This window comes from Chlorocebus sabaeus, chromosome 25 (assembly GCF_047675955.1).
Source record: "Chlorocebus sabaeus isolate Y175 chromosome 25, mChlSab1.0.hap1, whole genome shotgun sequence".
Classification (NCBI taxonomy): Eukaryota; Metazoa; Chordata; class Mammalia; order Primates; family Cercopithecidae; genus Chlorocebus; species Chlorocebus sabaeus.
In genome coordinates, this window is record NC_132928.1 from 26,208,262 (window position 1) to 26,279,980 (window position 71,719).

Sequence of the window (71,719 nt, forward strand, 5' to 3'; positions counted from 1 at the left end):
GTGTGTTGCAAAGGTCACACAAACCATACCTTCAGTACAACCTCACAGATTCGTAGATGTGTGAGTTGGGTGGTGGGGGCCGGGGCTGGGGAGGCGTCCTGGGTCCTGGCTCTAGAGTACCCTGAAGGGGAGGGATAGGTTCTTGCTGCTCCCCCAGGCCCAGGGAATGCCTGGATCAGATAGTCAAGTTCTATTTGGGGAGTAGAACGTCACAGTTCAAACACAGAACCAGAGGCCACTCTGATGTTATTTACAGACCTTGTCTAAAGATCTAGCCTCCAAGCTGGAAGGGAGGGCAGTGGGCTTGCTGCCTTCTCCAATTTCTCTTGCTCTCTGAATTTCTTATATCCTGTCACCATCCGTCACCCTCCTACCTTGTCTCCATCCAAGAGCACCCTGTGCTGCCGGATCTGATGTGTCACTCACAGTTGGGAGCCTGGAGAGAGTGTTCTTAGGACAGAGGGAGGGGATTAGGAGCAGAACAGAGGCCCCACCACCACTGCCAGAGGACCCAGAGAGGTTCCTAGACATGGGGCTGGGGAACTGGGAGTGGGAGAGGGGCAAGGAGGGCCCAGGGAGGCCTCATTGGGTCGGGTGAACATTTCCCTGCCCGGCGTTCCGGGGCTTTCTGCCTGATGGGAGTTACAGTGAAAAACAGCAGGATGCTTTTCTAGGAAGACTTCAGTAGGTTGGGGGTGGGGGGCAGTAAGGGTGGTTTCATAATTATTCCACTGCTAGTTCAAATGGGAAGAAAGCTGGCTGACTGGACCAATAATAGGCAGCACATCAGACAAATGTTCACAGGGCTGGGACCCTTGACTCCTAGGGTGGGCTTTTGAAGTTTGAACTTCCAGGGACTGGGGAATCCTGAAGGATGTTTCTGAGACCCTGTGCAGCTTGATACCGATGGTGTTAGCATTGAAGGCACTGGGCTTGTCTGCTCTGAAAAGCACATGCTACCTCATGTGTCACTTGCTGCGGTTTCTATGCCGATGAAGTCCCTCTTCCTGACTCCTCCCTTTACCTTCAACATACATGCGTGGCGTCTGCACCAACTGCTTCATAGCCTTTACCCCCGCAAACAGCGCAGCCCCTGATATGCACGTGATATGTGTAACAACAGTCCCTACCTCAACATGCTATGAGAATTAAGTGAGATACTCTGTGTGGAATGCCTAGACCAACACTTAGCACACAGTTAACTTAGTAAGTCAGCTCGTGTTACAGAGGCAGCAGTGACGGTACGCAGGCAGGCGGCTCGGCTCCAACCTCAAGGCATGTTGCTGTGTAGTCCTCCCATCCATGGCTAATCCCCATATCATAGATCTTCACTTTAAGGAAAACTCACTGGTTAGCCCCTCTCCAGCTTCTAGCACACACCAAGCCCTGAGCATAATTGTGTTCCATGTGCTTTTCCTTAAAGCCATAAAAACTTACTGAGCAACTACCATGCTCTAAAGTACTGGCAAACGAAGGTGAATAAAACAGGGTCTGTGCTGTCAGCAAATGCTCAGTTTATCTGGAGAGACAAGACGGATGCTTCCTGAGTAGTGAGGACTACACGTGCACACTACCCCATGCCCCACTAGTTTTTTATTTTATTTTATTTTAATTATGTGTGGAGACGAGATCTCCCTGTCATTCCCTGTCTAGTCTCGAACTCCTGGGCTCAGGTGATTCTCTCCTGCCTTGGCCTCCCAAAGTGCCGGGATTACAGGCGTGAGCTACCATGCCCAGCGAAGAGCATTGCTTTCTTGGAAAACCAAGTCCAAGGAGGATGGTATTGATTTTTTTTCCCTAGGAAGGCCCTGTGGGAATCCCAAGAAAACTGAATGAAAGGCAGCTAGCAGCCGTTTAGCTGTGGGTCATCTTCACCTGCCACTCCCTCTTCCAAGGGTGGAGGCCCAGTGCTCATCCTTTCCAGAGAAAAGGTCAAGCCTGAAGTTCCCAGCCAAGCCCTCTACTGGAGGCAGCTGGGCTGGGCTGGAAGGAGGGGAAAATCCAGTCTGAGGCAGAAGAACGCTTTGGGGTTCTGCCTCCTGAGTCAGTTCTGGCTGCCCAGGGGCAAGGAGGAGTGACCGAGCCCCACCCAGATCTCTGGGATGCTACGTTTTCATATTTTACATCAGTATAAGCTCTCCTCTTCACAGTCTCAGGGCACCAAGTTCTTGTAAACAGAGGGAAATATACTCTAGCAAAACTTCCCAGATCTGATCTACTTATTCCACAAAGTATTTACTGAGTACTCATTCATGCCGGACTGTTCTACATGCTAGGGATACAGCAATGAACACGGACAGGCAAAAAACCCTGCTCCCTTGAAGTTTATATGCTACTAGGGAAGACAGACGGTAAATAAGGAAGTACCTAAAACATTAATGATATTTACTATTAATAGATATTAATGATATTTATTAATGATAAATCCTATTAGTGATAAAGGCTAATGTGAAATAATCCAGCAGCAAAGTGGGATAGAAGGTGCCAATAGTGAGGCCGGGTGTGATGGCTTACGCCTGTAAGAAGCACTTTGGAAGGCCAAAGCAGGTAGATTGCTTGAGGTCAGGAGTTCAAGACAAGCCTAACCAACATCATGAAAACCCATCTCTACTAAAAATGCAAAAAAGTATCTGGGCATGGTGGCACATGCCTGTAGTCCAAGCTAATCGGGAGGCTGAGGCAGAAGAATCGCTTGAACCTGGGAGGCGGAGGCTGCAGTGAGCTGAGATCCCACCACTGCACTCCAGTCTGGGCAACAAGAGCGAGACTCCATCTCAAAAAAAAATAAAAATAAAAATAAAGAGGGTGTCAACAGTGAGCATATGATTGAAAGTTTAGATTGGACAGCCAGGGAGGGCCTCATGGAGAAAGTAGCTTTTGAGGGAGGCATGAGGATTCTGAAGGAATAGAATTCCAAGCTGAGGAATGGCACATAGAAAGGCACTGGGGCAGAGTGGCATGCGGCTGGAGACAGGGGAGCAGGGGAGGAAGCAAAGAGGTGGAGTCAGAGGTGGTGGGGGACACCATCTTAAAGGGCGTCATAGGCCATGATGAGAATGATGAGGACCTGGGCTTTTCCTCTTAGTGAGAAGGAGCGGTCGAGGAGAATTTTGGCAGAGGAGTCAGATGATGTGACATATTTTTAAGAGACTGTTTCTGACAGCTGTGCTGGAAATAAGTGAGAGCTGGGTGTCAGTGGGAAATGGTAGTGGTTTGGTTTGGGTTGTTGGCAGTTGGAAGGTAAGAAGAGACTGGACATTTTAAAGGAGGAATCTACAGGGTTGGCTGACAAAATGTGGGTTGTGAGAAAAACCCATGTGTGCCAGGCGCTATGTGAATAACTATGTGAATATGTAATGTCGTTGAAATTTTACGTTAATCAGATAAGCAAGGTTCTACTGCATTTTTCTTTTTTCTTTTTCTTTTTTTTTTTTTTTGAGATGGAGTCTCGCTCTGTCGCCCAGGCTGGAGTGCAGTGGCGCGATCTGGGCTCACTGCAACCTCCGCCTCCTGGGTTCACGCCATTCTCCTGCCTCAGCCTCCGAGTAGCTGGGACTACAGGCGTCTGCCACCATGCCTGACTAATTTTTTATATTTTTAGTAGAGACAGGGTTTCACCATGTTAGCCAGGACGGTCTCAATCTCCTGATCTTGTGATTCGCCCGCCTCTGCCTCCCAAAGTGCTGGGATTCCAGTCGTGAGTCACTGCACCCGGCCTTCGCAAAGTTCTATTGTTATAGCCCACTTTATAGACGTGGAATCACTTAGAGAGGCCAAGTGACTGGAAAAATCACACAGCTAGCAAGAGGCAGAGCTCTGGCATTTATTTATTTTTGTTTTTTGTTTTGTTTTGTTTTCTAATTCCAGGTTAAGTTCACATAGAGCTGGTATTTAAACCAAATCTTCCACTGAACACGGACCTTGAACTCTTAGCAGCTACGCTGTAAAAATCTCATCCATTCATTCAACAATTCTCCATTGCTCATCAGCTCTGCTTTGGGAACTGGTCTACATGTTGAGGATGCAAAGATGAGTAAGAGAAAGTCCTTGACTTTGAGGAATTTACAGTTTGGAGGCGGAGACAGAGGTAAATAGAAATAACAACAGCGATATAACCGTGCAAAGTCCTAAGCTCTCAGAGGAGAGGTGAGAAAAGACCCCTCAGAGGAGGTGACGTGTGGGCAGATGATGAGTAGGGCTTTGCCAGAAGAGTAGGAATGGATGGAAAAGCATTCCTGGCAGACGGAGCTGTGTGTGCAAAGGCCAGGAGGGGCAGAGGCAAGGCCCTGAGAAGGGCAAGCACTGGTGCAGTGTCTTGTTGCGGGAGCAGCTCGAGGAGGCCTGGGAGGTGAGATGAGACAGAGAAATGAGCAGGGCAGTCAGGAATGCCTGGAAAGGGCTTCCCCAGGCCAGGGGCAGTCGTTGCAGTTACCAAGGGGGAGTGGAGCCAATCAGATCTCTCCTTATGTGGAGGGTGGACACCAGACAGCAGACACAGTTTTCCCTATTTCAGCATGACGCTCCCTCGGAAATCTGGTAGGACTGAGAGAACAGTCCATGTTTCCAGGAAACAAACTGTACTCTGTCCCTGCGTGCGTGTCTCTCTGTGTGTCCGTCTATAAATATCCTCAGACACAGCACTTGGCTGCAGTCTCCCCCGGGCCCCCGCGGCATCTTGCTCACACTCCCCAGCTGCCTCTGCCCCTCCTCCTCTCTCCTGGCCAGGACCGCCGGCAAACACCAGTTTCACTGGCCGCAGGCAAGGCTGAGTGGGGGCCAGGACTGTGACCTCTGCCTTATCATTACTCCCCACAGGACACCAAAGCAAGTGTCCCAACGGCAGCAGGAAGGGTAAGAATTTGGCTCAAGGAGGAAATTTGGAGACTGTTAAACCCAAGCTGAGCATGAACTGATGCCCCAATGGGTGGAAAGAGGAAGTTTGTTTCAAAACCTAACCCACATCCAATGGTTCACAGATCATCTTGATCAAAGGCTGTGAATGGATGAGATGGTGACCCTTGTCCCATCCAGCTCTGTGATCCTTCAGATCAGATTGGTCAGGGGAGAGATAGCAACAGAGAAAGACAGAATACACACACACACACACACACACACACACACATATGTATTTGTACACACACACGTAGAGACAAAGACAGACACAGGAAATGGGCAGAGACAGAGGGAGGCAGAGGCAGATAGACAGTCAGAGACAGAGATGGAGCCACCAAGTATGGGTTCAAACCATGACAATTTTTTTTTCTATTTTTCGAGACAGAGTCTCACTCTGTCGCCCAGGCTAGAGTGCAGTGATGCGATTTTGGCTCACTGCAAACTCCACCTCCCAGGTTCAAGCGATTCTCCTGCCTCAGCCTCCCGAGTAGCTGGGATTACAGGCATACGCCACCATGCCTGGCTGATTTTTGTATTTTTAGTAGAGACGGGGTTTGGTTTCACCATGTTGGCCAGGCTGGTCTTGAACTCCTGACCTCAGGTGATCCACCCACCTTGGCTAGTCCTGACAATTTTCAAAGACACAGCACGGGCAGATCTGTGAGAAATGTTACACAGGATTAATGTGATACACATCAGAGTCTAGCTCAGTTTCCCTTCCAGATTTCCAGCTCAGAAATTCATACCACTGCCTCCCCTTTTATTGTCAGCCTTGGAGAAAAAGAAAAAGAAAACCAAAAACAAAGTAACGCAAAAACCCAGAGGGACAAGGAAACAGAGGGAAACCCCAGACTCCCACAGGTAAGTACTGAGGGCAGGTTCCTCCCCAAGCGCTTCCAAACCCTTCCGTTCCTAGCCAAGGGGGAACTTGGGTTTCCAGCAGCTCTTCCTGAGTCTGAGCCCCATCCAGCAGGTCAGGGCCTGGCTGGGGGTGGCCAGGGTGTTGTTTCCAGGCACTGGCTGTCTCCCACCCTTCTAAAGTACTAGGACTTGGTACATCTCACCAGGCAGCTGAGCTGAGCACTCGAGTCAGCCAAACACCCTCCTGGGCCCTCGGTTCATCAGGGGCCACCCTGGGAGACACAAGTCCTGTTCTCCATGTACTCTAGTGTGAAGGATAGGCCGTGTGACCTCAGCAGGCCCCTTCCTTCCCGGGACCCAGTTCCCTGGTCTGTAAAATGGGAATAGAAACATTTGCTCTGCTAACCCACAGGATGGTGATGAGCAGGGATGGAAGTGCCAGCTGTGAAGGACATCCGTGAGCTGTGTGTGAAGCACAGTTTGGGGGATCCTGATGTTCTAAGGCTGTTCGTGTTCATGTCATCCACAGCAGTCTTCCAACCAGAGCACAGATAGGAGCTGGCTTTCTTAGGAGTGCGCTTTCTTGGAGGGTGAACCTGAATTGGGGTATCTTCAAGAAGACCAGTTTGGGGGCTGCTTCTCTCCTTCAGAGGTTTGTGTAGAAAGTGTGGGTGGGGTAGAGGTTTGGAAGGGGCCATCTGGGGGGAAGAAAGGCTCTTCCAAAAGGCTTGCATCCTCCTGGCCCAAGCAGCACCCCACACCCTCTTCTCCACCCACCAACCCCAAATCTTCAGATTCCTCTGGGCAGCTCTGGCCTCAGTTCCTTGGTCCCTCAGGTCTCCAGGTAAGAAACCAGTCTGCAGGAAATGGGGGAAGCAGATCACTCTGGGAGCGTCCTCCTCCATCTCCCCCTTCTCCACCGGCAGTTCATACTAGCAGGATCAGAGACAGAGCTGAGGCCAAGGAGCCGAGGGACTCAGCTAACCTGGTTCAGACGCCTGCGGGGAACCTGCCCCATAGCCCTGTTTGTGAAGTTGATCTTTCTCTCCCATGGGCTCGGTAAAATCTCTAAATTTGAAACGTCTAAAACCCAGCATCAGTGTCATGACTATGAGACAATTATCACTTACCGAGTCCCTCCTCACACTGGGCCTGGCGTTAGACACTTTAACGCTGGGATCCTCTCCCAGTTCTGTGGCTGAATGTGCCCCGATTGACACGTAAGGAATCTGGGATTCCATAAGGGCAAAAAACATGCCCAAGGTCACACACTGTGGCAAGTGGCAGTATCAGGCTGTTGTCCCAGGTCCCCCAGACTTGGAAACCTGTCACCTGGGAAACGTGTCACTCAGGGAAGGCATGTGGCTGAGGGAAGTGAGATATAGTATCTTCAAATCCACTCTAAGAACCAGAAAACATCTCCCTCGAGTTGAGTGCTCTGCACCCTTAGGGTAAGAATGGCACTCAGTTGGCGGGGCACGGTGTTCACACTTCTAATCCCAGCACTTTGAGAGGCCAAGGCGGGTAGATCGCTTGAGCCCAGGAGTTTGAGAAACCAGCCTGGGCAACACAGTGAGACCTCGTCTCTACAAAAAATACAAAAATTAGCCATGAATGATGGTGTGTGCCTGTAGTCCCAGGAGGTGGAGGTTGCAGTGAGTCAAGATCATGCCACTGCACTCCAGCTTGGGCGACAGAGCTAGACTCTATCTCAAAAAAAAAGAAAAGAAAAGAAAAAAGAATGTCACTAAATCAAATTGTAGCCCAGTGGATTATTTGGCACCTGCCTGACTGGAGAGACACTGTGATAAGGGAAGGGCTTGAGGAATAGCAAGGGCCTGTGAGAGGACCCAGGGCTGACCGGGGTGAAGAAGAAGAGCATGCAGACAGTGACCATTATAAATATGCCTTCTGTAGACAGGGAAGTCACCCAGCTGCCCAGTAATAGCAAGAGCTACTGTTTATGTTGCATCTGCCTGGACCTAGTCATTGCACAGCACATCATCTGTATGCTCCTCCCAGCAACTCTCTAGAATGTTCTATGATCATCTCCACGTATCAGATGAACAGGCCAGGGCTTAAGCGACCTGCCAAGGACATGTTGTTAAGAACTGGTAGAGCTAAGATTACAATCCAGGTCACTCCTGAGCCGCACTTTCCCTGACACTTTCCGGCATGTCACGCATTTCTGTAGCCCAGTCTGACAGATTGAGGAATCCTTTGAGAAAGGCTGGCTCTATTTGCTCTGGTTCTGCATTTGCCCAGCATCACCAGGAGGGAATGGATGACTTGAGCCAATTCCTGACACCAGCCTTCTAAATGGACTGGAGCTCACTGCAAGCGGTCACAGTGGCATTCTGTTTATCCATTCACCCACCTACTGTATGTTTGGTTGGGTGAGCCAGGCCTGTAGGTGTTAACCAATTCTGGTCACCTGAAAAATAAAACAAAGACAAGTTCTAGAACTGTCAAAACAAGACGGGCCCTGCCACTCTAACCGAGGTTCTGCTTCAGGGAGTTGGGGTGGTGGGAGGGGCAGAGGCTACCTAAGGAGCCAGTTCAGGCTACAGCTTGGGATATACAGGCAAAAGTCCTGGCTGTGTGTCCTGGGACAAGTTACCTAACCTCTCTGAGCTTCATTTTTCTACCAACCTCACAGAATAAGCGTTTGTAAAATAACTCAGCAAACCGTAAACTGCCTTATAGTCTGCCCGAAGTTACCACAGCTGCTGTGGGTGCCTGCCTAGCCCACTGGCCCCTCCACAGCAGGCATTGCCATGGGGCCTCACTCCTGTCACCTGATAAGATGATGCCTCTGGCTCCTTAAGACTCAGCGTGCCTCGCCTCCTTCAGGGTCTTGGAAGCCTTTGTTGGTGCCCCGCCTCCTCGGCCACCTACCACCATCAGGAGCCTTCCCCAGGGTTCATGATCCTGTACTAGTTGCCCAGCACCCTCCCTGCTCTGCCAGCTCCTGTCGGTACCCTCAGCCTGGGAAGGATGATCACATGGTGGTCATCTATGTGTAAGTGTCTATGAAAAGGGTGATTCTGGGAAGTGGAGAAGCAAAAAGGGGATGCTGACAGGGCAGATGGGAGGGGCGTCCGCTAGCCCTGTCTGCTTCACAGTTTGTGTTCGCTTTCTCCACCCTGTGTGGCCACAGGCTACCTCCCAGACCAGCCTGACTATCCTGGGGAGTATCATCCTGCAAACAGTTGTCTCTTGGGGTGAGGATGCATTGCCCCCTCAGGCTGGGAGTCCCAGGCAGAGGCCATGCTAACCCCCTTCCCCTGTGCATGGGCCCCACCTGGCCCTGCAGGTATCAGAGCCCAAGCTGGCTGATCCGACCTGAGCAATCACCTGCGTCTGGGTAAGACAGTGATCTCACCAGGCTTTTGGTTTGGTTTGGTTTTGTCTTCTTGTCCAAGAACCTAAGTTTGGTTTGGTTTTGTCTTCTTGTCCAAGAACCTAAGGCCTATTTTATAATCCCCTGACTCCTTTCCTCTGAACAGAGAAACAAGCAGGGCTTCCTCCGTCCGGACCTCACACTGACTTGGCTAGCAGGAGCACCGGAGAGACGGCTCTGTTGCAGGGGTCATCGGCCAAGGAGGTGGTCTACCTGGTGGGTCCTTCCTGCTGCAGGGCACACAGAGTGGCTCCCGTGGGGCTGAGCAGGAGACAGTGGCTCCTGACCCTCCTGCAGCATCGGCACCGCCCCTGCCGGCCACTGCCGGGAGCCCAGGACCTGGCGGACAGGAGAAGCCCCACCCCTGGCTCAGCACAAAACCCACAGCACCTTCCCCGGTGCACAGACGCGGTCACACGCACACCCGTCCACACACACCCCGAGGAAGTCAGACGGGTGAGCAATGGTGACTGGCTTTGAATAAACACAATCAGCGATTTCAGACCTCTGGGGACCAGGTACCTTTTCTGGGTCTCGAGGCTCAAGCACCAAGCGGAGGCCTGGCGCCCTCTGCCGGTGAGTTTGGGCGCGCACACCTGGTCTGTGGTTAATAAGCTGGGGGAGCCGCCTCCTCTGTGCTGGGTCCCGTGGGATGGCAGAAATTCTCTCGCTCCTTCCTCTCCGTCTAGGGGGTCGGAGTGATTTACTTCAAGTCATTCTCCCAAAGGCAAGATCGTCTCCCTATCGTGTGGAAGGAAAGATGAGGCTCAGAGAGTTTAAGCAAATGTCCCTGGATCACACAGCAAGTTGGGGGCAGCCCTGAAACTGGTCTACTTCACTGGAGAACCAGAACTGACGTCACCGGGCCCACCCAGACCCCCGCAGGAGTCCGCGCCTGGGTCTCCCCCTCACCCTGTTCTCTCCGGTCAAAGGCCAACGCTGGACCGTTTCTATATCTTGGGCCTGCTCAGGGAGGGTTCTGGGCTAAAGGAATCGCGATGCTGGGCAAATGCTCCGTCAGCCACTTAGTGGGGAAGCGTAACTGGGGGACCACTGCAGGAACTGAAGTCCAGAAGGGGCCTGCAACAGCCCTCCCCTCGGGGAGCTCCCACTCCTGGGGGAGACAGGCCAGATGAGACTACCAAGAAGTCACACCCCTGCCTTCCCCCAGGGAGCAGTGCTGGATGTAGGTGGAGGTCAAGTGGCTTGAGGGTGAAGGTTGGAGGGCTCCTGAAGCCAGGCCAGGGTGGGTTCTCCGGCAGAGAGTGGGCGTCCAAGCCCAGGATCACTGCCTTCTTGGTGGGAGTCTCCTATGCCATCCTTCCCCTGTACTCAGCCCCTCCAGGATCATAGGGGCCACCCATTTGTCTTGCTAGTAGGGGCCCTCTTTATCCTTGAGAACGTACAGTTTGAGACAGTGTTCATGTCTTGCTTTTTTGGGCTGGGCCACCTTGGTCCCATTCTCCTGGATGCTCCTGGGATTCAGGAAGTGAGGTCTTTGAAATGAACGTTCAGGCTGCAATTAACCCTAAGGATTTACTGCAGCTTACGAAGAAGCTTTTTCTTTTCAGAGCTGTTGGCCAGAGTCCAGGGCTGTCCCCACTCCCATCTGGTCCTGGCGGTCTGCCCTTGAGGCTGGGGCAATATGAGGAGTGTGCAGGCAAGTTCAAGGCTATGACTCACATCATGTCTCCAGGCTCCAGGCGTCTTCCTAGGTTGCCTGCCTGGTAACAACTGTAATCAGCATCTCACAGTCCCCAAAGCTCAGCTGAGTCTCCTCACCTGGGAAAAGGCTTCCTTCATGGGCCCACTCCTCCCTGAGATCTTTTGACAATAGGTTCCGTCAACGGGCAGTGAGTAGACACCTCAAACAGGGAAATCCCTCACTATTGTACCATGCTGATTACAGGACACAAGGACCTGGAGCCAAATAGACTGGGATCTGATCCTAGTTCAGCCAGTTACTATCTATGTCACCTTGGGCAAGCTGCTTAACCTCTCTGAACCTCAGTTTCCAAATATGTCAGTCAGGATAATAGTTCCTATGGCCTGGGGTTGTGCAGGAATAGAATGGGATAATGCATGGACTCCAAGGGGTAGTTTGTGTGATAGTGGCATTATTTCTTCTTTAAATGTCACTGTGAGTTACTCTACTACCCTGAGGTCTGGTTCAGAAGTTCTGGTAAGAAGTTTCAGCATGATCCTGTGAGTTTGCATAGACAAAGCACTCAGACACAGGCTGCAGGAGCTGTGGCCACATTTGAGAGCATGCGAGCTACTGCCACACATTCCAGAATATCTGGAGGCAGGAACAGGGAAGGGGAGGTTATGTACAGTATATTCCAGGCTCTGTGCTAGATCCTTTGCATCAGAGACTTCAGTTAATACAACTTGTTTGTGGTAAGATAGCATTATCTCCAAGCCTAGAGAGGCCATGAGACTTGTCTGAGGCCACAATCTAGTCTGGTAGAAGCTGCTAGTCTCCAATAACTTGCTACTGTTTTATCAGGGTAAGAAAAGTTGTGGCAGGAAACATGGCTGCCCAGAATGAAGACTGCATTTCCCAGTCTCCTGTGTGGGTAGGCGTGGTCACATGACTGAGTTCTGGCCAAAGAGAAGTAAGTGGACACGTCATGCAGCAGTGTCTGGGAACCTTTCTCGAGACACAGGTTGTGCATCTGCTGTCTGCTCCTCCTTCTTTGTCCCTCCCTCTATTTTGCTGCTTGGTAGGCACCTTGAACCACGAGGGCAAGGGCCACTCAATAACAACACAATAGCTGCTGTTGTGAATTTTCTGTTGCTCTCATTTCTACCTCATCTCAACTGAGATGCTCTGTGATAGAGTGGGGGATTCGCATCTGAGTCAGTGAGCTCTTTCCCAACACAATGCGAGGTTTCTGGGTCCGCTGTGTGCTCCTGCTGTACATCATCAGCTCTTAGGTGTGACGCATCCCTTGGAACTCTGATGAGGTGGCGTTGGAGGAGGAGAGCCACTCTAATGCAGCTTTTTGAACTCATCCATTCCAAAGATGCTCGGGGCCTTTGCTAGATCCAGAGGCAGCTTGAGTGCAAAAGCCCAGGGTCCTGAGAGGGTGGAAGAGGTGACACTTCTAAGATCCAGGAAACCCCAGCCTCTGCCACAAGGCTGGCTGCAGAGCTACCCCTGTGGCAGGTGAAAGCAGCACTCAGGTAGTCCTGGGACTCTTTCTAAACTTCTCTGGCCTGGCCCTCAATGTCCTCTGACAGACACTAGCTTGCTGGGACACCTCTAAGGAAACTGCCAAGGGAAACTGCAGAAGCAGGAGGAGGTGAGAAGTGCCCCAGGTGTCCTCTTTCCATGGGGGAATTTGGAGAAGCATTCTGAGCCCAGCAAAGTGTCAGGCAGGCAAGGCAAGGCCCCACCTGATAGGAGGTGTGTCCTCGTACCTAGTCTCAGCAGGGAAGGTTGCCAGCTTCACGGCTGTGTTGGATTCAGTCTGAGTTAAAAGGGCTATAAGATCCTTGGTAAATGACCAGAGTGTGAATGTCACAGGGAAGAGGTTGGACTGGACAGCTGGCTATGTATCTGGGAAGATGCTATTTACAAACAGAGAAGATATTTACCGACTGGACAATCCTGGGGAAGTCTCCCACCCTCCCACTCTCGTTCATAAAGTGAGGATCATGATCACTACCTCTCAAGGTTACTGCAACATTGAATGAGGTAATGAATATGAAAACACTCAGAATCTATAAAACACCTACAAACCTGGAAGATTATAATTCTGCATTTGTACAGTAGAAATAACAGTACCATGGTTGCTATTAGTGCCCAGCCAAACCCCCTTTACTGGTCTGGTGCAACCCTCCATCTGTGCCCGCTGGCTGCTGTGAGGTTTGGCTGGTAACAGTTCACAGTTATTCCCTCTGCAGAGACTTCCCCGGGAATGGAGGCTGCCTTGCTTGGGGCTTGCAGCCGATGCTTGTCTGACACAGGGGCAGGAAAGGCCAGTACCCAACCTCAAGACCAGATGAACTCTGGTGTAGCACATGCTCCAGGGCTTCCCGTGAAATCAGGCCATGGCTCAGCCACAGCTGACACCACAGCCTGGCTCCCTCCTTCCCCACCCCACTCTCCTTCCTTTTCTTTCTTCTGAGGGTTCTTCCCCAATACAAGAATATGTGCACTGAAATCTGTCCCAGACTGTGCTTTTAATGAATCTGGCCCAACCATCTGCTTTACGAAGTTGCTATGAGGCTTAAATAATATAATATAGATAAAGAGATTAGCCCAGTGCCTGGCATATATAGCACATATCCAATTAATGTCAGAGATTGCCATCATCCATGAGACTGGAGCATCAGGAACGTCTTAGTGTAATAGTGAGGTGTGGAAATCTGGTGAGTGAGTCAGCGGATTGAATTTTACATGCTTAGGGACTGGGGTGGGCAGAGAGAAGGGCAGTTGGGTTTCCTCGGGTATCACTGGTTCTCTCTGCTTTGGGCAGTAAGGGGCCGGCACACAGCTAGGGAAAAGTTCCAGTCATTACATATTTCTACCAGCAGAGGACGCCACTTCCATACAAATAAGTATTTTCCTCTGCTCTCTGATGCAGCTTTCATCAAAGCAGTCTAGGTTGGCAGGAAAGATCAGGTACATGACAGAGCAGAAAGTGCCTTCAGATTTGCACAGATAATAGGAAAGGGCAGAACAGGGAGAAACAGTGAGTTAAGCTGTTCAGGAAGCTTCCTGGGAGCTGAGGTCTTGAGCAGGGCACTCAAGCACCAGGAGTATTGAGTGGAGATGGCATTCCCAGGGAAGCCACTGCCCTAGGCAAGGTGACCAGGGCCTGAGCCAGGGCCGTGGCAGTGAGGCAGCCAAGAGAGGGTATGAAGGACACCAAAGACAGGGACAGGACTGATTTCAGCTGAGAGGTCTAAGAGGAGATCACGGGCCCATCGACATGGGGTAGAAGTCAGGAAGAAGCACGTTTTTATAGGACAGAGCACACTTCTCCAACTGGTCTGACTGCCCAGACATTGTAACATATCCTCCGCAAGCGGGATTCCTGTTTTGTGTGGATTCTAGAAAGCAGCAAAATATTCAGAGGTGTTAATAGCATCAAGATTTCATTGGTTCTTTCCATTCTTTTTATTTTTATTTTTTGAGACGGGGTCTCAGTCCCTGCCCCAGGCTGGAGTGCAGTGGCACCATCACGGCTCACAACAGCCTCAACACCCCAGGGTTCAGGCGATCCTCCTGCCTCAGCCTCCTGAGTAGCTGAGACCATAGGTACGCACCACCATGCCTGGCTAATTAAAAATATATATATTTTTATATTATATATATTATATATATTTTACATATATACATGTATATATATTATGTATTTTTTACATATATACATGTATATATATATAATATATATTTTACATATATACATGTATATATATATTTGTAGAGACAGAGTCTCCTTATGTTGTCCAGACTGATCTTGAACTCCTGGGCTCAAGCGATCCTCCTGTCTCAGCCTCCCAAAGTGCTGGGATTACAGGCGTGAGCCACCACGCCTGGCCAGCTTTTTCCGTTTTGAGTAGGGACGGCAAGAAGCACCCCACAGCTTGCCGTTGCTTCGGAACTCAGGGTTGTGAATCAGTCAGGATAGAAATTAATGGTGTAGTGGGAATAAACAGGAATGTCAGATGATCTCCCAGGGATGGGAGAGAATCCAAAAAGAAGGAACGAACTTGAAGAAGGCTGGCTCTCCGAGACTGGAGTTCAGTCCTTACTGGAGAAAGTGAAGTTCTCTGGGTTGTCCCTGGAGAGAACCGGGCCACAGAGAGCGAACATTGTGGGGAAGAGAACCCCAGGCCACAGCTGGAGGGCTGGAAGCCTCCTGCTGGGGTGCCCACAAAATTCCTCCGGAAGTTGCTCTTAGGGGATGCGCTGAACTCATGGCAAAGCCACCTAGGACTCACGCAGAACTTGCTGGGAAGCTGCCCCGGGGGAGTGCGCATGTGGGACTTCGCAGGAAACTGGCTGGGTCACGTCTGCCCCACCAGCAATCCGCCCAAGACGGTGCGGCTGAACTCACCACTGGGAAACTAGGTGGGACACCCACAGAACTAGCCGTGAAGATGCCTGCGGAAGTGCCCTGAAACTGAGCTGAGAACCCCCGGGGGTTCAGAGTCTCAAAAGCAAGTAGGAGGGAAAGCTTAAAGAACCCGCAAGAGGTCTCTTCTTCTCTCTGTCCTCTAGCGCCCTCTACTGACACAGTTTAACATTGTGCCAGCAGCCAAGGGAGAAACGTTCCAGGCATCTGTGAAGGGTGGATTGGAGCCAGACGGTAATAAATTGATAACTGGTACAGGATGTTAGCCAACTCCATTGGGGGTGGGAGAGCTCTTCCATAAACCCTTTTTGAAAAATAGTACTTGAGGACATAGTCCTGCCAGCTAAAAAACGAATCAAAATAAATAATTCAACAGAAAAAATGTAAAAGAAAAGGCAAAAAATCAATAAAACCAAATGAAACTACATAAACGAAATAATTATAATTAATATAATATGAAACAACACTAATCATTATTATTAAAATTATATATAATACATATTTCATGATTATAAATTGGGGTTATTGTATCACAATTTACTTTGACAAAAACTGGGAGGTATCAAAGAAAGAATATACTATCTATAAAAATGAGAGGTGGCAAAATAGTATGCATATATCTTAGAACATATTGGTTGATATGGTCTTATTCTTGATGTTAAGAAATTTAGGCGGGGGCCGGGCGCGGTGGCTCAAGCCTGTAATCCCAGCACTTTGGGAGGCCGAGACGGGCGGATCACGAGGTCAGGAGATCGAGACCATCCTGGCTATACGGTGAAACCCCGTCTCTACTAAAAAATACAAAAAACTAGCTGGGCGAGGTAGTGGATGCCTGTAGTCCCAGCTACTTGGGGAGGCTGAGGCAGGAGAATGGCGTAAACCCGGGAGGCGGAGCTTGCAGTGAGCTGAGATCTGGCCACTGCACTCCAGCCTGGGTGACAGAGCAAGACTCCGTCGAAAGAAAGAAAGAAAGAAAGAAAGAAAGAAAGAGAGAGAGAGAGAGAGAGAGAGAGAGAGAGAGAGAGAAAGAAAGAAAGAAAGAAATTAATTTAGGCGGGGTACGGTGGCTCATACCTGTAATCCCAGCACTTTGGGAGGCGGAGGCGGAGGCGGCGGATTGCCTGAGCTCAGGAGTTCGAGATGAGCCTACCCCACACGGTGAAACCCCGTTTCTACTAAAATACAAAAAAGTAGCCAGGCGTGACAGCGTGCGCCTGTAATCCCAGCTAGTCAGGAGGCTGAGACAGGAGAATCACTTGAACCCGGGAGGCAAAGGTTGCAGTGAGCTGAAATTGCACCACTGCACTCCAGCCTGGGCGACAGAGTGAGACTCCACCTCAAAAAAAAAAAAAAAAAAAAAAAAAGGAATTTAAGTTAAGAGATTTTAAAAATAAAGGTATCAGCCAGGTGCAGTGGCTTAGCCCTGTAATCCCAGCATTTTGGAAGGCCAAGGTGGGAGGATTGCTTGAGCCTAGGAGTTTAAGACCAGCCTGGGCAACATATTGAGAATCACCCTCTACCCCCATCATCTCTACAAAAAAGATAACTTGCCAGGCCAGGTGGTGTGTGCCAAGCTGGTAGTCCTGGTTCCTCGGAGGTTTGAGCCCAGGAAGTCAAGGCTGCAGTGAGCCAAAATTGAGTCACTGCACTCCAGCCTGGGCAACAGGGAAAGAACCTGTTTCAAAAATAAAAAGATAAAAGTAAATAAAAGGTATCCATCCACTAGTAGATTAAAAGCTGAATAGAAAATTCCCAAGAACCTAGAGAGAAAGAGTAAGGAAAAAAGGGATTAATATAGCAAAAGACAAGAAAATAATAAAAAGGAGTAAAATATATATAATGTGTAACATAAAATTACAGTAGATAAATCATGCTAGTAATGATAATGTGAATGTTTTTATAAGACAGGCTTAAAGCAAAATGTTTTTGAATGGTTACAAAATAGTGATATAGGCAAAGATATACAAAGTAAATGAAATTTACACAAAAAACAGAATGTAAAATTTAAGGCAAAAAAGCAATGACTGGGAAATAGAGGCCATAAAATATTCACCATGTGTTTATAACAATTATAAACCTTAAGACATTAAATAATGCTACCTCAAAAGATAAAATGTGAAATATATCAAAAATTCAGAAGTTGCCTAAACCACAAATCATATAGGAGATGAGAAATTTTTAAATACTGCTCTCAGCTGTTGAAGATTGAGTTTTTGAAAGAATAAGATACAGAGATGGCAGTTTCTGGTAGTAGCAAATTAGCTAATTTGGACCAACCCTCCTGCTAACAACAGTGAGGTGAGTTGAACGCTTGCTTGAAAACATAGGAGCCCTGACGAAATAGTGTAGAATCATGGGCAGGCCGGCTGTAGTGGCTCACGCCTGTAATCCCAGCACTGTGGGAGGCCGAGGCGGGTGGATGGCGAGGTTAGGAGATCGAGACCATCCTGGCTAACAAGGTGAAACCCCGTCTCTACTAAAATTACAGAAAATTAGCCGGGCGTGGTGGCGGGTGCCTGTAGTCCCAGCTACTTGGGAGGCTGAGGCAGGAGAATGGGGTGAACCCGGGAGGCAGGGCTTGCAGTTAGTCGAGATCGCACTACTGCACTCCAGCCTGGGCCACAGAGCGAGACTCCATCTCAAAAAAATAAAAATAAAAATAAAAGTAGAATCATGGGCCAAGATCTGGAAGAAAGCAGGTATCCTGACAGGTGAGTCTGCGTTTGTACCACTTTTGCCCTAACGATATTTGCCAATCAAGAAAAGGCAGCTGAGAGGCTGAACATTACTCATGAGATCCTCATGGGGTTAGGGGATGAAAGTTGGTGTTACCTGCGTGGTGGCTTATGCCTATATTCCCAGCACTTTAGGAGGCTGAGGCAGGTGGATCACTAGGTCAGGAGTTGGAGACCAGCCTGACCAACATGGTGAAACCCCGTCTCTACTAAAAATACAAAAATTAGCCGGGTGTGGTGGCACATGCCTGTAATCCCAGCTACTCATGAGGCTGAGGCAGGAGAACAGCTTGAACCTGGGAGGCGGAGATTGCAGTGAGCCAAGATCACACCACTGCATTCCAGCCTGGGTGACAGAGCAAGACTCTGTCTCAAAAAAAAAAAAAAAAAAAATTGGAGTCTAGAACCCACCAAGGTGTGGACCCTGATAACACCCCACACCCCACCCTGACATATACTTTGGGTTGGAATCCAAAACAGCTGCATCCCACGAACAGGTCATCTATTCCCTGCATGCTGCAGTCCAGCTTCCAGTCATCTGAGTGACCCAGAAAAACCTCAATTTTTAAAACAGGATTAAAGTTACTCCAGACTGCCAACTGCCAGCACTCCTAAGCTTGCTAGGCTTGGAAGAAGCAAATAAAAATAATCTCTGGAAGAAAATGACATCATCCCAGGCCTCAATTATTCCTACAGTTTTGCAAGCACAATGTCCCGAACATAATAAAAAAACAACTGGGGGCGTTCTGCTCCCACTTAAAAAATCCTGCAAGAACATGGCTCCCATTATAACATCACATGACAGCTGGAACACCTACAGCAGCATAGATTTTAGAAGCCATCAGAGAGCAGAAGTGAGGCTGCAAACAGAACAAAGCAAAACAAAAATAAGTTAATTAAAATTCCAGAAAGTAATAAGCCATTCCCAAGAGATAAGAGTCCCACAGCCACTTTCAGAGGAGGGAAAGGAGGCCACCCTTGATCAGGGTAAAAAGAAACCAGTGTGGGCTAGCATAATGGGCCAGGGTCTCAACGAGCCCCAGCCACGAAGAGAGTCTGCACCTGCTCACCAAGCTGCACGACAGACCTTCCCAGGGTGTGAAGGCTGAGGGCAGAGGATCGAGAGACTCTGTCCTCAGGAGGACACACACAGGGCCTGCTGAGGACAGGGTCGTTAACTGAGAGAAACCCTCTGAAAAACAGGGCCCTCTCGGAGGCTGCCTGAGATGGGACAGGACAGGAGAGCTGAGAAAGACCTTTCTGGGGAAAGACACTCAGAGTCTGCTCAAGCTGGGAACAGGAAAGGAGAACTGAGCAAGCTGCTCGCAGACACTGGTCTTTCAGTGAATATACTGCCTTGGTGCTCCGCCACCAGGGCCAGGAATCAGGGAGGAGAGAGATCTCCCAAAAGCACAGAAGGTCAGGGGTTGGATTGCATAGCAAAAAAAATCTTCCCGAAGACCTGAAAGCTAGCAGCCAATCTTTAGAGTCAGGTGGCATATTCCCACAGTTCAAAAAGCTAGCAGCTGGACTGTACAGCATAAAGAAATTTCTGAGGCCAGGCACGGTGGCTCGTGTCTGTAATCCCAGCACTTTGGGAGGCCAAAGCGATTGGATCACCAGGTCAGGAGTTTGAGACCAGCCTGACCAACATAGTGAAACCCCATCTCTATTAAAAATACAAAATTAGCCAGGCATGGTAGTGCATGCCTGTAATCCCAGCTACTCAGGAGGCTAAGGCAGGAGAATAGCTTGAACTTGGGAGGTGGAGGTTGCAGTGAGCTAAGATCATGCCACTGTACTTCCGCCTGGACGACAGAGTGAGACTCCATCTAACAAAAAAGAAAAGAAAAGAATCTCCCTGCTCCCTGCTGAAGGAAAAGTTCTCATCCTGCTCTCAAATCATTTGAAACCATTGGTAAGCAGAATCAGACTAAAGCTGCAACAAGACAAGTCCGAGCTCTATATCAAATTGACTCAGTCCACCACTCTAAAAGCCTAACAGAGGAAGGGATGTGTGTTTTTCTACGTATATATCGTATTTACTTCAGCCTCTACTGTTCTTTTATACACAATGTCTGGCATTTAATAAAAAAATTATAAGCCAAACAAAGAAGAAAGAAAATTAACCTGTCATTGGGAGAGAAAATAGTCAATAGAAACAGATCCCAAAGATGGCAAAGATGTTGGAATTATGAGATGGCAACATTGAAATAACTATTATAAGCATGTTAAAGGATCTAGTAGAAAATGCAGGCAATATGCACAAACATATGGGGAATTTCAACGGAGACATAAAAACTGTAAAAAAGAGCACAGCCCTGGTGGCTCACACCTATAATCCCAATGCTTTGGGAGGCCAATGTGGGAGGATTATTGGGGCCAGGAGTTCGAAACCAGCCTGGGCAACATAGTGAGACCCCCCCCCCCTTTCTACAAAAAATAAAAAAAATTAGTGTGGCATGGGGGCATGCACCTGTAGACTTAAATACTTGGGAGGCTGAGGCAGGAGGATGGCTTGAACCCAGGAGTTTGAGGCTGTAGCAAGCTATGATCATCACTGCACTCCAGCCTTGGTGGCAGAGTAAGACCCCATCTCTAAAAAATTAAAAGTTGAGAAGTTTTTTAAATAAAAATTTAAAATACAGCATAAAGAAAAATGCTAGAAATTATAAATATTGTTTCAGAGATAAATCATTTGATGGGCTTATCAGCAGACTGAAAACATGTGAATTTGAAGGTAGGTCCATGGAAGTTATCCAAACTAAATTACAAAGATGAAAAATCTTTTATCTTTGTTATCTTTGTTAAGAAATGGAAAAGTACACCCAAGGTCTGGGGTATTATTAAGTGATCTAACAAATGTATCACAGTACATACTACATACATACATCGCATAACAAGAGGAGAGACAGAATGAGCAGAAGAAATATCTGAAGAGGTAATAGCTGAGAATTTTTCCAAATTGATGAAACCCATCAACCTATAGATCTAAGAAGTTCAGCAAATCCCAAGCAAAATAAATACAAAGAAAACTACCATAGGCTCAGGGCCAGGCACAGTGGCTCCTGCTTGTAATCCCAGCACTTTGGGAGGCCGAGGTGGGTGAATCACTTGAGGCCAGGAGTTCGAGACTGGCCTGGCCAACATGGTGAAACCCTGTCACTCCTAAAAATACAAAAATTAGCTGGGCATACCACGGTTCAAGAATCATTTAAACCTGGGAGGTAGAGGTTGCAGTGAGCCAAGATCATGCCACTACACTCCAGCTTGGGCAACAGAGCAAGACTCTGTCTCAAAAAAAAAAAAAAAAAAAAAAAGGAAAAGAAAAGAAAACTACCATAAGCATAGGCTCATAATAGTTATACTGTTAAAAATAAAATATAAAGAACAAAACTTCAAGCAGTCAGAGAAAAAAGACACATTTCGTATAGGGGAAATACTTTAAGAAAAATGACTGAGTTCTCTTTAGAAAAAATGGAAGCCAGGAGAAAAATGGAATGACATCTTAAAATTCTGAAAGAAAACAGGAACTCTTGACCTAGGATTCAACATTCAGTGACAATATCCTTCAAAATAAAAATGCCATAAAGATATTTCATACATACAAATATTGGGATATTTATATCAAACAAATCTACACTATAAGATTTGCTAAGAAAAATTCTTCAAACTGAAGGAATATAATGCCAGATACAAGTATGAATCTTTAAAAAGAAATAAAGGATAAATATGTTGGTAAATATAAAGGACTACCTTATCTCTAGCGTATCTATCTATTTATTTACTTTTTTAAAGAAGAGATCTTGCCATGTTGCCCAGGCTGGCATGCAGTGGCTATTCACAGGCACAATACTAATGCCCTGTAGGCTCAAACACTCCTGGCCTCAAGTGATCCTCCCACCTCAGCCTCCTGAGTAGCTGGGTTTACAGGTACCTACCACCATCTAAAATATCTCTTTATGAGACAATCAACCATTTAAAGTAAAAATAGTAACACTAGATTTTGTGATTTACATCTAGAAGTAAAATATATGACAAAACCATAAAGGATGGGAGGGGTTGAATGTAAACACAGTGTCACAAGGTTCTTATGCCATTCACAAAGTAGAGGAACATTTTTTGATGATGGACTATTGTAACTTAATATGCATATCATAATCTCTCTAACAACTACTAAAAGATGAAGAGACACTAAAAAAGTTAATAGATGAGATAAAATGGAATACGAAGAAATAGCCACATCAATTGAAAGTGGAAAGAAGAAAAAACAAAAGAAGAGATGGAACAAATAGAAAACAAACATAGAGTCTGGGTGCAGTGGCTCACGCTTGTAATAACAGCACCTGAGGAGGCTGAGGTATGTGGATCATTTAAGGCCAGGAGTTTGAGAACAGCCTGGCTAACATGGTAAAACCCTGTCCCTACTAAAAATACAAGAATTAGCCAGGCCATGGTGGTGGGCACCTGCAATTCCAGCTACTCAAGAGACTGAGGTGGGGAAATCGCTTGAACCTGGGAGGTGGAGGTTGCAATGAGTTGAGATGGTGCCCCTTCACTCCAGCCTGGGTAAGAAAGCAAGACTCCATCAAAAAAGAAAAGAAAAGAAAAGAAAAGAAAAGAAAAGAAAAGGAAAGGAAAGGAAAGGAAAGGAAAGGAAAGGAAAGGAAAGGAAAGGAAAGGAAAGGAAAGGAAAGGAAAGGAAAGGAAAGGAAAAAGAGAAAACATAGATATAAACATATCAGTAAATACATTAAATGTAAATGAACTAATGCTCCAAATAAAAAGCAGTGATTGTAAGACTGGATGACAAATCAAGATCTAACTATATGCTGCTGATAGAAACACACATTAAGCATAAAGACACAGACAGGTTAAAAGAGTGGAAATAGAAATACCATGCACATCCTAAACGTATTAAAAGGCAGTGTAGCTACATTAACACCAGATAAAATAGACTTTAAGCCAAAGAGTTTCATCAGAGACAAAGAGGCATACGTCTTAGTGTACTTAGGCTGTAACAACTAAAATAGCATAGACTGGGTGGCTTAAATAACAATCATTGTCACAGTTTTGAAGGCTGGGAAGTCCAGGATGGTTCAGTGTCTTGTGAGGGCCTGTTTACTGGCTCACAGACAGCTATCTTCTCCTAGTATCCTCACATGGCAAAAAGGGAGTGGGTGTGTTTTCCGGGGTCTCCTTTATAAGGGCACTAATTCCATTCATGAAGGCTCCACCGTCATGACCTAATTACATCCTGCAGACCCCACCTCCTGATACCATCATAATGGGGGTTAGGGTTTCAATATATGAATTTGGGGTGGGCAGATTTAGTCCATAACAGTATGTTCTGTAATAATAAAAAGGCCAAAGTTTTTGAGAACTTTTAACAATCTTAAATGTGTATACACCTCATAAGAAAGCTTCAAAATACCTGAATAAAAAAATAGATAAAGCAAAAAGAGATATAGAAACTGCTACAATCATAAGTGGAGAAATTTTCAGGATCTGGCTCTCTGTAGTTAATAAAACAAGTTAACAGAAAATCAGTATGACACAGAAGACTTAAGCAATACTATAAGCCCACTGACCTAGTTTTCATTTATAGAACAATTACAGAATACCATTTTTTCCTCAAGTACACATGGAGCATTAATCAAAATGGACCATGTACTGGTTCATAAAATAAGAATCAATAAGTTTCAAATGACTGAAATCATACAGAGTGTGTTCTTATGCAGTGACATAATTAAATAGAAACCAACAGCAATGTAGCTAAAAAATTTCTAGGTATTTGGAAATTAAACAACACAGTACTAAATAATACATAGGTCCAAAAACCAATGACAGGTGACATTTTAAAATATATGAAACTGAATAATAAAAAGCAAAATAAAATACAAGCATATCTTGAAGATAGTGCAGGTTTGGTTCCAGATCAGCACAGTGTAGCAAATATCACAGTAAAGTAAGACACACAAATTTTCTGGTTTCCCAGTGCATATAAAAGTTGTGTTTACACTATACTGTAGTCTATTGAGTGTATAGCAGTATGTCTAAAACATCAATGTATATACCTTAACTTAATTTAAAATACTTTGTCGCTAAAAATGCTAATGATTGTCTGAGCCTTCAGCAAGTTGTAATCTTTTTGCTGATGAGTTTTGCACTGATGTTGATGGTTGCTGACTGATCAGAGTGGTGGTTTTAAGTATATATGGAATGTTATGATAAGATATAGAGTAGCATTGGTCAGATATGGAAATGGTGGGGAGACAAAAATGTACATGTGAAGTAAAACTCAGTATTTAAAAAACAAAACAAAACAAAAAAAACCTGAATGGATGAAGTATCCTTAAAACCAAGCAAAGGGTGGAGTTCCATCTTTAAAAACTAAACAGGCATTTTGGACAACACATACTTGGCAATGGAACCTGGACAACAGTTATCAAACAAAGGAGGGAGTGTTCTCACTTTACATTATAAAAAGGATAGTCAGATACCAACTGTTACAGAAATGAAGTAAGATGAAAATTTTTTAACAAATTGTTTAAACTATTTTCTTAAAGAGACTTCCTCCACTGGCAGAGATCTTAAATAACATCCTGGTCAGTCATCCAGAAGCAATTCTTTACGTAATTGATGAACTTGGCTTCCACTTTGGGAAGAGAACCACCTTTTTCTATACTTGCTTGCATTTTTGCCTTTTATTATTATTATTATTATACTTTAAGTTCTAGGGTACATGTGCACCATGTGCAGGTTTGTTACATAGGTACACATGTGCCATGTTGGTTTGCTGCACCTATTAACTTGTCATTTACATTAGGTATTTCTCTTAATGCTATCCCTCCCCCAGCCGCCCACCCCACTACAGGCCCCCATGTGTGATGTTCCCCTACCCTTTGTCCAAGTGTTCTCATTGCTCAATTCCCACCTATGAGTGAGAACATACAGTGTTTGGTTTTCTGTCCTTGTGATTGTTTGCTCAGAATAATGGATTCCAGCTTCCTCCATGTCCCTGCAAAGGACATGAACTCATCCTTTTTTATGGCTGCCTAATATTCCACAGTGTATATGTGCTACATTTTCTTAATCCAGTCTATCATTGATGGACATTTGGTTGGTTCCAAGTCTTTGCTATTGTGAATAGTGCCACAATAAACATACGTGTGCATGTGTCTTTATAGTAGCGTGATTTCTAATCTTTTGGGTATATACCCAGTAATGGGATCACAGGGTCAAATGGTATTTCCAGTTCTAGATCCTTGAGGAATCACCACACTGTCTCCCACAATGGTTGAACTAGTTTACACTCCCACCAACAGTGTAAAAGCGTTCCTATTTCTCCACAACCTCTCCAGCATCTGTTGTTTCCTGACTTTTTAATGATTACCATTCTAACTGGTGTGAGATGGTATCTCATTGTGGTTTTGATATACATTTCTCTGATGACCAGGGATGATGAGCATTGTTTCATGTGTCTGTTGGCTGCATAAATGTCTTCTTTTGAAGAAGGCAGGAATTCAGCAAGCTAGACGAGAGGGTGATTTACAGGCTTGTCAGTTCCCTGTTAGGGTACACCCCCAAGATCGACAGGGAAATATTAGAGCTACATTTGAGCCTTTTCCTTTTAAATTACTCAAAGAATTTAAACAAGCTATTCATACTAAAAAAGAATGTGGAAAAAATCAGAGAGCCAGGCTGCCAGATAGGGGAAAAAAGAAAACTGCTGTGTCTGAAATATGTCCAATATGTAAAAAAGGAAAACATTGGGCTAACCAGTGTCACTCTAAGTTTGATAAAGAAGGGAACCCAATTTCGGGAAATGCCATGAGGGGCCTGTGCCAGGCCCCATTCCAAACTGGGGCATTTCCGGCTCAGGCGATTCCTTCACCCCGGTACAATATCTGTCCCCCACCACAGCCAGTAGTGCTGCAGTAAATTTATGCTGCACAAAACCTGTGAGCCTTCTGCCTGGGGAACTCCTGCAAAAGGTCCCAACATGCCGAGTCTAGCTTGGTCAGGGAGACCCTAACCCAGTGGCGCTAGAGGAATTAAAGACACACACACAGAAATATAGAGGTGTGAAGTGGGAAATCAGGGGTCTCACAGCCTTCAGAGCTGAAAGCCCCAAACAGAGATTTACCCATGTATTTATTAACGGCAAGTCAGTCATTAGCATTTTTCCTATAGATATTAAATCAACTGGAAGTATCCCTTATGGGAAATGAAGGGATGGGCCGAATTAAAGGAATAGGTTGGGCTAGTTAACTGCAGCAGGAGCATGTCCTTAAGGCACAGATCACTTATGCTATTTTTTTGTGGCTTAAGAATGCCTTTAAGTGGTTTTCCACCCTGGGCGGTGCAGGTGTTCCTTGCCCTCATTCTGGTAAACCCACAACCTTCCAGCGTGGGCGTTATGACCATCATGAGCATGTCACAGTGCTGCAGAGATTTTGTTTATGGCCGGTTTTGGGGCCAGTTTATGGCCAGATTTTGGGGGGCCTGTTCCCAACACCAACAGGAGTCTGTGGACCCTTGCCAGCCCGGATGATAGTATTACTTCCAGGAAGGTCTAGTTTAAACGTAAAAGGGGTACAGATACATACAGGAGTCATTGATTCAGATTACAGTGGGGAAATTGACATTGTTATGTCTACTTCTGTTCCCTGGAAAGCAGAGCCAGGAAAGCGCACAGCACAACTCCTGATTGTGTCATATGTGGGAAAGGGGAAAAGTGAAATTAAATGAACAGGAAGATTTGGAAGCACAAATAAACAAGGTAAAGCAGCTCATTGGGTGAATCAAATTACTGATAAACACCCTACCTGTGAAATAACTATTCAGGGAAAGAAATTGAAAGGTTTGGTAGATACAGGAGTGGACATTTCAATCATTTCTCTACTACACTGGCTGTCTGCATGGCCAATTCAACCCACTCAATTTAACATAGTTGGAGTTGGTAAAGCCCCTGAAGTATATCAAAGTAGCTATATTTTGCATTGTGACGGACCTGATAGACAACCTGGGACTATTCAACCAATTATAACATCTGTAACTATAAATTTATGGGGGAGAGATTTATTACAACAATGGGGAGCACAAGTTCTAATTCCAGAACAATTATATAGCCCTCAAAGTCAACATATGATGCATGAAATGGGGTATGTCCCTGGTATGGGACAAGGAAAAAATTTGCAAGGTTTAAAGGAACTGTTTCAAGGGGAGAGACAAAGTTCATGCCAAGGTTTAGGATATCATTTTTGATGGTGGCCATTGTTAAGTCTCCAGAATCTATACCTTTAAAATGGTTAACAGATAAGCCAATTTGGATAGAACAATGGCCACTAAGTAAAGAGAAACTGAAGGCTTTAGAGGAATTAGTTACAGAACAATTAGAAAATGGGCATGTAGCTCCAACATTTTCCCCTTGGAATCCTCCAGTTTTCGTAATTAAGAAAAAGTCAGGTAAATGGAGATTAACTGACTTAAGAGTCATCAATTCAGTTATACAACCTATGGGAGCATTACAGCCAGGATTGCCTTTTCCTGCTATAATTCCAAAAAGTTGGCCTTTAATAGTCATAGATTTAAAAGACTGTTTCTTTACTATCCCTTTAGCTGATCAAGACTGAGAATGGTTTGCATTTACAATTCCTGCAGTAAACAACCTGCAGCCTGCTAAGCATTTTCATTGTTTCACAGATGGGTCTAGTAATGGTAAAACTTCTTATTCTGGATCAAAAGGTAAAGTTTTCCAGACACCCTATACTTCGGTTGAAAAGCGGAGCTTGTAGCTGTAATTGAGGTATTGACTGCTTTTAATATGCCTATTAATGTGATTTCTGATTCTTCATACGTGGTTCATTCCACACAGTTAATTAAAAATGCTCAGTTATCATTTCATACAGATGAACAACTGGTAACAAAAACAAAAAAAGGGGAGAAGCAGGGATTATGGGAGAGCAGATACACAATTGAATCTAGCATTATTAACTTTAAATTTTTTGAGCCTGCCCAAAGGCCAGATGTTATCAGCAGCTGAACAGTATCTACAGAAACCAGCTGCAAAGACAGAAGCAGAACAACTGATTTGGTGGAAAGATCCAATGACAAAAAGTTGGGAAATAGGTAAAATAATAACTTGGGGTAGAGGTTATACTTGTGTTTCTCCAGGACTGAATCAACAGCTGATTTGGATACCATCAAGACACCTGAAACCTTATCATGAGCCAAATGCTGAGGAAGAGATTCCAGGAGGATTCCGAGGACCCCTCAGTTGCAGCCATGTCGAGGTTGATGCTGATGAGGACCCCAACTGTTACAGGCAACACCTGTTGAACACAGCCACCCACCTGGGGACAGATCAAGACGCTGTCACTGATGGCGGAAGAAAACGTGGGGAAAGCAGGACAACCAGTCACAATGAGTAATTTAATGGTAGCTATGATAGCGATGATCACCATTGCAGTGAGTATTCCTTCAGCAAGGGCTGACACAGAGAACAATTATACTTATTGGGCATATTTATCAATCTTGGCTGGCAATAATCCCAGGCTATAATCACTCTGTGACACAGTTACACATGCTTTCTGATCTCAGTATTTGCCATAATAAATCTGCTCCTATAATTGAGGTATACTGCCCTCAAAAACCTGTTTGTAAACAGGATTGGACCCAGTTAGAAAAAATGAACGTACTTGTTTAGGAAGATTGCATTGCGGAGCAGGCAGAGGTGCTGTGCAACGATTCCTATGGAATCATTATTGATTGGACCCCTCAGGGGATGTTTAGCTTGAATTGCACCTCCTAGTCTGCCTGCCATGGCCACACTAGGTTCAGCTGGTCTGAACAAAATGGTCAGATGGTAGAAATAATAAGTACGGCAAAAGTTCCTATTATCTGGAACCATGCAGTATAGTGGCACCTCAGCCTCAAATGATATGGCCCTTCATAGGAGCTAAACGTAAGGATTTGTGGAAATTGTTAATAACTCTTAATAAGACCAAATTTGGGAAAGAATAGAAAAGCATCTAGAAGGACACTCTACAAGCTTGTTTTTGGATATTGCAAAATTAAAGAACAAATATTTAAAACATCCCAGGAACACCTGACATTAATGCCAGGAACTGGAGTGCTTGAGGAAGCTGCAGACAGATTAGCGGCTAGTAACCCATTAAAATGGATAGAAACACTTGGAAGCTCTGTGGTTTCAATATTGATTGTGCTTTTAATCTGTGTTGTTTGTCTTTGTATAGTATGCAGATGCAGATCCTGACTCCTGCAAGAAGTAGTTCACCATGACAAAGCTGCCTTTTCTTTTATCACTTTGCAAATCAAAGAAGGCGGACATGTTGGAAACAGACCCCCTCAAAATCTGGCCATAAACTGGCCCCAAAACTGGCCATAAACAAAATCTCTGCAGCTCTCTGACATGTTCATGACAGTTATGACACCCAAGCTGGAAGATTGTGGGTTTACCAGAATGAGGGCAAGGAACACCTGACCCACCCAGGGTGGAAAATCGCTTAAAAGCGTTCTTAAACCACAAACAATAAGACCACAAACAATAAGACCACAAACAATAGCATGAGCGATCTGTGCCTTAAGGATATGCTGCTGCTGCAGATAACTAGCCAAACCCATTCCTTTATTTTGGCCCATTCCTTTGTTTCCTGTAAGGAATACTTTTAGTTAATCTATAACCTATACAAACAATGCTTATCATAGGTTTACTGTTAATAAATACATGGGTAAATCTCTCAGCTCTGAAGGCTGTGAGACCCCTGATTTCCCACTCCACACCTCTATATTTCTGTGTGTGTGTCTTTAATTCCTCTAGTGCTGCTGGGTTCGGGTCTCCCCAGACGAGCTGGTCTTGGCAGTCTTTAATCAATCTTGAATTAATTTTTGTATAAAGAGCAAGGAAGGGATCCAGTTTCAGCTTTCTACATATGGCTAGCCAGTTTTCTCAGCACCATTTATTAAATGGGGAATCCTTTCCCCATTTCTTGTTTTTGTCAGGTTTGTCAAAGACGGTTGTAGATGTGTGGTTATTTCTGAGGGCTCCATTCTGTTGCATTGGTCTATCTCTCATTTTGGTACCAATACCATGCTGTTTTTGTTACTGTAGCCTTGTAGTATAGTTCTAAGTCAGGTAGCGTGATGCTTCCAGCTTTGTTCTTTTTGCTTAGAATTGTCTTGGCAATGTGGGCTTTTTTTGGTTCCATATGAACTTTAAAAGTAGGTTTTTCCAATTCTGTGAAGAAAGTCATTGGTAGCTTGATGGGGATGTCCTTGAATCTATAAACTACCTTGGGCAGTATAGCCATTTTCACTATATTGATTCTTCCTATCCATGAGCATGGAATGTTCTTCCATTTGTTTGTGTCCTCTTTTATTTCATTGAGTAGTGGTTTGTGGTTCCCCTTAAAGAGGTCCTTCACATCCCTTGTAAGTTGGATTCCTAGGTATTTTATTATCTTTGAAGCAATTTTGAATGGGAGTTCACTCATGATTTGGCTCGCTGTCTCTTATTGGTATATAGGAATGCTTGTGATTTTTGCATATTGATTTTGCATCCTGAGATTTTGCTGAAGTTGCTTATCAGCTTAAGGAGATTTTGGGCTGAGATAATGGGGTTTTCTAAATATACAATCATGTCATCTGCAAACAGGGACAATTTGACTTCCTCTTTTCCTAATTGAATACCCTTTATTTCTTTCTCTTGCCTGATTGCCCTGGCCAGAACGTCCAACACTATGTTGAACAGGAGTAGTAAGAGAGAGCATCCCTGTCTTGTGCCAGTTTTCAAAGGGAATGCTTTCAGTTTTTGCCCATTCAGTATGATATTGGCTGTGGGTTTGTCATAAATAGCTCTTATTATTTTGAGATATGTTATATCAATACCTAGTTTATTGAGAATTTTTAGCATGAAGGGCTGTTGAATTTTGTCAAAGGCCTTTTCTGCATCTATTGAGATAATCACGTGGTTTTTGTCCTTGGTTCTCTTTATGTGATGGATTATGTTTACTGATTTGAGTATGTTGAACCAGCCTTGCATCCCAGGGATGAAGCTGACTTGATCGTGGTGGATAAGCTTTTTGATGTGCTGCTGCATTCAGTTTGCCACTGTTTTATTGATGATTTTTGCACCAATGTTGATCAAGGATATTGGTCTAAAGCTCTCTTTTTTTGTTGTGTCTCTGCCAGGCTTTGGTATCAGGATGACGCTGGACTCATAAAATGAGTTAGGGAGGATTCCCTCTTTTTCTATTGATTGGAATAGTTTCAGAAGAAATGGTACGAGCTCCTCTGGTAGAATTCAGCTGTGAATCCGTCCAGTCCTGGACTTTTTTTGGTTGGTAGGCTATTAATTATTGCCTCAATTTCAGAGCCTGTTATTGGTCTATTCAGAGATTCAACTTATTCCTGGTTTAGTCTTGGGAGGGTGTATGTGTCCAGGAATTTATCCACTTCTTCTAGATTTTCTAGTTTATTTGCATAAAGATATTTATAGTATTCTCTGATGGTAGTTTGTATTTCTGTGGGATCAGTGGTGGTATCCCCTTTATCATTTTTTATTGTATCTATTTGATTCTCTTTTCTTCTTTAGTAGCCTTGCTAGCAGTCTATCAATTTTGTTGATCTTTTCAATAAATCAGCTCCTGGATTCATTGATTTTTTGAAGGATTTTTTGTGTCTCTATCTCCTTCAGTTCTGCTCTGATCTTAGTTATTTCTTGCCTTCTGCTAGCTTTTGAATTTGTTTGCTCTTGTTTCTCTAGTTCTTTTCATTGTGATGTTAGGGTATTGATTTTAGATTTTTTTCCTGCTTTCTCTTGTTGACTTTTAGTGCTATAAATTTCCCTCTACACACTGCTTTAAATGTGTCTCAGAGATTATGGTACGTTGTGTCTTTTTTCTCATTGGTTTCAAAGAATATCTTTATTTCTGCCTTCATTTTGTTATTTACCCAGTAGTCATTCAGGAGCAGGTTGTTCATTTTCCATTTAGTTGTGTGGTTTTGAGTGAGTTTCTTAATCCTGAGTTCTAATTTGATTGCACTGTGGTCTGGGAGTTTGTTGTGATTTCTGTTCTTTTACACTTGCTGAGGAGTGCTTTACTTCCAACTATGTGGTCAATTTTGGAATAAGTGCAATGTGGTGTTGAGAAGAATGTGTATTCTATTGATTTGGGGTGGAGAGTTCTGTAGATGTCTATTAGGTCTGCTTGGTGCAGAGCTGAGTTCAAGTCCTGCATATCCTTGTTAACCTTCTGTCTCATTGGTCTGTCTAATATTGACAGTGGAGTGTTAAAGTCTCCCATTATTATTGTGTGGGAGTCTAAGTCTCTTTGTAGGTCTCTAAGAACTTGCTTTATGAATCTCTGTGCTCCTGTATTGGGTGCATATATATTTAGGATAGTTAGCTCTTCTTGTTGAATTGATACCTTTACCATTATGTAACAGCCTTCTTTGTCTCTTTTGACCTTTGTTGGTTTAAAGTCTGTTTTACCAGAGACTAGGAATGCAACCCCTGCTTTTTTTTGCTTTCCATTTTCTTGGTAGATCTTCCTCCATCCCTTTATTTTGAGCCTATGTGTGTCTCTGCTCGTGAGATGTGTCTCCTGAATACTGCACACTAACAGGTCTTGACTCTTTATCCAATTTGCCAGTCTGTGTCTTTTAAATGGAGCAGTTAGCCCATTTACATTTAAGGTTAATACTGTTATGTGTGAATTTGATCCTGTCATTATGACATTAGCTGGTTATTTTGCCTGTTAGTTGATGCAGTTTCTCGCTAACAAGGATGGTCTTTACAATTTGGCATGCTTTTGCAGTCGCTGGTCCTGGTTGTTCCTTCCTATCTTTAATGCTTCTTTCAGGAGCTCTTGTAAGGCAGGCCTGGTGGTGACAAAATCTCTCAGCATTTGCTTGTCTGTAAAGGATTTTATTTATCCTTCATTTATGAAACTTAGTTTGGCTGGATATGAAATTCTGGGTTGAAAATTCTTTTCTTTAGGAGTGTTGAATATTGGCCCCCACTCTCTTCTGGCTTGTAGAGTTTCTGCCAAGAGATCTGCTGTTAGTCTGATGAGCTTCCCTTTGTGGGTAACCCAACCTTTCTCTCTGGCTGCCCTTAACACTTTTTCCTTCGTTTCAACCTTGGTGAATCTGACAATTTTGTGTCTTGGGGTTGCTCTTCTCGAGGAGTATCTTTGTGGTATTCTTTGTATTTCCTGAATTTGAATGTTGGCTTGCCTTGCTAGGTTGGGGAAGTTCTCCTGGATAATACCCTGAAGAGTGTTTTCCAACTTGGTTCCATTCTCCCTGTCACTTTCAGAAACACCAATCAAACATAGATTTGGTCTTTTCACATAGTCCCACATTTCTTAGAGACTTTGTTCATTTCTTTTTACTCTTTTTTCTCTAAACTTCTCCTCTCACTTAATTTCATTAATTTGATCTTCAATCACTAATACCCTTTCTTCCACTTGATCGAACTGGCTATTGAAGCTTTTGCATGCATCACATAGTTCTCGTGCCATGGTTTTCAGCTCCATTAGGTCTTTTAAGGTCTTCTCTACACTGTTTATTCTAGTTAGCCATTTGTCTAATCTTTTTTCAATGTTTTTAGCTTCCTTCCAATGGCTTCAAACATCCTCCTTTAGCTCAGAGAAGTTTGTTATTACCAACCTTCTGAAACCTACTTCTGTCAGCTCATCAAAGCCATTCTCCACCCAGCCTTTTTCTGTTGCTGATGAGGAGCTGTGATCCTTTGGAGGAGAAGAGGCGCTCTGGTTTGTAGAATTTTCAGCTTTTCTGCTCTGGTTTCTCCCCATCTTTGTGGTTTTATCTACCTTTGGTCTTTGATGCTGGTGACCTACAGATAGGGTTTTGATGTGGAAGTCTTTTCTGTTGATGTTGATGCTATTCCTTTCTGTTTGTTAGTTTTCCTTCTAAGAGTCAGGTCCCTCAGCTGCAGGTCTGTTGGAGTTTGCTGGAGGCCCACTCCAGACCCTGTTTGCCTGGGTATCACCAGTGGAGGCTGTGGAACAGCATATTGCAGAACAGCAATTATTGCTGCCTGATCCTTCCCCTGGAAGCTTCATCCCAGAGGGGCACCCTCCTGTATGAGGTGTCAATTGGCCCCTACAGGGAGGTGTCTCCCAGTTAGGCTACATGGGGGTCAGGGACCCACTTCAGGAGGCAGTCTGTCCATTCTCAGAGCTCAAACACCATGCTGGGAGAACCACTGCTCTCTTCAGAGCTGTCAGATAAGGACATTTAAGTCTGCAGAAGTTTCTGCTGCCTTTTGTTCAGCTATGCCCTGCCCCCAGGGGTGGGCTCTACAGGGGCAGCAGGCCTTGCAGAGCTGTGGTGGGCTCTGCCCAGTACCAGCTCCCCTGGCCACTTTATCTACCTACCCAAGCCTCAGCAATGGTGGATGCCCCTCCCCCTGCCAGGCTGCTGACTCACAGGTCAATCTCAGAATGCTGTACTAGCAGTGAGCAAGGCTCCGTGGGTATGGGACCCACCGAGCCAGGCATGGGATATAATCTCCTGGTGTGCCATTTGCTAAGACCATTGGAAAAGCACAGTATTTGGGTGGGAGGGTCCCGATTTTTCAGGTACAGTCTGTCACAGCTTCCCTCGGCTAGGAAAGGGAAATCCCCTGACCCCTTGCACTTCCTGAGTGGGGCAATGCCTCGCCCTGCTTTGGTTCACCCTCCATGGGCTGCACCCACTGTCCAACCAGTCCCAATGAGATGAACCAGGTACCTCAGTTGAAAATGCAGAAATCACCATCTTCTGCATTGATCCCACTGGGAGCTGCAGACCAGAGCTGCTCCTATTCGGCCATCTTGGAATGGGGACCCACATTTTTGCTTTAATGTCTTCTACAGAACTAGGCCCTTTTGGTGTTTTAGGAGTTTTTTTTCTGTTTTTTGAAGGATTCTTTTCCTTTTGATCTTGGTGTTGATGATGGTTTTGAATCCTTTCCACTCTGATTTAACTTCTGTGCATTTTTGGTTGGAGTATCTCATAGAGATTTCTTCACTGGCACTTTTTGTTCAGTTTCCTCATCATCAAAATAATCATCATCATCTTCATCATCATCATTTGCATCAGCAGAAAGTTTTACTTTTTTCTGTGGAAACTTGCTACCACCTCCAGGGGCAGACTGCTTTCCAGATATACTTAAGAGTTTCACATCCTCCTCCTCTTCATCTTCTGACTCTGCATCTTACTCCTAAGTGTTGTCCACTAATATGCACTGGCCCTGAATCACACTTCAGCCATAAGACCACTGGTGGTGTGATTTCAAAGCCCCCAAAGGAAACCATTGGCTGTATAGACATTTTCAAAGTGACAGTGTCACTTTAACTGGACTGCCTTCATAATTCATTGCCTCTGCTTCAAAAATGTGCAATTCATCCTTTGCACCAGCCCCTAAACTGATCTTTATTAAAGATAACTGGTGCTCATTTTCATCATTATCCACCTTAAAGTGATAATCGTGGTTGACCTTCACTTCACAACCAAAAAGATAGCTCTGGAGCCATAGGGGACTCATGTCCACATTCAAGTTTTAAAATGAGTTTACAGTAGTTCAGTTAGATCTTCAGGATCCACTTCTAATTCCAGTTATCTTGCTATTTCCACATATGAAGTCACTTCCTCCAGTGAAGTCTTAAGTCCCTCACAGTCATTCATGAGGCTGAAAATAACGTTTTCCAAACTCCTGTTAATGTTGATATTCTAAGCTCTCATGAATCACAAATGTTCTTAATGGCATCAAGAATGGTGAATCCTTTCCAGAAGATTTGCATTTACTCTGCCCGGGTTCATCAGAAGAACCATTATCTATAGCAGCTATAGCCTAACAAAATTTATTTCTTAAATAATAAGACTTGAAAATTGAAATTATTTCTTGATCCATGAGCTGTAGAATGGATGTTGTGCTAGCAGGCATGAAAAGAACATTCATCTCCTTGTACATCTCCATCAGAACTCTTGGGTGACCAGGCTTATTGTCAATGAGCAATAATATTTTGAAATGCCTCTTTTTTTCTGAGTAGCATGTCTTAACAGTGGGCTTAAAATATTCAGTAAACTGTGCTGTAAACAGATGTCCTGTCATTCAGAGTTTGTTGTTCTATTTATAGAGCACTTCTGGAGCAGATTTAGCGTAGTTCTTAAAGACTCTAGAATTTCCAAAATGGTAAATGAGCATTGGCTTCAACTTAAAGCCACCAGTTGCATTAGCCCCTAACAAGAGAGTCACCCTGTCCTTTGAAGCTTTGAAGCCAGACATTGACTTCTCCTCTCTAACTATGAAAGTCCCAGATGGCATCTCCTTTCAATAGAAGCCTGTTTTATCTACACTGAAAAGTTGTTGTTTAGTGTAGCCACCTTCATCAATGATCTTAGCTAGATGTTCTGGATAACTTGCTGCAGCTTCTACATCAACACTTGCTGTTGCACCTTGCACTTTTATGTTATGGAGATGGCTTCTTCCCTTAAACCTCATGAACCAGCTTCTGCTAGCTTCAAACTTTTCTTCTGCAGCTTCCTGACCTCTCTCAGCCTTCCTCCATAGTACAGAAGAGAGTTAGCCTTGTTCTGAATTAGGCTTTGACTTTGGGAATGTCATGGCTGGTTTGAGCGTCTGTCCAGACCACTCAAACTTCCTCCATATCAGCAATAAAGTGGTTTTCCTTTCATATTTGTGTGTTCACTGGAGTAGCACTTTTAATTTTCTTTGAGAAATTTTTCTCTGTACTTAAAACTTGACTGTTTGGTGCAAGAGGACCAGCTTTTAGCCCATCTCAGCCTTTGACATGTCTTCCTCACTAAACTTAATCATTTCTAGCATTTTATTTAAAGCAAGAGACATATGACTCTTCCTTTCACTAGAACACTTAGAGGCTACTATTGTAAGATTATCAATTGACCTAATTTCAATGTTTTCATGTCTCAGGGAATAAGGAGGCCCAAGGAAAAGAGAGATGGGGAACAGCCAGTTGGTGGAGGAATTAGAACACACACAAGATGGATCAATTAAGTTTGCTGTCTTTTCATGGCACCCCAAAACAATTACAATAGTAACATCAAAGATCACTGATCACAGATCACAATAACAGATATGATACTACTAATAATAAAGTTTGAAATGTTTTAAGAATTATCAAAATGTGACGCAGAGACACAAAGTAAGTATGTGCTGTTAGAAAAACGGTGCCAAAAGATTTGCTTGACACAGGGTTGCCACACACCTTCAATTTGTATAAAATGTAACATCTGTGAAGCACAATAAAACAAAGTGCAGTAAAATGAGATATGCCTGTGCTGGAAGAAAAAACCTGCCAACCAAGAATGCTAGATCCAACAAAACTCTCCTTCAAAAACAAAGATGAAATTACAACTTTCCCAGATAAATAAAATTTGAGGGAGTCTATCACCACTAGTCCTGACCTACAAGAAATGCTGAAGGGAGTCCTTGATGTTGAGGTAAAGGGATAAAATGTAATTCCAAAAAAAAAAAAAAAGAAAATATTAAATTCTTTGGTAAATATATAGACAAATATAGAATCTTGTAGTATTGTAATGTGTGTAAATCTCTTCTAAATCTGATATAGAATTCAAAAAACAAAAGCATAGAAAGTAATTATAAGTCTATGGTAATGGATATGCAATATAAAAAAGGTAATTTGAGTCATCAGTAACATAAAGGTGTGGTGGGTTGAGATGTAAAGAACCAGAGTTTTAGATGCAATTGAAGCTAAGTTGTTATCAGCTTAAAATAGATTGTTATGATATTACCCATATTCTTCCAGTCTTCTGCCTACAGATCTGAATCTACAATTGTCCCAATGGTACTGAATTACTTATTTGATGATTAAGAATGAAAGAGCAGTTTTGTTTGCAGTCCAAAGGCAAACTTCTATGGGGAATTCCAGCTAGGGAACGTGTTATACCCTCTTTTTATTAGTTTCCCCCAGGGAGGAAAGAGTGTGTTTATGGAGAAATCTAATTACAACTTTCTTTGCCCTTTTTGAAATACAAAAGGATAGATTTTCTCCTAATTTATCTATGGAGACACACATATATAAGAGAACAGGCAAATAAGTAAGCCAGCAAGCAGGTTTTCTGAATTAAGAGGCTTTAATCGGGAAACCACCACAATGGTACTCATTAAAAATACATTGGTAAAATATTAAGAGGTTTTATTTCAAGCAATTGCAACAGTTACCACAAAGACAATAACTATAGAATGTAAGTGCTATGATTTGAATATGGTTTATACCCACTGAAACTCTTGTTGAGGCTTGTTCCCCATGTAACGGTGTTGAGAACTGGTGGGTCCTTTAAGAGGCATTTGGGTCATAAGCCATCTGTCCTCACGAAGGGATTAATGCCATTTCACAGGAGTGAATTATTGCTCTTCAGCAACTGGATTAGTTACCACAAGAGTGGGTTGTTATAAAGTGAGGTCACCCCTCATGTTTTCTCTCTTGTGCGTGTACCCACTCAGTGCTCTCACATGCATTACCACCATGGGACTCCATCCTCCATCTTATGGCGCAGTATGAGGCCCTCACCAGACGCAGTTGTTTGATCTTGAACTTCCTGGCATCAAGAACTGTGAGCTAAACAAACCTCTTTTCTAAAAATAAATTACCTGGTCTCAAGTATTCTGTTATAGCAACAGAAAATGGACAAAGACTGTAAAGAAAAGGAAATGAGAGGGGAATCAAAATCTGTGACCACAAAAAAAATTAATGAAACACAAAAGAAATCATCAAAAGAAAAAAGTGGGGGGACAAAAAAAGCTGCAAGTGAAACACAGCACAATGAACAAAATGGCAATAGTTAAGTCCTTCACTATCAGCAATTCCTTAAAATGTAAATGCCATTATGAACAAATGCCAGCAATTCGATTTGGCAATAATTCCTTGGATATGATACCAAAAGCACTGGCAGCAAAATAAAAAATAGACAGTACTACATAAAACTTAAATTTTTTTTACACATCAAAGTAACAGTGAACAGAGAGAAAAGGCAACCTATGGAATGGGAGAAAAGAGTTGCAAATCATGTATCTGATAAGGGGTCAATATCCAGAATACATAAGGAACTTGTACAACTGAACAAGAAAAACCCTGAAATAATCCAGTTTAAAAACGGGCAAAGGATTTAGATAAACATTTCTCCAAAGAAGATATACGAATGGTTATTAAGTACATGAAAAGATGCTCAACATCATTAATCACTAGGGAAATGTAAATAAAACTCACAATGAGATATCACCTCACACCCATCAGGATAGCCATTATAAAAATAACAGAAAATAACAAGTGTTGACAAGGATGCAGAGAAGTTGGAGTCCTCGTGCACCAGTGGTGGGAAAGTAAATTATACAGATGTTATGAAAAACAGGATGGAGTTTCTCAAAACATTAAAAATAGAATTATCATATGATCCGGCAATCTCCCTTTTGGGTATATATCCAAAAGGATTCAAGGCAGATCTCAGAGATATTTGCACACCCATGTTCATTGCAGCATTATTCATAACAGCCAACAGGAGGAAACAACAGATAACTGGATAAGGAAAATGTGGTATATGCACATAATGGAATTTTATGTGCCCTTAAAAAAGAAGGAAATCCTGTCACATGTTACAACATGAATGAAGCTTAAGGACATTATGCTAAGAGAAATAAGCCAGTCACAAATGGACAAATACTGAATGATTCACTCATATAAAGTATCTAAATTAGTCAGAATCCTCGAAACATAAAGTAAAAAGGCAGTTGCCAAGAGCTTGCAGGAGGTAGGATGGGGAATTAATGCTTGGTAGGTATAGAGTTTCAGTGTTGCAAGAAGAAAAAATTCTAGAGACTTGTTGCACCAGTAAATATACTTAACAGTACTGAAATGTACATTTAAAAACATTTAGGATGGCTTAATGTTGTATAGTTTTTACCACAATACAAAAAAGAGACTCAGCTAAGAAAACGAACAGGCAAAACCAATGACTGGTAGAAAACATTCACAGTACATATATCTGAATATGGATTTCTACCCAGAATAATAAAGAACTTCTAACGCAATAAAAATGTGGATGACAGACTTGAGCAACATTTTCAGAAGCAAACAAAGACATATGAATGGACAAAGACATATAAAAAAGTGCTCGACATAATTACTCAGCAGGCAAAGACAAATTAAAGCCATAATGAATCACTACATGCCTACTAGAATGTCTAAAATTATAAAGACTGTCAACACCACATGTTGGCAAGTATTTGACATAACAAAAACTCTCACGTTGCTCTTGGATGTGTGAAATGGCACAACTACTTTGAAAAGTTGCTTGCTTGGTAGCTTCTTATAAAATTAAACATAAAGCTAGCTGATGACTCTAATTTTACACCTATGTATTTATTCAAAGTAAATGAAAATATATGTCCACAAAGAGACGTATACATAAATGTTCATAGAAGCTTTGCATTTCTGATAGCCAAAACTGGAAACAACTCAATGTTGATGAACAGATAAACAAACTGGGATATATTTATAAAATACAATACTTCTTGCAATTAAAAGAAACAAACTACTGATAACCACAAAATGGATGAGTCTCAAAAACGTTATGCTGACTGAAACAAGCCAACATTAAAGAGCTCTTGGTGGCCAAAGCTGGAACAATTTGAGCAGCAAAATAAATAATGTATTAATAGTATTTGATTGTAACTCAAAACATAAATAAATATGAGTCCATATGGATATAAATAAATGATATAGTAAATAAATGAGAGAGAAGGGACAAATGTCCCGTACAGAATTATATAATAATAGTATGTAAATGCTTCTTCCCCAAGGAAGTGGAGCTTAACTCCTCACCCCTGGAGTGTGGGCTGCACTTAGTGACTCCCTTCCAAAGAGTTGAATATGGAAGCCAGGCGGAGAAGTAGAAACCTGGCAAATAGTATCCTGGCCTGGTGATCAAGGCTAAAAAGATCAGTTATGTGGCGAATACGTACCTTTTAGTTTTAGTTTTAGTTTTTTGAGACAAGGTCTTGCTGTGTCACCAGGCTGGAGTGCAGTGGTGAGATCTCCATTCACTGCAACCTCTGCCTCCTGGGTTCAAGTGATTCTCCTGCCTCAGCCTCCCGAGTAGCTGCGATTACAGGCACATGCCACCCTGCCTGGCTAATTTTTTTTTTTTTTTTTTGAGACGGGGTCTCGCTCCGTCGCCTAGGCTGGAGGGCAGTGGCGCGATCACAGCTCACTGAAACCTCCGCCCCTCCAGGTTTAAGCAATTCTCTGCCTCAGCCTCTGGAGTAGCTGGGATTACAAGCACGTGCCACCACGCCCGGCTAATTTTTTTGTATCTTTAGTAGAGACGGGGTTTCACCACCTTGGCCAGGCTGGTCTTAAACTCCTGACCTCATGATCCACCCGCCTCGGCCTCCCAAAGTGCTGGAATCCCAGGCGTGAGCCACTGTGCCCGCTAATTTTTGTAGTTTTAGTAGAGACAGGATTTCACCATATTGGCCAGGCTGGTCTCCAACTCTTGACCTCAAGCGATCCACCTGCCTTGGCCTCCCAAAGTGCTGGGATTACAGGCATGAGCCACCGCACCCAGCCTGGGGTGAGATTTTTATTCTTCTATTCTTTAGAAGAATTTGAGAAAGTTTGGCATTTGGTAGAATTTGCCTATGAATCCACTTGGCCAGGCTGGTCTCGAACTCCTGACCTCAAGTGATCCCCCCAATCTTGGCCTCTTAAAGTACTAGGATTGCAGGTGTGAGTCATTGCGCCCAGCTGATAATACCTACATTTCTGATGAGATGTAAACCTCTGTGGTTTACCTCCCCAAAACATAGAACCCCTGTCTAACTGTGAAGAAAACACCAGACAAGCCAAAATTGAAGGACATTCTATAAAATACCTGACTAATACTCATCAAAACTTTCAAAGTATTGGAAAAGGTAAAAAGGAAAGTCTGAGAAACTGTCACAGACAAGAGGGGGATAAAGGAGACACAATAACTAAATGTAACATGGTATCCTAGATAGGACCCTGAATTTAAAAACATTAGGGAGAAAACAGTGAAATACAAGTAAAGCATGGAGTTTATTTAATTTTAAAAATGAATCGAACTGCAAGGAAATATAGATGCATCTACAATCATAATAGGAGTTTTTTGTTTGTTTTGTTTTGTTTTGCTTTTGAGATGGAGTTTTACTCTTTCGCCCAGGCTGAAGTGAAGTGGGACAATCTTGGCTCACTGCAACATCCACCCCCTGGGTTTAAGAGATTCTCCTGCCTCAGCCTCCCAAGTAGCTGGGATTATAGGTGTGTGCCACAAGGCCTGGCTAATTTTTGTAATTTTAGTAGAGAGGAGTTTCACCATGTTGGCCAGGCTAGTCTTGAACTCCTGACCTCAGGTGATCCACCTGCCTTGCCATCCCAAAGTGCTGGGATTACAGGCATGAGCAGGGCCCATAATGGGAGATTTTAAACACCCTTCTTTCAATAATAAATGGTTTAAGCAAGCATAAAAATTAGTAAGGATATAAAATATTAAATACCACTATTAACAAATGACCTAATTGACACATTCTTTCAGACATCCATGAAACACTTACAAAAATTTACTATACATTCATTGAGCCATAAAGCAAGTATGAACATAAAGGGCTGAAATTATGTGGAGAGCGTTCTCTGACCACAAGGCAATTAAGCCAGGAATCACAACAGAAAAGATGATTAGAAGATCCTCATATGTTTGGAAATTAAGAAATACACTTCTAAAAAACTTTTAGATCAGAGAAGAAATCATAATGGAAATGAGAAAATATTTTGAAGTGAAATATTAGAAAAATGTTGGAAATCAAAACCTGTGGGGTGGAGCTAAACAGGGCTTAGAGAGGTATTGCTAACATATATTAGATAAAAGAAAGATACAAACAACCTAAGTTAGCCATATAAACAGGCACATCATTATAGATCATAAAGCCACCAAAAAGATAACAGAAGGATATTATATAAATTAATTATATACAAATATATTTGTAAATTTAGATGAAATGGACAAATTCCTTAATACAATACAACTTACACAGGAAGAAATAAAAATGATGACTAGTCCTGTAAGTAAAGTTAACTAAAGAATCTGTAATTTCCTCAACAAAAGTCCAAGTGGATTCATTGGCAAATTCTACCAAATGCCAAACTTTCTCAAATTCTTCTAAAGAATAGAAGAATAGAAATCTCACCCCAGGCTGGATGCAGTGGCTCATGCCTGTAATCCCAGCACTTTGGGAGGCCAAGGCGGGTGGATCACCTGAGGTCAAGAGTTGGAGATCAGCCTGGCTAACATGGTGAAACCTCACCTCTCCTAAAAATACGAAAATTAGCCTGGCGTGGTGGCACATGCCTGTAATCCCAGCTACTCAGGAGGCTAAGGCATGAGAATCACTTGAACCTGGAAGGCAGAGGTTGCGGTGAGCCAAGATCGCACTGCTGCACTCCAACCTGGGTGACAGAGTGTATTATAAGAAAAGAAATTATAGATTAATCTCACTGAAGAACAGAGAAGCAAATGTCCTAAACAAAATATTAGCAAAAGATCCAACAATGTGTATGCAAAGGACACATCATGACCAAGTTGGTGTACTGCTGTAATATATCCTTGGCTTAACAATAGAAAATCAATCAGTAGAAATCACCATATTAGCAGAGTATAGGATTGGTTGCTTACTTATGATTGGGTAAGGAAAAAAAAATACACACACACACACACAAAGAGTATAGGATAAACAAAACGTATGATAATCTCATTAGATGAGAAAATATATTTTATACAATTCATTACCTATCATTTGAAAAAAAGTTAACAAACTAGGAAAATAAGGCAACATTTTTGATATGAAAGAGTATCCCAGGACACTATTGTCAATGGTATAAGTTTGAAACTTTTAGGATTGTGAACACAGCAAGGATGTCTTGTATGACTACTTCTGTTCACTACCATAATGGAGGTCCAGAGAAAACTATACAAGTATGAAGATTAGAAAGGAAGATTTAAAACTGTCATTATGGAAGACATAATTCTTTTCAATTAATAGAGTTTACTTCTATTCTGTTCTTTTTATTCTTTTCTTTTTGAGACAGAATCTTGCTCTGTCACATAGACTGGAGTGCAGAGGCTTGAGCTCAGCTCACTGCAACCTCTGCCTCCTGGGTTCAAATGATCCTCCCTCCTCAGCCTCCCTAGTAGCTGGGACTACAGGCAAGCACCACCACACCTGGCTAATTTTTGTAGTTTTAGTAGAGATAGGGTTTCACCATGTTTACCAGGCTGGTCTCGAACTCCTGACGTCAGATGATCCACCTGCCTTGGCCTCCCAAGGTGCTGGGATTACAGATGTGAGCCACCGTGCCCGGCTGACTTTACTTTTAGAACAATTTTAGATTTAAAAATCAAGCCAGTAGTCCAAAAGAGTTTCCAAATCCCCTCTCTCCCATGCGAACTCCAGTCTTCTCACATCTCCCATTTGTGTGATACATTTGTTATAATTCACAAACCAATACTGATACATTACTATTAACTAAAATTCATGGTTTATATTAAGGGCTCACTCTGTGATGTACTCTTCCATGGGTTTTGCTTAATGTCATGTACCCTTCTTTAGTTTTTACCCCCTAAAAATCCCCGTGCTGCTTCACCTATTCATCTCTCCCCACTTCCCCCTGCCAACTGCTGATTTTTATTTATTTATTTATTTATTTATTTATTTATTTTTGACAGAGTCTCACTGTTGCCCAGGCTGGAGTACAGTGGCACGATCTTGGCTTGCTGCAACCTCCACTTCCTGGGCTCAAGCAATTCTCTAACATCAGCCTCTCAGCAAGCTGGGGCTACAGGCCCAGCTAATTTTTATATTTTTTGTAGATATGGGGTTTTGCCATGTTGCCCAGGCTGGTCTCGAACTCTTCAGCTCAAAGCCATCTGCCGTCCTTGGCCTCCTAAAGTGCTGGAATTACAGGCATGAGGCACTGCACCCAGGCCACTAATCTTTTTACTGTCTCTGCAGTTTTGCCTTTTTCAGATTGTAATAGAGTTGAGTTCATACAGTATTTAGCCTTTTCAAACTGGATTCTTTCACTTAGGAATATGCACTTAAGCTTCCTTCATGTCTTTTTGTAGCTTGACAGCACGTTTCTTTTTTATGCTGGATTCTTTATACATCCATTGTATGAATGTACCACAATTTGTTTATCCATTCACCTACTGGAGACATCTTGATTGCTTCCAGTTTTTGCCAACTGTGAATAAAGCTGTTATAAACATTAGTGTGCAGGTTTCTGTGTATACATGTTTTTAACTCCACTGGGCAAATACCCAGGAGCATGATTACTAGATCATACGTTAACACTAGCTTTGTAAAAAACTGCCCAACTCTCTTCCAAAGTGACTGTACCATTTTACATTTTCACCAGCAATGAATAAGAATTCTTGTTGCTCCACATCCTCGTCAGCATTTGGTATTGTCCAGTTTGCCTGTTTCTTGAGCCATTCTAACAGGTATGCATTATTGTTTTAATCTGTAAATCCTTAATGACATGGCAATGGCCCTGAAAACCCAGAAGTTGCCACATTTTTTCTAGAAATTTCTGCATAACCTCTCCTTAATTTGCATGTAATTAAAAGTGGGTATAAATATGAGTGCAGCCCTGCCTCTGAGCTGCTATTCTGGGCACATTGTCTATGGGATAGCCCCAGTCCACAAGGAGCAGTACCTCTGCTGCTGCTGTACGCTGCTGCTTCAATAAAAGTTGCTGTTTAACACCACCGGCTTGCCCTTAAATTCTTTCCTAGGCAAAGCCAAGAACCCTCCCTAGATAACCCCCAATTTGGGGGCTTGCCTGTGCTGTATCAATAGGATGTTAAATATATTTTTGTATATTTATTTGTCATCCGTATATCTCCGTTGGTGAGGTGTTTGTTTAAATATTTTTCCCATTTTTAATGGGTTTTTTTAATTGTACATTTAAGAGGGTTTTTTTTATCTGTTTTGAACACAAATCCTTCTTTAGATATGTGTTTTACAAATATTTTCTCCCAATCTGTGGCTTGTCTTTTTATTCTCTTAACAGTGTCTTTCACAAAGCAGAAGTTTTCAATTTTAGTAAATTCCAACGTACCATTTTTTTCTTCCATATATTGTGCTTTTGATGTTGTATCTAAAAACTCATCTCCAAAGCCAAGGTCACCTAGATTTTCTCCTCTCTTATCTTCTATAAGTTTTATAGTTGCGTGTTTGACATTTAGATTTATTATTCATATTGAGCTAAATTTTATAAATGTGCTAGGTCTGTGTCTAGATTTTTTTTTTCTTGGCGTATAGATGTCTGTGCAGCAAAAGGTTAACTAAGCAGGCTGCACATTGCCAAGAAGACACCGGCTCCTGACCTGCTTCTGACAGTTAACCTCTAAACCATTGGAATATCCTGCCTGTCTTTGCATACCTGAGGCCTTGGGCCATGCCAGATAGCTTATGCTAACAATGTGATTTATGTGAAAGTCTTGTGCAATGCTGTATCAATTTGACCTCTGGAGGGGCTAGAGACTGAGTCCCTAATGTCAGTCACATGGATATTCCGTGTCTATGTGACTGATACCAAGGCTCAGGTGAGCTTCCCTTGTTGACCATACCTCCAACATCTTGTCACATGTTATTGCTGGGAGAAAGAAATATTGCCTGACCAACTCCACTGGGAGAGGACCACTGGAAGCGTAATCTTGGTCTCCTCAGGACTCTGACCTATGTGTTTTTCTCCTTTGCCCATGTTAATCCGTATCCTTTCTCTGTAATAAATTGGAGTCATGTAATAACCATGACTGTAACACTTTTTCTGAGTGTTTTGAGATCTCCTAGTGAATCACTGAACCTGAGGATAGTTGTGAGGATGCCCAACACAGTGTCCAATTGTTTTGGCCCCATTTTTTTTTTGGAAAGTCTATCCTTTCTCCCTCAAATTGCCTTTACTCCTTTGTCAAAGATCAGTTGACTATATTTGCATGGGTTTCTTTCTGGGCTCTCTATTCTGAGACATTAATCTATTCAACTATTCTTTTATTAATACCACCCTGTCTTGATTACTATATCTTCCAAGTAAGTGTCATGTATTGTGAGTCTTCTGACTTTCTTCTTCTTCTTCAATACTGGCCTCTTGTCTTTCCCTATAAACTTTGAAATCAGTTTGTCAATATCCATGAGATAACTTTCTGAGATTTTGGTTGGGATTGTGTTGAACTGATAGGTCAAACTGATAAGAATTGGCATCTTAACAATATTGATTATACCTACCCATCAACACGGAATGTCTCTGCATTTGCTTAAACCTGTTTTGATTTATTTTTATCAGTTTTGTAATTTTCCTCATATAGACATAGTACATATTTTAGTAGATTTATATTTAAGTATTTCTCTTCCATCCTTCCTCCCCTTCTTCTTCTCCTTCTACCTCTTCTTCTCCCTATCCTTTTTCTTTCTTCTTCTTCCTTTCCTTCTTCTTCTTCTTCTCTCTCTCTCTGATACTAATGTAAAATGGTATTGTGTTTTTAATTTCAAATTCCTGTTGTTCATTGCTGGTATACAGGAAAACAATTGAGGTTTGTATATTAATCTTGAATCCTTCAACTTTGCTATAATTGTTTATTAGTTCCAAGAGTTTGTTGTTGTTGTTTTTGATTCTGGGGAATGTTTTCACAGAAAAATCATGTCATCTTTGAACAAAAACAGTTTTAGTTATTTCTCTCCAATCTTTATACTTTTTCTTTTCTTATTGCATTAGCTAGAGCTTCCAGTACAATGCTGAATAGGAATGGTGAGAGAGGACATGCTTGGCTTGTTCCCAATTTGTTCCCCCTTGTTAGGGAGAAAATATCTAGTTTCTTACAATTAAATATGTTAACTGTAGATTTTTTGCAGATTTTTAAATGAAATTGAATAAATGCCTCTTCATTCGTGCTTTGCTGATAGTTTTTGTCATGAATGGGTATTAGATTTTGTCAAATGCTTTTCCTGCATCTGTCTATATGATCATATGATTTTTATTCTTTATTTTACCTATTGATGTGGTGAATTACATTAATTGATTTTCAAATGTTGAGCCAGCCTTGCATACCTAGGATAAATCCCACTTGATTGTGGTTTATAATATTTTATACATTCTTACTAATTTTTTAGGAGATTTTTATGTCTATGTTCATGAGAAATATTGGCCTATAATTTTAGTTCTTCTAATGACTTTATCTGGTTTTGTTATTAGGGTGATGCAAACCTCATGGAGTAAGTTAGCAAGTGTTTACCCTGCTTCTATTTTCTGGAAAAGATTATAGAGAATTAGCATAATTTCATCTTTAAACATTAGAATTCACCAGTGAACCCATCCAGCCCCAGAGCTTTCTTTTTTGGATGTTATTATTAATAATTACTGATTCAATTACTTTAATACACATAGGCCTATTTAGATCATCTATTTTTCTTTGTGTGAGTTTTACTTTGTATCATTGAAGGAATTGGCTGAATCTAAATTATCAAATTTATGGGCATAGAGTTGTTCATAATATTCCTTCATCATTCTTTTAATGTCCATGGAATCAGTGGTGATTATCTGTTTTTCATTTCTGATATTGGTAATCTGGGTTCTCTTGATTAGCCTGGCTAGAGGTTTATCAATTTTATTGGTCTTTTCTAAGAACTAGCTTGGGATTTCATTGATTTCCTCTTTTCAGTTGCGTCGGTTTCTGCCCTAATTTTTATTTATTTTTCTGCTTGCTTTAGGTTTATATTGCTCTTCTTTCCCTAGTTTCCTAAGCTGTAAGTGCCAGAGGCTCCTGTTTCCTCCAGTTTTCTGGTTTGGTTAATTGTTTTTATCCTATCCTCCCCTGTTATCTTTGATTTTCCTTTTGAATTCCTTCTTAAAATAGGGTTTATGTCCTACTAAAGAGCTTCTGCACAGCAAAAGAAACTATCATCAGAGTGAACAACCTACAGAATGGGAGAAGATTTTTGCATTCTATCTATCTGACAAAAGTCTAATGGCCAGAATCTACAAGGAACTTACACAAATTTACAAGAAAAAAAGACAACCCCATTAAAAAGTGGGCAAAGGACACGAGCAGACACTTCTCAAAAGAACACATACATGGAGTCAACCAAACATATGAAAAAAAGTTCAACATCACTGATCATTAGAGAAATGCAAATCAGAACCACAATGAGATACTATCTCACACCGGTCAGGATGGTTATTACTAAAAAGTCAAAAAACAGATGGTGACGAGGTTGCAGAGAAAAAGGAGGGCTTTTACACTGTTGGTGGGAGTGTAAATTAGTTCAATCATTCTGGAAGGCAGTGTGGCGATTCCTCAAAGACCTAGAAGCAGAAATATCATTTGACTCAGCAATCTCATTACTGGGTATATATATACCCAAAAGAATATAAATCATTCTGTTATACATGCACACATATGTTCATTGCAGCACTATTCACAATAGCAAAGACATGGAATCAACTTAAATGCCTGTCAATTATAGACTGGATAAAGAAAATGTGGTACCTATACACCATGGTATACTATGCAGCCATTAAAAGGAATAAGATAATGTCCTTTGCAGAGACATGGGTGGAGTTGGAAGCCATTATTCTCAGCAAACTAATACAGGAACAGAAAACCAAACACTACAGGTTCTTACCTATAAGTGGGAGCTGAATAATAAAAACACATGGACACATGGGGTAGGGGACAACACACACTGGGGTCTACTGGGGGTGGGGGACTGGGAGAAGGAGGAGCATGAGGAAGAATAACTAATGGATATTGGGCTTAATACCTAGGTGATGGGATGATCTGTGCAGCAAACCACCATGGCACACGTTTACAGTATGTAACAAACCTGCACATCCTGCGCATGTACCCCTGAGCTTAAAATAAAAGTTGAAGAAAGAAAAAAGAGATTCTAAAAAGAAAAGCAGCCTAAAGTGATATCTGAGGAGAAACAGCCAGGGTGAGAATATGAAGTCATGAAAGACAAGGGAAGACCTTCTGCTGAGACAAGAGTGGCTAATAGTGCAGATGATACAGGGAGGTAAAGGAAGATAAGGCTGAGAAGCGACACTTCCAGCTTAATTTTCTGTAAACCGGTTCTACATTGTCTAGTATTTCTTTAAAAAATAAAATCAATGTCTTGCAACTTTCTGAATTTTTATCCGGTTATTATGCTGGAGCCTTGTTGATGTAGTGATAAGTTGTTGGAGAGGGCAAGAGTTCTATAAGTTTTTTTTTTTTTTTTTTTGAGACAGAGTCTCGCTCTGTTGCCCAGTCTGGAGTGCAATAGTGTGATCTCGGCTCACTGCAACCTCTGCCTCCCAGATTCAAGTGATTCTCCTGCCTCAGTCCCCTGAGTAGTTGGGATTACAGGTACGCACCACCATGCCTGGCTAATTTTGTATTTTTAGTAGAGAGAGGGTTTCACCATGTTGGACAGGCTGGTCTTGAACTCCTCACCGCATGATCCACCTGCCTCAGCCTCCCAAAGTGCTGGGATTACAGGCGTGAGCCACCGCGCCTGGTCGAGAGTTCTATGATATTATGACTAAATCTCAGTATTTTACTAGACCCGAGTTCCTGGGCCATGACTTTCAAAATAATTTCTTAGCCTGTGTATTTTCTATCCTTACATGATACAGGATGGCTACAGGGGGCTAGTGGATTTTTCCCCAGATAAGATAAGGCTCTGGTAAAGTAATTTCCCTTGGAGGGCAAGCCTTTGTTATACAAAATGCTCTAGGAATATTTTAAAATATGACTTTCTCCCTCCCCCTTGCAGGTAACATGAGGATATTTTTTTCCAGTCTTCAACATGAGAACCTGGTGGACTTCTAGAGGTAAAATTCACAAAACTGTGTCTCTCTCTTTTAGACTGGGCACCCAGGAGTTTTAACTCTCAAGCTAGTCCACCGTCAGCCTCCAGTAATTCATCATATCACCATTTAAGTATTTCTGCCAGTTTATTACAAGTTATAGAATCAGTTAGTAAATATATGATCTTTTTTCTTTAAAAGATGAATGAAACAGACAAAGCTTTGACAATGCTGATTTTTAAAAGGGGAACCCTCAAATACCTAGCTATTAGAGAAAGAACTGTAAACAAGTACACAAGGACACAATGTGTAGTGTGTTCTGCCAGGACCAGCCCAGCCCAGCCCTGGTCAGACCTTGTGATAACACATCCCATGATGATCTTGGGGAACCCATGGGAGAGGAAACAGATTACTTAGAGTCACTCAGTCAGCAGGCAGGAAGTGGGTGGAAGCCCAGAAATAGAACCCTGGGCACAGTCCCTGAGTGGGAGTTGAGAAAACCTAGGGCCAAGATGCCCCTACAAGGGTCTTTTCTTAGACCAACCTTCCCTGCCTGGGTCCCCAGAGGCCAGGTAGAACCCACCTCTCAGGGACCAGCAGACCCTGGCCCAAGGCCCCAAGCGAAAGCCCCTTACCTTAGCATGTTTAAAACCTTGAGTGATGAGGAGTCTCAACTTCAAAAAGTTTGGGGGAAGATAAGAAAAACTGCAGGGCCCATGGTGGAAACCAAAAATTCTTCCTCCCAGTGAAAAGCAGCTGTGGTGTGAGTGACTCAGGGGGTTACACCGCTCAGGGCATTTGCTTTTGAGCAATCACTCCAGCCAAGAGCAATGCTTAACCCTGCAGGCTGTAAACTCCACTGGGACAGGGACTGTGAATTCATCTCAGGCTCCCCAGTGCCTGGCAAGCACCTGTTACCTAGAAAGTGTGCAATGAATAGGCACATCAAAATTTTTTATTTACTTGTGGTAAACACTTAACATGAGATCTACCCTGTTAAATTTTGAAGTATACAATGCAATATAGCTGACTGTAGGGACAGTGTAGTCCAGCAGATCTCTAGAACTTATTCATCTTACTTAACTGAAACTTTATGCCCACTGATTAGCATAAAGTAATTTTTAAGAATAAAAGTAATGCATTGTTAATGAGCAGAATACAGTCATTTGAGGTTAGAAAGTCAGAATCCCTAGCAGCTGCCTACTCTGATTTCTCTAAGTTCCTTCTTTGTTTATTTTGGTCTTTCATGTGGGGACTCTTTCCTTGAATATCTGATGACCAGGCTTTTTCTTCCATATGAGTCAATAAAAGCCCACTGGAAGCTCTAGAGGCTTGGTGGGCTTCTTATCCAAGGGCCTCACCTTGAAGTGATGGAGAAGAACCCAGCTGTTCTGCTGGGGGCCCTCAAATGTCATTTGAGTTTGATAATCTGAGTTTTGGTAACTTTTCTCTTAGGCTGGCCAGCTTTCCTTGAGAGGAATTTTTCAGTCCTCTACCTGGGGCTCTGGGAGCCTAGTGGGGGGAAAGGCTGGAAGTTCCGAGCATCCCATGTGCAGACTTTCATTTAATTCCTCAGTCGTTTCTCTCAGTCTTCAGTCTAGCACCCTCCCCACCCACTACAGCCCCCACACCATCCTCTGCTGGGCCAGGTATTCCCGAGTCTTCAGTCCCTCTGGACCATCCTGGTATTTAATTGGGATAAAGAAGATCCAGGGGCCCAACAGGTCATCCTCACTTACTGTTGTCAGCTTTAGCCACTTGTCAGCTTTCTGCTGACTCCTGCACCTTTTCAGGGTCCTTTGGCCTGAGTTCTCTTTTTTCCTGTGGGCTTCCCCACCTGCAGCCTGATCACCAGACATTTGAAGAAAGAGGCCCCACAGGAAAGAGCAAGGTTTCAGCTTTTTCAGGTCTGTGAAGCCAGTTTCACCTGTTCATTCTGTCTTCACCTTCCAAACATTTGCTGGCATCTCTTACTAATTTTAGTTTCCTCTTCTATTTGCTTTGTCCTAGTGGATTTACACCACTTTATTCCTTTAACTGCGATTTCAAGGGATTTCAGGAGAGAGTGGAGTTAAATACCTGTGGTCAATCTGCCACATGAAATGGGCACATCTTGCTTTTTTCCTTTAACAATATATTGAGGACATTTTTGTTTCATTTCAATGAAGTATGGAATTTCAGGCTCCAGTTGGTAATACTTAAGACAGTTTTAGGTTTATGCTATTTTAAGAAATGCTGCAATGGGACATTATTATTGTACAACAGTGATTATGTGTAGAAATAAAGAAAGGAGAAAAAAAGAGAGGGACAGAAAGGAAGGGCGTGAGAAAGAGAGAAGGAGGGGAGGAGGAGGGAAGGAGTTCATGCAGAATGTCCCTACAGCCAGCCAGCAGCCACTAGCTCCACCTCTGCCTGGGAGCCAGGCCTGTCCAAAGATAACCAAATGGAAAGGGAAGAACCTGAAAGCCTCCACTTTAGCTCTAGAAGGTTTGCAAATTCTCTGACTTCTCTTTCTTCCATTGCAATGTGGGGAGCATAGCTTTTGCTAGTACATTAAGAGGTCTTAAGGAGAGGTTTGCACTTCTCACATCAACCAGCTTCTTACTAAGCACTTGACATTGAGTTACAAGGGATGTTGAAGAAATAGTATTCAATAATCAGCTCATTCAACAGATGTCTATTGAGGTCAGTTCTTTATACAGGCACCTGATTGTTGATGTACAGCAGTGGACAAAGAGACACGGTCCCTGCTCTTGGGGCTTCCAGTCTAGAAAGAGTTACAGACATTAAATACGTAAGCTCACAAAATAAATATATAATTGCAATTAGGATAAGGTCCGGGGAGGAAAAAGAAACACATTTTTAGGAGAGTAGCAGGACTGCCCTGCCATGGAGAAATATATAGATATAGGGAAGCCTCTTGAGGAGGTGACAGCAGAGACAAGCCCCAGAGGATGAGAAGGAGAAAGAGAACACATCCTAGGCAAAGGGTGCTGTGCCAAGACCCTGAGATTTGAAAGGGCTTGACACACTCATGTTCATGAAATAGAACCAGGGTGCTCAGGGTGGAGTGACCAGCACAAGGTTGAGAGGTAGGCAGGTGGCCTAATGGAAAAACACACAAACTGACTATATTCTGGAGGTGTGGGGATTTCTCTCCACACCCAAACAACTCTCCAGAAGACACCAACAGGGTATCCTATAATTTAATTCCATTCTGACACTATCCATCTGGAGTTAGAGTCAGATCTACAGGCTGAGGGTTCAGTCCCACAAAGTTGCCCCCACTTCAGATGCCAATCACAAGTCCCAGGTGGTGACCTGCACTTCGATCAAGCAGCTTAAAACTGGGGTTCCCATGACACTCTTCCTCTGCTCTTCCTCTGCTAGAGCAGCTCACAGAACTCAGGGAAACACTTACTTACACTGACCCATTGATTTAAAGGATATTACAAAGGATACAAAGGAGCAGCCAAATGGAAGAGATGCATAGTCCGAGGAAGATGGGAAGGGCTTGGAGCTGCTCTGCTCTCTCCATGTGTTCAGTAGCCTGGAAGCTCTTTAAACCCCATAGGTCATGGATTTTGTTTGTTTGTTTGTTTGTTTGTCTGTAGAAAGGGGGTCTCCCTATGTTGTTCAGGTTAGTCTCAAACTCCTGAGTTCAAGCAATCCTCCTGCCTCGGCATCCCAAAGTGCTGGGATTACAGGCATAAGACACTGCACCCAGCCTAGTTAATGGATCTTTATGCAGGCTTCCCCACATAAGCATGATTAATTATTAACTTGGTCTTCAGCCCCACTCCCCTTCCCAGGATGGGGGGTGGAGATGAAGGTTCCAAGCTTCTCATCATGGCTTGGTCTTTCTGGTGACCAACATCCCTCCATATGCCCACAAAGAGGCACCTCATTGGAACAAAAGATGCTCCTAGTACCCAGGAAGTTCCAAGGGCTTAGGAGTTCTGTGTCAAAACTAGGGTCAAAGGCTAAACATTAGAATAAGAGATGCACCTAGAACCCCTATTTCTCAAGAAATTTTAAGGGTTTTGGGAGCTCTGTGCCAGAAACTTGGGACAAAGACCAAATATACATTTCTTATATCACAATATCATAGAGGGCCAGATCATGCAGAGAGGTCACATTAATTAATTAATTAATCCAATAGATATGGATTAAGCACTTACTATGTGTTGGGAAATATTCTGTGTACTAGACAAAGAGGACTGAACAAGAAAAGTCCATCCTCTCATGAAGCTTACATTCTAGTGGTAGGAAACAGACACTACATACAAATGCATGCATGAATGAATGAATGAATGAATGAATGAATGAATGAATTCAGCTCATGAAAGTACTTAGGAGAAAATAAATCATCAGGACAGAACAGAGAGTGACTTGAGGGGAGGGCGCTACTTTCTATGAGTGGTCAAGAAAAGCGTGAATGAGGAGAAGGAGCCAGCCATGTGAAGACCACAGAGAAGAACATTGTGGGCAGAGGCAATGGCAGGTGCAAAGGTCCTAATGAAAGAACAGACTTGGAGTGTTCAAGAGATAGAGTTAAGGAGTTGCTATTTTATTCTAAGTGGGAGCCATTGCAAGGTCTTAGCAGGAAAGCAACAGGATCTGATTTAAGTTTCTCAAAGTGTACTCTGGCTGCTATGTGGAGAATGGATTGCAGAGGCAAGAGAATTAGGAAGGAAGGCAGTTAGGAGGCTCTTCTGGGGACAAGTGGGAGTTGACGGTGGTTAGGAGGTGAAGGAGATGGAGCAGGAGGCAGGATGTCTAGTAGGTCCTGATCATTGAGGGTGAGGAAAGGGAAGGATCAAGGACACTTCCTAGGTGACTTGGGGACGCAGGTGTGTGGTGATGCCTTTTACTGCTAAGGGGAAGAACGGGGTGAGATGTGGGAAGGAGCAGTTAACAAACATTAATTGAAGGCTCCCTGTGTGCTTGGCACTGAGGGACACATAGAGAGGTGTGGGGAGAGGCCTTGCTCTGCCTGGCTGTGGACAGTCCAGCTACAGAGATGAGATGCTCACATGAAGCAAGAGAGAACGGTGTGATACCAACCATCAAGATGCAGTCCCAAAAGATCTGGCTGCTGTCCTCCCACCTACAAAGCCCTCTCACACATTATCTATTCGATCCACATCATTACCAAATAAGATAGGTAGTATTATCCCCATTTTACAGATGAGAAAACTGAGGCTTGGAGAGACTGTGACTAGCCCCAGCTCAGCCAGCCAGGTTGGATGCAAATCAGCAGAGGCTTTAGAATTTCTATACAGGCATCTGCTCTGCAGTAGGGTGGGATGGGGACTTGCTTCGAAGCCTCATTTTATATCAAGCACACTGGTTTTACTTGGTTTAGGGTTTGGCAGTGGCTGAGAGAGGGGTGGGAGAAGCCAATGGGGCTGGAAAGGAGGGTATAAAACTTATGAAAGTAATTTATTGGGGATATCCATTGAGGTACACCCAGTTCTGTCTGTCTCCAAGCCAGGGTTCTTTCTTAGTCTGGATTTAAGGAGTTGTTCCAAGATAGCAGAAGGTAGTATGAACAACATTGACTGGGGAAGAGGCAAGGCTTAACTCAGAGTGATCTCTGTAGGACTTGAGGGCCAAAGAGGGCAGCCCCAGGAGGGACATGATTCAGGAGCAAGGCATGGTGGGCTGTTAATTGAAGTTTGTTGAAGGCATAGAGACCTCTCAGTTCTACACATGGGCAACCTGTACTGGTGGCTGGGACCTGCCTACTTAGGTGGGCACTCTGGGTCAGTCACTGGGGACAGCTCCTCCCCAGCTTTGGTGGACATGGGCCTGCCTTCTGCTCCCAGGTCTTAGCCTCCCGGCAGGGACTTATTCCTTGAAATCTTGCAGTTCAGGTCTGGCCATCAGGTGGGCCCAGGATGTGCCCTACCTAGCCTGAGACATACTGTGAAATAAATCCAGGCTGGCAAGGCATTGTACCCCTCTCCTCTCCCTCCAGCCATGTCCAGTGCCCTTTTACCCAGAGCCTCTCAGCAGAGATCACCCCCACCTGCCTACCTCAACCAGTGGCTCTCAACCTACAGGACACAGAGCTTTTAATGATGTCCCACTGTCCCTACATGTATCGTGGGCAGTTTCCTCACTGAGAGGCTCCATCAGTGAGCATCTGCTGTGTTTGTTATAACTTCCTTCCCTTTCTCTCTTTGTCCGGCAACCTGCTTGTTCTCAAAGCTCTGTTCAAGCATCACTCCGCTGCCTTTCCCACCCCGCCCTGGCTGGTGTTTATCCCTGAGCTCCTCTGCTCCCTGTGCCCTGCTTCATTTACCTTGTGTCATTTGTGCTGTATATGGTGTGAGGGACCCAACTTTGATTCTTTCCAGATTGGTAGACAATTAAGTCTTGGCATTTATAAAAAGTCTTTTTCTTTTTCATTTGAACTGCTTCATTGCATATGCCCTCTCCATATATGCTCAGACCTACCTCTGTTTGTCTGTCCTGGTGGCAATTCCATGCTATTTTAATCCCAAAGGAATTATAATAAGTTTTGTATAGTGTGTCACCATCACTACTAGTTTTTTATTTTTATTTTTAGTTGATAAAAATGGACATTTGTTATGATATTGTTTTCCCGTGCAAGAACATGTTCAGATCCTATTGCAAATTTATATCCCGTGGGTAAGTTTTACAGATTCTTCTCTTAAACTTATAATTGTAATTAAATTTATTGATAAATATTTTATAGATTTTGACACTTCTGTGAATCAGACATTTCCTTCACTTCTATTTCTAATTGGTTATTGCTAATATAGAGAAAAGCTATTCATTTTGTATGTTTACCTTAAATCCAACCATATTACCAAACTCTATTATTATTTTTGATGTGTCTTTCTAGAAAACCTAAAGACGATGGGGAATGGGACAGTGTTTGGAGAAACTCAGAACCTGGGCACTGCAGTGCGGGTCCTCCTGGGGACATGAGGCACAGTGAGAAATGCACCAAGTGGACAGGTCAGTTGTGTATATGGAGATGGGGGTGAGATAAGGAAGCCCCTAACTCTCCAGAGAGGCCTCTCCTCTCCGAGGCTCAGGGCCTCCCAGTCCTCACTCCTGCATCCCACTCTCACTCCCCCACCACCAAGGAGCTCAGGCAACTCTGCACATCTCAGGTGACCCTGAACAGGCTCCTTTGCAGGATTCCTGAGATAAAGGGCTGAACACAAAGGAAACAGAAGCCATGACTGCAGCAGGGAAAGGGAGGACTCAGGGCTGGTCTATCTGAGTGCTGAGGTCCAACCCTCTCAGGGGCCTCAAAAAGGTTACTGGAGCCCTCTGACACCCCCAGGCGAGGCAGAACTGGCAGCACTTGGCAGAACTAGGAATAATGGCAGCCACCATGCAGTGCGTTCTCAACAGTCCTCTGAGGATTCCCCTTTACAGATGAAGAAACTGGAGTTCAGGGAAATTAAGGAACTCATTTGAGTTTACACAGATAGTAAATGGCAGAGGTGGAATTCAAACCCAGGAACCTAACTGCAGAGCCTGCCACACGCAGTATTCCCACGTGGCCATCCAGGCCATTCATGTTAAGCACACAGGCCAAAGACGGGATCCCCTAGAAACTGCAGAGCTTTCTCAGGGACCCTGGAGTTCATGCATATACCAGACATTGTCTGCAGACATTACAGAAATATGTCCCCACTTAGGTCCTTTAGTGAATTGAATGGTGACCGCCTCCCCGCGCCCCCACCACCCAGCTCCGCAAAGGATAACATCACTTGGAATCTCAGAACGTGACTGTGTTTGGAATAGGGATCTTTGCAAATGTAATGAAGGTAAAGATCTCAAGATGAGATCATCTTGGATTAGAATGTCCTTCTGAGAGACAGAAAGGAGGAGACATACAGAGACACAGAGAGGGAGGGCATGTAAAAATGGAGGCAGGCAGAGATTGGAGTGATGCCGTTGCACACCCAAGAACACCAGGGGCCATCAGAAGCTGGAAGCTGCCAGGAAGGATTCCCCCCTGGAGCCTTTGGAGGAAGCATGGTCCTGCCAGCCCCTTGTTTCCAGGCTTCAGGCCTCCAGAACTGTGAGAGAATAAACTTCTGTTATTTCAAACCACCTGGTTGGTGGCCATTTGTTACAGTAGCTCTGGGAAACAGATACAAATGTCCACTGTTCTTTTTTTTTTTTTTTTTTTCTTTGAGACAGAGTTTCGCTCTTGTTGCCCAGGCTGGAGTGCAATGGTGCAATCTCGGCTCACTGCAACCTCTGCCTCTGGGGTTCAAGCGATTCTCCTACCTCAGCCTCCCGAGTAGCTGGGATTACAGGCATGTGCCACCACGCCTGGTTAATTTTATATTTTTAGTAGAGATGGGGTTTCTCCATGTTGGTCAGGCTGGTCTCAAATTCCTGACCACAGGTGATCTGCCCACCTCAGCCTCCCAAAGTGCTAGGATTACAGGTGTGAGCCACCATGCCTGGCCTGAATGTCCACCGTTATTATTCTTCATAAGAAATGTAGGCATTTCAAGCTATTACCAAACTCATAGCCACTATTTATCATTGTCTATTTTTCTCCATCAATGGATATGAAAATATTGCTATCATGAAAAATAAATTATATTTGCAACCCCATTATCTTCCAGATGGAGAAGCAGTTTGAGAGAGGGCAGCGGAGAAGCAAGAGAGCTGGTCTGGAACCCAGCTGCCTGACTCGTGAGTCATTTCTCTTCCTCCAAAGCCCTATTAAGTCTGGGGCTGCTTATGGTCCTCACCACCTACACAAAGAAAGTCAGGGTCATATTCATCCATCAGGAGGTTCAGGGCCATTTCCCACTTTCCTCTGTTTGGCAACACTAAGAGCCACCCTCTGATTGTTCCAGAAAAGCAAGAATTGCTAAAGGCCATTGTGTCAAGTTTGCCCAATTCATGCTACTTGACATCTTACCCTGCCCCACCCTGCTCCCACCCCTCCTCCCGCTTGTGCCCCTGATTGCAACACTCCTGGCTGGGGTGGGACAGGGTGGCCAGATAAAAGCAAAGGAGGACCTGGAATGCTGGTTTGTATGGGCTGAGTCTGCCGCTGAGCTGCATCATGGTGCGGTCTGTGGTCTGGGCAGGTGAGCTGTCAGGGATAGTGGGCTGGGTCTCGGGGGCTGTGGGGAGGTGGGGATGTGCATGTCCAGGGACCCCTTGCTACCCTTTGCAAGGAAGCAGGGGGACTCAGGAGAACTTCAGAGGGTCATTTTATCCCTCTCCATGCCTCCTGGCTTGCAGCCCCTTAATTACCTTTCCTGTGGGCTCCCCCTTAGGCTCTTTCAACCCAAGAGACTTCATGTTTCAAGGGAAGGTTTTTCTCAACAGGCTGAAGATGACTTGACTTTCCTCTTTCTGTCCTGAAAGCCCAGAGTCAATGAGGCCCCTGCACTGGGTCTTTGTGTCTTTCCCATGTTCTTATGTCCCTCCTGTTGGCCTTATCCAAGAAGCACCCTCTGCCAAGAGCCTCTTCTCTAACCTCATATTGGCTGTCCTGCAAGAAGGCAGCCTGGGGCCAGGACCCTGGGCATCCTTGCAAATTTTCATGCAGGTTCTATTAGGTTGACAGAGAAGTCCAAGTTCACCAGGTGAAAGAGATCTCTTTGAAGGAATCCTGTCAAGGTCTAGGTCTCCAAGGCTGTGGATGCCTGCTACAGCTAGGTGGTGGAAAGGCAGCAGGAAGCATAAACGATGGGAGCAGAGGCACAGGCCCTCCCCAGGAGGTGATCTCTCCCCGTGCAGCCCTTCCAGATTGGTTCTTTCTAGCCCCAGAACAGGTTTTCTTCTTGTTCCGAAAGAGAAGCAGTCTCTCTGAACAACTCACAAGTCAGCGGTTTTTCCACAGGCTTCCTGAATCCACACTGCCCTTTACTGAGGCATAGAGAGGGGGCAGCCTCAGCCCAGGGAGCCATCCCAGGCCAGAAAGGGACCCCATGGTCTGGCCTGCATGAAGGGATGGGCACAGTGCCCTCCTGGGTCCCTTCTGGAAGGAGAAAGCTTGATTCATATGAAATCAGCCCTCCCTGACCACCTCCTGTGCTTCCGTAGCTGTGGGGCCTGGGAAGGTGAGAATGGTGGCGTAACCCTGGCCTTCTCTCTTGTGTTGCTCCAGGTTTCATGGTCCTGCTGATGATCCCATGGGGTAAGTGGCCTCTTTCTTGGAGCTAGCTCTTGAATCCCTTAGCCCCTTCCCTGGGCTTTGCTTCATGTCCCAACACACTTTCTCTGCCACACCTCCCCAAGAACTCCAGATTTCAGTAGTGACTCTCTTCCAAAGCTCAGACCCTGCAAATGTCCCCATCGCCTAGCAGCCCTCCCAGGAAGGCCCTTGCCTCCTTATCCACTAGCTGAGCTCCTGCACATGTGTGGGGCCAGCTTGCACATCAGCTCTCTCAGGGCTTTCCTTTCCTGGGGTTACTGGCTCCCTCCTCTGCACTCTGTGCTCTTGCAGCACCTTTGTGTTTTACAGTGCATTTTGCACTGCCTCTCATTATTGGCTTAGATGTCTCTCTGCACCAGACTCCAAGTTGCTGGGGTTAAGGAACCTTAGTCTCACCTGGCTCAGCATCCCCAGCCCCTTAGCTCTGCGAGGATAACACACTGCTTCCGATCTGTTGAACTGATCAGATGTGGAGCTTGAGAGAGGCAGGAGGGAGCTCCTTGTTGTGTCAAATGGAAAAGAGACCTTGGGGGACCTTCAGCAACTCGGACTCCTGGTGCCTCTCTTGCCCCACCCCATTCCCTGGGCATCAGTGGCCTGGGAATGCTGGCCTCTCAGACCTTGTCCTGTGACTGTGCCTCTCACATTGGGCTGTGGCATTGGACGTACATTTCCCTCTCAGCCTCATAGGAGGGAACAGCCGCGGACACAGATACAGCAAACGTGGGGAAGATGAGAGGTGGGAGATTTCTCAAAAAGCTTTAGTCCAGGCTACTTCTGGACTTTCTGCAGTATAGTAATAATAGTAGGACTTTGTGTGAACTAAGGGTTAATACACACAAAACACCTAGAACAGAGCTTCTTCCATGCAGTGTTCCTCCGAGTGTTTTACATGTATTAACTTTAGCCCACACGGGGGTCGTGTGACACACATTATGGGAGGTCCAGTGGCCTCCCTGTTTCACACAGCAGGAAGCTGAGTCACACAGTGAGTAAGTTGCAAAGTTGGGATTTCAACCCAGACACTGACATGCCAGAGTCCCCACTGTTAACCACTGCACTTTATTTTCTCCATAGTACAGAAATTCATAACAATATTTGATATGCGACAGCATGACATGACAGAAAAAGAGCTTCCTGGCTCCTTCCTACGTGGCCTGAAGGATGAGTTCTCTGGGTTCATCCCCTCCTTCCTCTCTTTTGCTTTGGGCAGTTCAGCAATTCTCCTGTATCACTGCAGGCTACACCCCAGCCCCACCAGCAAGCTGCACTCCGGGGTGCCCCCTGGTTAGAAACAGTGACAACTCCAGAGCCACGTGTATGCCCAGGGTCAGCCCTCTATGCTCTTGGGTTCTAGTTGAGGCCTGCCTGAGCGCTCTCTTCCCGAAACTCTCCTATAGACACTTTGCACCCTTCCTCTTCCTCACCCCCTCCCTGTCCATGTGGGCATTGGAGAGGGTACAGAGAGACCCTGCTGGGGCAAAGGGAAGTCCCAGGTTCTAGACAACAGCCACAGATACGATCCAGTCCAAACTCACCGCTCCATCAAGATCTTGGCATAAAATGTTGGCTCACATGAGCCATACCATCATAGACTGAGAGACTGGGAGAGACCCCAGAGACCACACAGTCATTATCAGATGGGGCCAGGATTGCAAATGAGTTGGACCCAAAGTCTATTTTTGGCAGATGCTGGAATGAAGACTAGCATTCTTGCTTCCTGATGTCCTGGTCAACCCTGCACAGGGCTGACCTCAGTGGGGGACATCACTACCAGGCCCTCACTGGGAACAGACCATCCTACCCCCTGCAAAGTCTTTTCACACACTGTAGGGTACTCTAGAGGCAAGTACCCTATAGTGTGTGGGGTACTTAGAGACAAGATGCCTTCTCCTAGATAAAATTAGCTCTTTATTAGAATCTCAGCAGTGATATTGATAAACATAGATTATCTACAAGGGATAACAAGCAAGTGCAAATGGCTTTAATGCAAGACTAAAGAAATATAAAACCAGGCCTATAACTGGGGCCTCCTCTCTGCTACTTATCGGTTTGCATTTTAATGAAGTATTCTGAGGTATTCCAAACTGTTTTGGAAAGTTCGGCCTGCCTTCCGTCTGCAGATGAGCATGCCATGTCTAATTCCCTCTGGGCCTCATGCTGGGGCTGCCTGGGGCTACCTTCTTTCAGGTTTCGGGGCCTGGAGGGGAGACCCTAACTGGGGGTAGGGAGACCTGCCTGCCAGACCCTGATCCTGGGAGCTCAGACTCTGAGACTAGCAACTTTTAAGGATGTCAAGGAGTCAAGAGGCTTGGGTCGCAGCATGGCTGCTCTGCCCTCTTAGCAGCTGTACTGATGAGGATGGCCCCAAGCTCGTGAACCTCAACTTGCTTCTCAGGAAAACAAGTCTTGGAAGATGATGGCCCTGCCCACTCAGTGTTCTGAGGATCCCATGTCTGGCCTCTGAAAATGCTTTCCCAACTGCAAGGCTCCACCCACACAAAAGCAAATGCCATTTCTGCCTATGGCGTCCCTCCACTGACTCCAGGTGTAGAAGAGGGAGGTCCAAGGACATTGCCTGCCCCAGACGGAGGGTCACAAGTCCCCAGAAGGCCCTGCTGACAGCTATCTCTTTTCTTTACTCCAACGGGCCAGGTTCTGCTGCAAAACTGGTCTGCTACTTCACCAACTGGGCCCAGTACAGACAGGGAGAGGCTCGCTTCCTGCCCAAGGACGTGGACCCCAGCCTTTGCACCCACCTCATCTACGCCTTTGCTGGCATGACCAACCACCAGCTGAGCACCATTGAGTGGAATGACGAGACTCTCTACCAGGAGTTCAATGGCCTGAAGAAGATGTGAGCCAAAGCAGAGGAGCAGGGTGGGTGGGGTGTGGTGGGGGGACAGACAACCTCCTCCCAGAGCCAGGCACCTCCCCAGAACCAAGGACCTGCCACAGACCCACTGTGTGGCTTTGGGCAAGTTGTATCACCTCTCTGGGCTCTCCTGTGCTTAATGAAAGAGGTAGGGGTTACTTAGGGGATCCCATAGGGCCCTTCCAGTTTAGGTCTAAGTGGGATTGGGATTGTGAGACTTTCTGTCTCCCGTGAAGGCCCTTCCTCATTGTGAAATTGATCCACCCTTCAGCCCCAGTGTTCTGGGTGCCTTCACAAAGCCTCTTGAGAATCTGCCCCAATCCTTGCTTCCTGAGCCCACACAGTGGTGTCTCCCCTGTTGGACAGGTGGTTCTGGGAGTCAGGAACGTGACTTCCCTTTCCCAATCTACAGCTGTCCCCGGAATGCTAGTACAGGCTCTGTACATAGACACTTTGACACGTCCTCACCCTTGTTGCTCCTCCCCATGGTAACATCCCTGCCAGGGAACCCTGAGAGCTGGCAGAGTAAATCCTGCTGTGTCTCCTGTCTTTCCCAGGAATCCCAAGCTGAAGACCCTGTTAGCCATCGGAGGCTGGAATTTCGGCACTCAGAGGTTAGTTGACTGTGGTCACCTGTGTGGTAAAGTTCCTGGATGAGAACCTCGTGCACTGGCCAGAGGGAGCCCTGGTCAGAGAGAGCCCTGGTCAGGGAATCGGGCCAGGCTGAGGTGTGGTCAGGGGAAAGGAGAGGGGAGCTGAACTCTGGGGGCTGAATTTCTTTCTGGGTTCTTGGCACCCCAGCAGGAGGGCAGCACAGTGAGCTTCGTTCCAGGCTGTTTCAGATCCAGTCTTGGCAGAAGCACAGGTCTAAACACAGCAGAGGGCTCAGACCTCTCCAGGCATCAGTCTCTTCTTCCATGAAATGAGAAGAGGGAGGGTCCCAACTAATCCTGACAACATGCAGTGTCTATGTTTTCTGAGCTCAGAAATGGGTTATCTTGTCCCAGAGAGAATGTTTATTCCACTTCTGAGTATAAAAGGTAATCTGTGAGATTGAGCCTGGGTGCCAAAGTATTGGCATTTGGGGGACATTTTTTAATGATTTATGGAGATAATGGAATGGAGTATTTGAAACTTGGTGTTTTCTAGAAAATCCAGAATATATGGCTCCCAAAGCTCTAAACAGTCTTTCTAAAACTTTTTTGGATCATGAACCCTTTTGGGAATCTGATGAAAGTTATGACTCATCTTCCAAAATAATGCTTATATACAGATTGTTTATTGAAATGCAGGAGTTTTTAGCCTGGTGTCCCCAGACTAAATTAATAAAAATAAAATAAGATCAATCTGTAAAGGACTTGAGACCCCCAAGAAGTTCAGGGACTTCCCACTAAGGAAGGCAGATGTGGAGAGGTGGCTCTTGAGGCAGCGTGGGGATTTTGATGAGCTCCAGACTAGTAATAGTAATAAAAACACAAAGCACTCTACAGGTGTGAGCTAGAGGAAAGATGACCAGGTTAACCTGCCAGGAAACTAAAACAGTGGGCTCTCCAGGTCTTTACTAACCTTAGTAAAGGAATTAGAGAAATTCTCATTAGAGAAAAATCCTAATTAGAGAAAAATTAGTTTCTCTAATTCCTCTTCTTTTTAAACCTTCATTCCGAGGGTGTCAACTAGCTCTGATTCGGGGTGGGACAATTCAGGGGCTTGGAGGGAGCCTCTGGAGGGAATTTTGGGAAAGGCTTCTAGGGCATCCATGAGCCCCTGGTGGTGTTGATGTTCAGGGGTAGAAAGCGCTCTGGATGGTCCCCTTTCCTCAACCCAGACCATAACTCACCAGCAAATATCCCTGCAGCCTCTGAAGAAGCCCTCCCAGCGCCCCTCCCCGCCCAGACACAGAGACGCACTGTCCTGAGTGTTTTCTCGCCTGTCTCTGAGTGAGAGCGGCCTCCTGTTTGGTCCAAGGCAGGCCCTTACTCCCCTTCATCACCTCACAGGTTCACAGATATGGTAGCCACGGCCAACAACCGTCAGACCTTCGTCAACTCAGCCATCAGATTTCTGCGCAAATACGGCTTTGATGGCCTTGACCTTGACTGGGAATACCCAGGAAGCCGGGGGAGCCCTGCCATAGACAAGGAACGCTTCACAGCCCTGGTGCAGGTACCGCTGGGTGGGGCGGGGATCACCCTGTCTGCACAGGGACCCAGCGCTGGAGCCCCCACAGCACATATGAGGGTTGCTCTGCCCCCAGAGCCAGCTGCTTCACGTATCTACGTGGCACAGATCAGCCCTGTGGTCAGCTCTCAGACTTCTACCAGTGAACATCTACCTGGGGCTCACAGGGGCTGCCTGCCTGGTGCGTGCCCCTGTGTTGACTCTGAGCTCCACTCCCACAGGACTTGGCCAACGCCTTCCAGCAGGAAGCCCAGACCTCAGGGAAGGAACGCCTCCTTCTGAGTGCAGCAGTTCCAGCTGGGCAGACCTATGTGGATGCTGGATACGAGGTGGACAAAATCGCCAGGTGAGTCTCAGGCAGATGGCTTGGAACTGTGCTCTCGGAAGGAGGAGAGGCCAAGGGTGGACTGAGCTTTCCCAGGGGTAGAGCGGATGTTCACCTACAAGGCATTTGGAAAGTCCCATCCTTATACCAAAACAAAAGCAGACAATTCCCTGATTTTGTACTCAGGGTAAAACTAAGACACATCCAGAAAGGCTTTTCTCAGTGTCTGCTGCTGCCCTGTTCCAGATCCTTCATTTTGGATCTCTGCCCTCTTCCTTGGGAACTCATTCTTAAGGTGAAAATGCCCCTGAGCGGGTAGCGAAGCCATTGTCTTCAGGAAAATGTGTTTTCTGGATCCTTGCTCCTCAAAGTACAGCATGTGGACTCGCAGCCCCCACAACAACCAGGTGCTCGTTAGAATTATGGACTGTCAGGCGCCACCTCGGGCCTTCTGAAGAAGAGCCTTCATTTTAATGAGATTCCTGGGCGATCTGTGTGCACACTGAAGTGGGAGAAACCCTGAGCTAGAGTTTCCTCCAAAATAGCAATGTAGCAGGAGGTTTCTCGAGTGGAATAGGGAGGGCCTGGGGGTGCTGAGAGGACAGTGGGGTGAGGATGACAAGTTTGAATGAGAATGAGAATGGCCTCCATAAGGGGGCTGGCTGGGACTGCTGTCTGGGTCATCTTCTGCAGAGCCAGGTGAGCCTGCCACCTTTGCCTCTGACCCCAGTGGTTCCTCCCTAGGCCATGCACTGTGGGGGTAGTAGTAAGAAAGAAAGGCTCCCCTCGCCCCCAATCCCTGTTCCTCACCTCCTCTTCCATGCCTCCTGCAGGAACCTGGATTTTGTCAACCTTATGGCCTACGACTTCCATGGCTCTTGGGAGAAGGTCACGGGACATAATAGCCCCCTCTACAAGAGGCAAGAGGAGAGTGGTGCAGCGGCCAGCCTCAACGTGGTACGTGTGGCTGGAGGGCTGAGGCAGGACTCCCCCGTCCAGCAGGCCCTGTCTGGTGGCTTCTTTTGAGCCCCAAGGCCCTCATAGGAAAAAAGACACAGGGTGCTGAGAAACCAGAAGCTTTTTCGTTTCTTTGCTTGCTTGTTTTCTTCTATTTTCCTGGTCCCTACCCCTACTGAGGGGAAACCTCACTGCTGTGGAGCATCTTGGCTGATGGTAGACACAGCAAACCAATTTGATGACAAACAAGTGACCAATGGGGAAGCCCACTTTGAGCTTGAGTCTCCAGCCAGCAGGCCTGCTGCTTCCCTCACACACCTCCACCCCATTTCCTTCAAGACAGTGGGCAGACTTGTGCTCCATGGTCACCCTGGTTGACCTTCTGGAAGGCGCTTTCAGGGGTAGGAGCTTTCCCAAGTTGATAACATCTCCACGGATGTCACTAAGGATGGAAGCACCCCCAGCACCTGCAAAGGGCAGCCTTCATTTTTAGACTAGGGTAGGTTGGGGTCTCCTAACTTTTCCTCATTGAGCAATCAAGACACTTTTAATTTTTAAAATTTTATTTATTCTTAAGAGATAGAGTCTTGCTCTCTCACCAAGATGGGCACGCAGTGGCATGATCATAGCTCACTGCAGCTTCATCCTCCCGGGTTTAAGCAATCCTCCTGCCCCAGCCTTCTGAGTAACTGGAATCACTATGACCAGCTAATTTTTTTTACATTTGTAGAGATGGAGTCTTGCTATATGCCCAGGATGGTCTCAAACTCCTGCCCTTAAGCAATCCTCCTGCCTCAGCCTCCCAAAGCGTTGGAATTATAGGCATGAGCCAACATGCTCAGCCTAGATCCTCTTTGTAAGCCCTCTCTATATCTTAAAATATAGAGAGGGTTTATAAAACCCTACAGAGAGGGCTTATAATAACTATATTGTTTTTCTTTCTTAAAACAAGCACAACCAAACAACAAAGAGAAAGCCCTAAATTAAAATGCTTTTTACTTTTGGAGAGCCCACATCTCTGTATATCAGCTGGAGTGGGACATCTTTGACTTTCTGGCTCTTTCATGAATAAAGAGCACCTCTTTTAGCCAGTGAGCCAGGCACCCACATTTCACACTGAGTCTGGCCTCTCCATCCCCGTCTGGAAGACTGTGTGAGTTTTGGAGGAAACTGTATCCCTGTGCCGGTGGGGAGACACAGAAAGAAAGACAACAAGGGGTTGGAGTCCCTCCAGCACCCTGCTCTCCACACTGTGTACCTTGAATCCACTGAGGAATGGAGGCCATCTTATTTCTACAAAGAGGCCCTCTACTCACCACACGATGTGCCCAGGGATTGCTTCTAGCCAGAGGGGTGACTTTTCCCAACTTGCACAAAAGTGCTATAACAGATCAGGAGAAGCCCTGGCTTCTGCCTTCAGAAAGCACCAGTCTGATCAAAGATAAGTTGTATAGATGGACAAAAAGAAATATATTTAAATAAATGTAGTGAAAACTGTTCTTTACCTAAGTGCTAAGTGGGCTCAGAGTAACTAGACCTGACAAAACTAGGGCAACTTCTGGGGGAAAGTGAACCATACTCTTGGCTTAAGGAATGAGGCTTCATTATTCATTAATTTATCACACTTATATCGGGTACCTTCTCCCATCACAGGCCTGGGGGTGTTACATCAAGTAATACATAACCGGGGGAAGGCCTTATTCAGAGGTGGGTAAGGAAGCCTTTGTTCTATCTGAGCATCAGGTGTCATTCCAGGCACTGGGGATACGGAGATAAATAAAGCAGACCCAATTCCCTGCTTTTGTACTCAGGGTAAAACTAAGACAACAATCATGATAACAATGATGACCATAGTGACCCTTTATTGCGTTGTGCTGACCTTTTGCATGCATTATAACCTTTAATTCTCACAATGCCCTAAGAGATGGATATTTTCCTTATTCCCATGTTACAGACAGAACACCAAGGCTCAGTGAGGTTAACTAAGCTGCTGGGTAAGGCAGGGATCTGTGTCTGCCTTGTTCACTGGTGTGTCTGAAGCACCATGGACAGCACCTGGCACACAGTGGGCCATCAGTACACAATGATTCAGTGAATGGTTGTCTGCGTCTGAAGCCCATGCTCTCTGGTTATCATGCCATGCAGCTTCTTCACTGGGGTCACGGGTTTAAGGCAGGCTCTACAGAAGGTGGGGTAGGGCTGGAATACTAACGAAGGCCCTTGGGGCTCCAGTTGAGGAGCCCCTGCCCTCCTAGTTCTGTCTCTGGATCCCCCAGACTTAGAACCAGGCCAAGGGCTGAGAAAATTAACCCTGCCCTCTTCCGCCACCAGGATGCTGCTGTGCAAATGTGGCTGCAGAAGGGGACCCCTGCCAGCAAGCTGATCCTTGGCATGCCTACCTACGGACGCTCCTTCACCCTGGCCTCCCCGTCAGACACCAGAGTGGGGGCCCCAGCCACAGGGTCTGGCACTCCTGGCCCCTTCACCAAGGAAGGAGGGATATTGGCCTACTATGAGGTAGGAAAACCCATAACTACCCTGGGTACTGTGGGGGTCAGGGGGTGCCTGAGAGAGCAGAGGGTTCCTTCTCCCACCGTTTCTGAGTAAGGACGCCAGGTGCAGAGAATTCTGGCCAGGTAAATTCTATACCATCCATACTGTCTTGAATTTATCCTTAAGCCCAGGTGCCTCAAGCTGAGTTCAGCGTTCTAGGTCACTGCAAAGCACATCCTGATTCTCCAGGCTTCCTCAGACAGGAATTTTCCAATCTCTAGTCTCCTCCTGGTGAGGAAGGGAAGGTGCCTGCAAGAGCCTCCCTCCTCCTCCCCACTGCTGCCTTCTGCTCCCACAGGTCTGCTCCTGGAAGGGGGCCACCAAACAGAGAATCCAGGACCAGGAGGTGCCCTACATCTTCCGGGACAACCAGTGGGTGGGCTTTGATGATGTGGAGAGCTTCAAAACCAAGGTGAGGCCCAGCTCTGCTGGCAGGGGGGTGGTCCTGAGTGAACAAGGCCTGTCAATGACATGGAATGAGGGCAGTTCAGGACCTCAAGGGTGAGTCTCCTTTAAATGTTCCAACATTTCATAAATCTCCACGTGACAGTATTTTGTACATTTACTACCTATTGACTCAGAAAAGACAAAATGACAAAAAATTACTCTACATTTAGTAGCACCCTGGAAAGGATTTCTAAATACAAATTCTACAGACATATGAAGAGGAGAAATACACATGGTGAGGCATATAGCTTTATTCAGCCCATTGGCAATAGCTGGTGCATGTTCAAATTACAGATCTTTTGCTTTACTTATAGGACCCCCTTCTCCTGCCCAATATTGGTGGCCTGAAGAGTTAGTGCATTTACCTGGTTTCATGCCACTCTCCCCTGTGAAACTGTTAGCTCCTGAAGACGGAGGCTTCACTAGCTTATCTGTACATCCCACATCAATTATCTTGTGTGGTTGACAGCGGCAGCTTCTAGAGGTGGAGAATTGCAGGCAGCCACGATCCTGGCTGGGGAGATGGGAGAAGGGGTCACGGTGGAAAGGTGTTTCAGATAAGTCCTAAAGCATAGAAGGTGGCCATTCTTAGGGGTGAGGGAGCAGGCAACTGCACAAACAAAGACGTGGGTGTGAAGCAAGTAGAGGCTGGACTCTGAGAACAAAGTGTAGGCCCACATAGCTGGACCCCCAAGCAGGGCAGGTGGAGGAAGGGAGATAGCTGAAAGGGAGGCTGGGGCCAGCAAGGGATCAAGCACCGTGGCCCCCTGGCAGGGTTAGAGGACAGAGAGTCCCACTCTGAGGAAACACAGTCATACCCTCAGGAAGCCTCAGGAATCTGGTGGAGGGAAGATGGCTCTCAGGGAAGATAAAGACGTGAAGGCAGAGAAGCAAGCCTTGATTGAGATCTTTTGGAAATCTGAGTTGTTCCCTATGGTAACTGAACTTACCTTGACCAGCATACAGTACTCTTAAATAAAGCAGTTCAACCCACACATGACCAAGCTGTGAAGGGTTCCCACTTAGGGAGGAGCACACATCTGACACTATTCTTCCCGGCGCACCTGCCCCACCCCAGGTCATGCTTATGTTAAGACAAGGAGACTGCAAAATGACTGATGTCCAAGCAGCATGAGGACTCAGCACCTAAGCTCCCAGCCCAGGGCTGTCTCCAGAACCTGCAGCCACTCACAGGCCCGAGGCTGCTGGAGAAAAAAAGGGCCCTGTCCAGATGAGGTAGCCAGGCTCTGGGGCTGGCCG

General features: G+C 44.7%; 1 protein-coding gene, 1 long non-coding RNA gene and 1 pseudogene across 3 annotated transcripts in view; 2 read left to right on the top strand and 1 right to left on the bottom strand.

Annotated features, from left to right (window-relative positions):
• The first annotated feature begins 3,854 nt into the window (after positions 1-3,854).
• Positions 3,855-10,117, top strand: LOC119619767 (uncharacterized). Of its 2 annotated transcripts, XR_012091132.1 has the most exons (5): positions 3,855-4,851; positions 5,664-5,754; positions 6,284-6,406; positions 6,591-9,121; positions 9,264-10,117. It is a non-coding gene; the product is annotated as an uncharacterized lncRNA (long non-coding RNA). The 2 variants fall into 2 exon arrangements; XR_005236240.2 differs by having other exon boundaries at positions 6,591-10,117.
• Positions 10,118-24,547: 14,430 nt separating this feature from the next.
• On the bottom strand, positions 24,548-35,574 carry LOC103230284 (nucleophosmin-like; annotated as a pseudogene).
• A 24,380-nt stretch (positions 35,575-59,954) lies between these two features.
• CHIT1 (chitinase 1) overlaps positions 59,955-71,719 on the top strand; it is a 13,012-nt gene continuing 1,247 nt past the window's right edge. The window contains exons 1-9 of the mRNA XM_007988887.3: positions 59,955-60,048; positions 61,077-61,106; positions 63,780-63,981; positions 64,557-64,613; positions 65,997-66,162; positions 66,399-66,523; positions 67,336-67,459; positions 69,791-69,976; positions 70,311-70,424. Of these exons, the coding sequence (XP_007987078.1) occupies positions 60,024-60,048; positions 61,077-61,106; positions 63,780-63,981; positions 64,557-64,613; positions 65,997-66,162; positions 66,399-66,523; positions 67,336-67,459; positions 69,791-69,976; positions 70,311-70,424 (1,029 nt within the window). The 5' untranslated portion in view covers positions 59,955-60,023. The remainder of the gene's footprint in view (positions 60,049-61,076; positions 61,107-63,779; positions 63,982-64,556; positions 64,614-65,996; positions 66,163-66,398; positions 66,524-67,335; positions 67,460-69,790; positions 69,977-70,310; positions 70,425-71,719) is intronic.